Source organism: Lissotriton vulgaris, chromosome 2_1 (genome assembly GCF_964263255.1).
Source record: "Lissotriton vulgaris chromosome 2_1, aLisVul1.2, whole genome shotgun sequence".
Taxonomy (NCBI): Eukaryota; Metazoa; Chordata; class Amphibia; order Caudata; family Salamandridae; genus Lissotriton; species Lissotriton vulgaris.
Window position 1 is genome coordinate 137,134,498 of NC_141687.1, and position 72,089 is coordinate 137,206,586.

Below are 72,089 nucleotides of genomic sequence, written 5' to 3' on the forward strand. Positions count from 1 at the left end.
AGGGTCTCAAGGCGCTGGGCGGGCTGCTCCGGATCAGTGGAAGAGCCTGGTCCTGAGGTCCTTCCTGATCATGTGCAGGGTCAGGGAGCATCTGATGTTCACCTGGAGCTCATTCCAGGTCCTGAATGCAATGTAACCAGGACCTGGAACGAGCTCCCGGTAAACATCAGACGCTCCCAGTCCCTGCACACGTTCAGGAAGGACCTCATGACCTGGCTCTTTGACTGATCTGGAGCTGCCCCCCTCCTAGCACCTTGAGACCCTCATGGGTGAGTAGAGCACTTTACAAACCCCTGATTGATTGATTGATTGATTGATTGATTGAATCTTTTTATGCCATTGTGAAGTCGCTGGGGATAGGGCTATTTTGCGTGAAAAGGCTTCCGCATCATCACCTTCCACAGGGATTGGACTTGTAGCTGATGGTTCCCGGCACTCCTTACCACCATGACCACATTCAGCAGTCAGACAACACTCAGAAGACTAGATGGAGACACCACAGCATACAGTGACTGCCCCACCATGATGCACATTGAGTCTGCCACAACCATCTACTTCTCGAAAGATGCCTGTGTCAGTGGCCACAGAAAAGTCGAAAATCCAGCTAATATTCTGGGCATGTTTTGGCAGAAAGGGCCCTACGAGCAGAAGTACCCAACACCACGCTTAAACAATGGAAAGCTGGCAAATATGTTAGGGCTGGACCTCCTCCCTTTTTCTTTTGTGGAAGGAGTGGGATTCTTTGACTTTGTGGCAGCCATCTGCCCGTAGTGGAAGATACCAAGTTGGCCCCATTTTGCCAGAGTGGCTGTTCCATCGCTGCATCACGATGTGCTGTAGTTGGTTGGACAAGCTGTGCAGCAAAGTGTTGTTCACACCGTCCATCTGATGACAGACATGACGACCAGTTGTCAGGTGACATTACATGTGCATCAATGCACACTGGATCTCTTTTGTGGGGTAAATCAAAAGATATCTGCACGTCTTGGCCCTGAAGCAAGTTTTAAGAGCATTCTGCGGCATACACCAGTAGCCATGTTTGACATGGAGAAGTCACATATAGCTGCAATCATCTTGGAGGATCTTAATAGCAATTTGTATGAATAGCTGCCACCCATAGGTCTCAGAATTGGATTTGTTGTCACAGACACTGGCAGTAACATAGTCAAGGCCATATCGGACAGAGGCTATTTCCGATTCCTGTGTTTGGCCATTGCATCAACCTGGTGATGCAAAACCTCCTAATAAAGAAGACATAGTCAGCAACATACTGACCTCCTGCAGAAGTATCTGTACTCATTTCAGCCATTCTTTTAAAGCCTGGAAGCAGTTGTGGATTATTCAGTGTAATAATATAGCACCAGTTAAAGCTATGATACAGGAAGTGCCATGTTGCAATGTCTGTTTGACCAATTCAAACAGTTTAACAACTATGTCATTCAATGAGGAGGGGATGCGGTTGGGAAAGCTGTGACTATAGATGCAGACAAATGGGGCCTAGTCAAATACCTGACACAGATACCACTCCCTTTTGAGGTTATCACACTCAAAGTTAGCAAGGAGAACTGTACATAGGCCAAGTTTTCCCATTGTTGCATCTCCTACAAGAGCAGGTAAAGAAGGTATCCCCCACAGGTGTGAATGAAAACACAGAAGTGCATGCCTTGGTTGAGACCGTAATCCTTCGCTTGGCTTATAATATAAGGTAGCAACATGACATCATCGCTTCCAAAGACTACATTTGTGCTACACTACTTTATCCATGGTACTAAAAAATCCGCCCACTTTCATTCCATTTTCTGGAGAGGGTGTTTCAAAATCAAGAGGTGCATTGTAGAGCAAGCCAGAGAATTGGAATAAGAACGGTTAGAACTTTGAGTCCCACCCTGCAGTTCTGGGGTGCCGCCTTCAACTTCTGGAGAGGGCGGACTTGTCTCACAGCAGCCAACAACACCGTCAACCAGAACACCAGCAACAACAGCAACAGAAGGGCCAGGTCCAACCTCTGCATTGTATTGGTGTCAATCGGCAGGGCTCAAGTCTAGTGCAGAGGAGAGGAGATGGCAAAACAGGTTGAACAAGTGGCAGCACCAATGACCATCCACAGGATGTTCCAGGAGTATCTGGATGATCCAACAGAGGTCTATGTGAATCAAAATCCATTTATGTATTGGTATAAGAAGATGCGCCAATGGCTGGAGCTCAGCAGGTTTTTAATAAAGTATCTGGCTTCTTCTGTAGCTAGTGTGTCTGCTGAGCGTACGTTGAGTGCAGCTGGTGTGGTTGTTAAAGTGAGAAGGACCGGTCTCATGCCTTAAAAGGTGGAGGGATTGACTATGAGTAAAATTAACCAACATTTTGTACTATACCATTACACCGCTCCTGAAACAGCACAGGTGGAGGGTGATTGGCCTGAAATTGAATCAAATGTGTTAGCTAATCAACTTCTGGGTGAAGCACCTGAGTCTGAGGACAAACTCTTCTTCTCCAACTAAGTATACCAGTGCCTCTTTAGAACTTTTTAATTACTTCTCATTGAACTTCTTTCTTTGCAACAAAAAAATTTAGCTAGTGGGCCATTATTATTTTTGTGCCAGATGTATGCCATACTCATTCCTTTGTTTCCTTCCATAACAGATTAATGACAAATGATGTGCAGTTCATTGCCAGATGAATATTGTACTTGTTTAAAGTTTGTCTGCGTTAAACCCCTAACTTCTACCTCCGGTCTGTGTAATTAATTGAGCTGTTGCTTAATTTACAACATCAATGGATCAATTAAAAAAAGAACTATGTCAAGAAACAAAAAAAATATAATTATTTATTTAAGAAAAAAAGCAGAATGTTTTCAATTAAACTAAATGGTCAAAAATCTTCCTTTTTCGTGTTGTAATTCTTTTGTTGAAGAAACTGACAATAACAAGGTTGTACAGCATGGGAAACCATCATCCTTCAAACATGTATAATAATCAAATGTAGTGGGAGTGTGGATGAGGGGTTCATAATATAAATCCAATGGTTGGGGGGTGATGTGGAGGGGAAGTGAGGGTCCTCTGCCTGGATGGGGTGGCCATGCATGTCTGTGGCAGGTGGAAGAGCATTTCGGGTGGCGCAAAGTATGGTTGCAGAGTTGGATTTGGTAGTGAAGTAGTGTGGCTCACTGGTTAGAGGCGGCAGACCCGAGAGCAGAGGACAGCCCGGGACCAGGGTTCGATTCCCGGCGCGGCAGGTTTCTGGACCAGGGTCAGCGGACTCGATAATTCTCTCGCCTCGGTGCCCACTCTGATCAGCGATCACACTCGGCAACTCTGGGCATTAGCTTGCCTCATCTTCACTAACGGCCCCACCAGACCGCCGGGGGTGAGACCCTGGCGATACCCATTAAGGGACCATCTCTCAGGGAAGCCAGGAAGGGTTTCGCAGCGGTCGAAGCGCCTTGGGACCCTACGGGTAAGTAGTGCACTATATAAATGCCTATACATACATACATACATACAGTGGCTGGAAGTTGTGGCCGCCCCTTCCATTATCGTTTGTCACTTACATAGGTCTATACTGCTGTCAGGATGGGTGCTGGATACCAGGGGGTGTTAATGATAAGGATAGGGAGGAATGAGCAGTACTGTCCAGCAGTGCCGAGGGACTTCTCCACTTTCATCGGAACGGAGAAGATGGAGGGGACTTTACTGAGAGTCCATAGATCTGCATGACCAGGGAGGGGAGGAGGGAGGGCAGGGTGTGAAGGGAAGAGAGGGGTTAGGGAGAAGAGAAGGGTTGCGTGGGGGGGGGAGTAGAAAAAGGATGTAAAAGGAGGGAGAGAGGATGGACCATATTTAGGGTTATAAGGAGAAGATAAAGGGGGGGCGGGAGTCCTAGACGAAAAGTGTGTCTGAGACGGTGAGATACATTGCGAGAGGAGGAGTGGCAAGGAGGCAGAAAAGAGAGAATATGAGAGTGCAGGAGGGGGGCAGCAACTCGGGAGCCAAGCAGGTGTGCTCAGCGGCAATGCTTGCTTTGGTCCAGACATTTTAGACTTTTGCAATTGTAGTAAGCATATGAACGATTGGTGTAGGAGTTCCCCCTTCTTCCCGCAGGCACAAAAAGGGTGCTGAGGTCTGTAAGAATAGATCTGTCTGGTATTGTGAGTTGTAGATGACTCGTTCATGAGATGCAGTGTGTATCATGGTAACTTTCCAAGCCTCCTGAGATGGCGGTGCCGGTGACCTCCACTGTCGGAGGATGCAGATTTTGGCTGTAGCCATTGCTGTGTCAAAGAGGCAATGTTGCAGATTTGACAGCTCAAGTATATTCTGTAAATCATGTAAGAGAATAGCTGAGGGGGTAGGTGGCAATTGGAGGGGCATGGAAGTGCTCAGGACCTGACCTACACAAGACCAGAAGAGCTGGATCGATGGGCACTCACAGATGATGTGAGTTGTGTTGCAGGGGTATTCTCACATCTGCAGCCGAGTGTGTGTGGGAGTAAGCCTGCTTTGCTCAATTTCATTGGAGTCCAGTGGGAGTTGAGTAATGTATTGAAGAGGCAGTACTTCAGCCGCACCTCTCTGGTACCCCTGTCCAGGGTGTCAAGTATGTCCGCCCACTAATCCACTTCAAAGGAGACTGATAGCCTGACCTGCCATCTGGCATAAAGAGCTTGCGAGAATAGATGAGAATAGAGCATGGTGTACTGTCCTGAAGTCACCTCTTTGTGTTTCCCCCAGGTATGGAGAAATGATACCACCGGTGATGTAGTCAGGGACCACGGGCATGGGCCCAGGCATCCCCTCAGGCAGTGATGTAGTTGCATGTATCACCAAAATTGTTTGTCAGGGAGGCCAAACTCCTCTTCAAGTAATTCGAACGATTTGAAATCCTCATTTTGAAAGAGCTGGTCAAGGGTGTGTTTTCCAACTGCTTTTCATCGGGCCAGGACAGACTCTACCCATTGATGCGTATGCTAGTATTCCCCCATAGGGGGGCTTCCTCGTGGAGCAGTGGACTTGTGCCTAGCAAGCAGTGTGCGCGCTGCCAGACCTTGTGTATGGAATGCAGCACTGGATGGGTGGGGTCATGTTGGCATACTCTCTTTCCCATATATAGCAGAAAGGCCCTGATCTGCTGAAAGTAGCTTTCGTTCGATGTGCACCCACTGTGGTGGGTCTGAGGCCTCAGGTAGTGTATCGAGAATATGGGGTCAGCTGCAGACATTGGTAAAGTTAGGATAAGTGAAATATATGCTTAGACACCATTTTGCAGCTTTTGCACACAACACTGCAGGGCTCTGTTCTCATAAATACACAGCTTGCCTTCTTCACATGAGAACCGTCAGATTTTCACGATCTAGACGTATACTGTGCTCTCTGTCTGCACAGCGTATTCAAGGTTGAATACAATGTATGCTGTTGATTCATGTTGGTCAGTCCCACGCACATAGACATAACATAGGGCACAGATCTCCAACTGAAACGCGGGTGCTTTTTAATATGGCATTGCATGCATGAGAAAGCACTTGGAGAAAACCTTTCCAACTGAGATGACCTGTGGTTGTCCGGGGATGTGATCCATTGTATCTAATCTTGGAGGTATGGGATCTCCTGACAAAGCCAAGAGGTCTTCTATAATTATACATAAACTAGCTTCCAGCACGGGGAGTTGGTAAAGGCGTTATTATCCTTTTTCCACTGTCATTATAATATGATTTCTCATTTTGTGTTTTATGGAATTGCTGATTGTATTATTCATATGCACTTTGCAGCTAGTGTTGGCTAGAGTACTGCACGTTAGAGCACTTTAGTTAAAATAAACATTTTAAACTATACCGTGTCTCTGATTACTTTCGTGGACTAGTATGAGTGGTAGAGCGAAAGAGTGTTCTTAATTCCTGAGAGTTTACTAAGTCGCTTGTTCTGGGTTGTATAATCATTGGTAGCTTCGCTGTAGTACGGAGAATGAATGAGACACTATTGCTAGTCGGATTGGGTTTCTAGGCACTGAGGTGGCTTTTTGGTCTACCACATAACACTGTGGTCCTGGTTTCCTATGTATAGTTCTGTGCATGAGCAGAATGCATGTCAACCTGGAGAGCTGGAGGCAAGGGCATAGTGTTCAGCAGATGAGAGGCCCAGGCCTCGGCTGCTACGGCAGGCTTTCAATTTGGACACTGCTATGCAGGGTTTCGAGGAGACCCATACAAAGGAATATTTCCTGGAGTCTATGAGGCGAAGTGTGGTGAGAGGTACCCGGATGGGGAGCATTCGAAGGACGTAGATAAAACGTGGGAGGTTTATAGAGAATAGAAGGATGACAGTTCTAGGTGGTGTTGGCGCTTAACACTATATGGGCAAAACAATCCCAGATTCACTATTTTTTGGTTGTTTGGTGCCTAGGTATGGGTTGTCATCCTTACCCACCAGTAATCCATAGATCCAAATGTATATACAATCCTATCACACCAACTTTAGATATTTCAATAGAAACAATGTCACAATTCCAATTCACAAAATTAATACAGATTGAATTATATGTATGGTTCGTTTAATCTTTAAGGCTTTCTCCAAGTCCAGCCAACACGTGTTTCGTCGAATGGGCAGGAACCCACGACTTCATCAGGGCTTGGAAAGAAAATACAATACAAACAATATTGGAGTTTCGAGATACATTTTCTCGTGGTCACAATTTGTACATGTTAATTTTTGGGATATTTTAGTTTACATGTCATGCAAGTGAGAATGTTTATGTTTAGAGACATATAGCATGTCCCGTGTGTCAATAACAGATATATTGTATATCTCTTATCATTATGTGAGAAACTTGCTAGGAAAAAGAGGTGGGAGAGAAAGATGTCTTCCATAGAAAGGGTGAAGGTTGCCTCATTTATTGAGACATGAAGATGCCCCACAGTTCGTGAAGTCATTAATTTCATAGGTAGTGCCAGAATTCCAATCTCTTACCGGCGGTGTGCTTCACCACTTGTGTTTTACCGCCTTAGTGCCTTATTAAGTGATCTATATAGGTTCCCGTGCCGAGTCTAGTTTTTCGCAAATATCGATGTGTTATTCTCAAGTTGTGAGGTGCCTAAAATAGTTGTTGAGGCTGAGTATTGATACTCAGGCTTACCTGATATTCGATAATGGTATATTTTATGCCTGTAAATTATCAAATTTTACGTATAATGAATTTCATGTCAAGGATTATATTTACCATTTCAGTGCAGGAATAATAATTTAATTAAATAAACCAGCCCGGAGACGTACCTTCTGGCTGGTTATACTTCCGACCCAGCCTCACGTTGCATGGGTTAATAATTTCCTATGACCCCGATTTTTTATCCTTTATTTCAAGCTGTAGAAAAATATATCATGTATATATTGTATATCATCCAGGTGGAATACTAATGCGTCCAAAGAACAGCTTGTATATCCTTCAGTTAAGTTCATATGATTAATGGGGTAACGAGCTTACCTTCTAACTAGTGGTAAGTCTGTAATCTCAGACGTGATCAGGATATTTTGAAGTTCCGATCCAATTATTAGAGGGATCGATGTTTATATTCTTCACATTGGTTATATATTGAAAATTCATCCTCACCCCAGCTGTCGATCATGTAAAGAAGAGAAAAAAACCACATATACGGAAATTCGTTAATGTTCCGTAATTCCGTTGATCTCTAACTTAAAGATTGATTATCTATTTCATTCCGATATCTTACCTTCCTATTTTGAAGTCATGAGGCAATAATTTGGCTACGTGTCGAGCAGGTTCTTCCGTATTTTGGAACACCCGCGTCTATTACCCGGAAGTATATATCACTCGGGTTTGCCTTCCTGCGCATGGCGACTAAAAAGTCTATTTTAGAGCCGTCACGTCGTTTCGGTCCGCCATATTGAGAAGGTGCCTGTTATATAGACACACCGTGATATGGAAAGTTATGCAAAGCTGGGTGCCCGTGAGTTTGTAGATATAATCGAAAGTGGGGTGAAACGTCAGGTGCTACATACGAATTATGTTTTATCCCGTTGAGGTGTATCCATATAGATTTAACGAGTGCTCATTACCTGGTGATGCCAGATTTCCAAACCATGGGGCCAAGTACATGTAAATTAATAGAACAGACAGACATTTATAGTATGCCAAATTGACCGTTATGTCATATTAGTATATCATTAATCAATATACAATTATACAAAGTACTGTGAGGCAAGCATTGTACTGTATAATAATTAAATTACATTATTTTATCAGGGACTAAAAAACATTTCCTATCATGTTTGTTATCCTAATTACGCTTGAGGGCACATTTGCATATATTAAAGTTCTTGATTCGTTTCATTACAAGTTCATATTCAATACATGAAATCATATCTAGATGAGCAGTGTAATATAAGACTGTGTCTTAGTCACCTAGATAATAATGCAATTCCTGGTCTGAGTTCATCCCATACTCTACCGCTCGCATAATCAATATCCATGACGCTTCTCTGCGTCGCAAAACCAGTTCCCTGTTAGCCCCTCTGGGATCATTTTTTACCTGGTCAATTGCACAAAAACTAATTATTTTGTTCTTGCCTTGTTTGGGGCATTGATTTACATGTGTGGCAGTATTATATCTTACATCCTGATGTCTGATTCCTCTTACATATTCACAAATTCTATCTTTAAGAGCTCTTTTTGTGCTACCTATGTAGAAACTGCCACATTTGCATGTGATCATGTAAATTACAAAGCAACTGTTACAATTAAGTAGTTGTTTGTTCTTAAATTCTCTACCCATATAGTTGCAAAATGTCTTAGTCTTATTCATGGCCATGGGACATAGTTTACATGTCCCACATTTGTGGAAGCCAATACTCTTTTGGGTTAACCAATCCGGAACTGTTTTGGGTCTTGGTGGGTAGGTGGGGCTCACCCAGGATTTAATATTTCTCCCCTTTCTGTATGTGATAAGGGGATGTTTTGTGATGTGTTGGTTCAAGGATTTGTCATTATTTAATATCCACCAATGTTTCCTCATACTGTTTCTTAATATGACTGCTGCGTCGTCATAATTTGTGATTAGTCTAATTTTAGTGTTTTTGTTGTCCTCTTTATGTTTTTGTCGTAGAGTTACTTCTCTAGGTGTAATGTCAGTTCTATGTTCAGCCTTAGTAATGGTATCTGCATTGTACCTTCTGTCTCTGAATCTTGTTCTCATATTGATCTTACATTCTGAGAAGTCTTCATCTTTGCTACAGTTCCTTCTTGCTCGAGTTAATTCTCCAAAGGGAATGGATTGGATCTGATGTTTGGGATGTGAGCTACCAGCATGCAAAATAGCATTAAATGATGTTGGTTTTCTGTATAGTTTACTCTTTATGTTGTTGTCCTCAATAAATAGTGAAAGATCTAGGAATTCTATTTGGGTTTTGCTTATAGAGTATGTTAGGTGTATACCCATCAGGTTTGAGTTCAGGTATTCACAAAATTGTTTAAGATTGCTCATATCTCCAGCCCAAATTAAAAGACAGTCGTCAATGTAACAACCCCAGTATATGATGAATTCACTCCACCGTGTGCCACCAGGGCCCCAGATCCACTCCTCCTCGAACCTGCCCATGAACAGGTTCGCATAGGAAGGAGAAAACCTGGAGCCCATGGCTACACCTTGTTCTTGTCTGTACCAGGTAGTCTCAAATAGAAAAACATTATTCTGTAATATGAGATCCATCATGTCGATCAACATTTCAGTGTGAGCCCACTGAGATGCTAGTCTTTTGTTAAGAAATTTTCTAGCTGCCAAAAGACCCAGATCTGTCCTAATTTTTGTGTACAGGGAGGTGTCATCTAGACTGGCCATAATCATACCATCCTCCCATGGTACATCTGAGAGAATACTTAAGATATGCTTATTGTCCTTAATGTATGCTGGTAGGTTTCGTACTAGTGGTTGTAGATAATTGTCTACATATTGAGACAATCTCTCAGTAGGGCCCCCTATACTAGAGATAATAGGTCTTCCAGGCGGGAATTGGGCGTTTTTATGTATCTTGGGAAGAGTATAGATACAGGGGAACCTTGGTTTATCTACTTTTAAGTATGTGAATTCTTCCCTGCTGATAAGACCATCACGCCACCATTTTTCTAGGTGGGTGTTGATGTTAGCCTATAATGGTCCCATTGGATTCTCTGTGAGTTTCTCATAGCAAATCCTGTCTGTCAATTGTGTTTGTATTTCTGCATTTTAAGTTTCTGTGTTCATTACAACGATGTTACCACCCTTGTCCGCCTCCTTAATGGTAACACCGGGTAATTTACTCAAATCCAGTAGTGCTTGACGTTCATGTTTACTGAGGTTGTCTGAAATTGTCCTCCTGTGTTTTTTATTGTGTTTTAAGTGGTTGTGTAGATCTTCAGTGACTAATTTGTGAAACATATCAACACTGTTCCCACTTGGTAAAGTCGGGGTCCATCGTGATTTATTGTGTAGACCACTTGAGATGGTATTGTCTGGTTCTATATCATGGTCAAATAATAATTCATCTATAGACATATGGTCTCTGTCATCATCAACAATAGATAAGAGTATCTCACAATCTCTAATATCTTGTATTGTTGGTATTACACGAGTCACACTTTCAGTTTCTGTTTCTATGCTTTTATTTGTAGTTTGAATACAGTCAAAGTGTTTCTTCAATTTTAATTTTCTCGTGAATTTGAATAAATCAACCATATATTTGTGTATATCCCCTTGTTCTTTAGGGCAGAAACCCATACCCCGTTCCAGTACAGAAATCATATCTGGTGATAATGTTTTGTCACTGAGATTCACCACTTGCACACCCCTATATTCGTAGGTATGATCAGCTATTTCCTCCAAGATCTCAATCTCATTCCCTGTCTTCCTGCATTTGGTTCCTCCTCTTTTTCCCCTCCTTGTCCTTTTGTTATATTTGCCTTTTGTCTTGATTGGTCCCTGTTTCCCCGTTTCATTCTTTTTACCTCCCTTAAAAAAGCACTTCCTTGTGTGGTGTCATCAGATGAGATTTCCTCATTCTCACTGGGAAGGGTCTCGAGAGATGTAGAGACGGAACTGGCTGGGGTTGAATTCTGAGCCTGTTGTGTAGTTCCCTTTGTCCCTTTATCTACCAGATGGTCATATTTCCGTGTGTAAGTAAAGACCCTACCTGTTTGTAATCTATCTCGTCTCTCTTTATTTTACGAGCTTTGCGTTGTTTAATCTCAGTCTGATGTTTGTCTAGTATCCCTTTTAATATCTCATAGTTTTTTTCGGTGGCTTCTGTGAGGTTGAGTTCCTTAATTTCCAATTCCAATTGTGCAATTTCCTCCTGAAGTTTCTTAACTTTACGGGATGCATTTTCAATCAGAATGTTCATTAAGTTGTTGGAATTGGAAATTAATTCTTTTTCCCAGGCCAACAGGAGATCCTCATCAAGATCGTCGTAAGTTGGTAATATTTGTGAGCGAAGCCCCCTAAGTATCCTCTTTAGACGTACATACTGTTCTAGGGTAGCTCCGTCCCACCATTTAAAATTTTCAGCAATTTTCAATCTCTCCAATTTAATACATTTCTCCCTTAGTCCTTCATTCTTTTTATTCGTGTTCCCACTTGCTGAGGAGGACGTCACTGTCTCACCCCTTGCTAGACTATCAAAAAGCTCTGCCGCTTCTTTACCTCTATCCATTCTGTATTATACAATTTATGTTAATGCCTCTGTAGCTGCCCCACCAGTATGAAAGTTTATAGAGAATAGAAGGATGACAGTTCTAGGTGGTGTTGGCGCTTAACACTATATAGGCAAAACAATCCCAGATTCACTATTTTTTGGTTGTTGGGTGCCTAGGTATGGGTTGTCATCCTTACCCACCAGTAATCCGTAGATCCAAATGTATGTACAATCCTATCACACCAACTTTAGATATTTCACAAGAAACAATGTCACAATTCCAATTCACAAAATTAATTCAGATTGAATTATATGTATGGTTCGTTTAATCTTTAAGGCTTTCTCCATGCAAAAGTGGCAGTTTCTACATAGGTAGCACAAAAAGAGCTCTTAAAGATAGAATTTGTGAATATGTAAGAGGAATCAGACATCAGGATATAAGATATAATACTGCCACACATGTAAATCAATGCCCCAAACAAGGCAAGAACAAAATAATTAGTTTTTGTGCAATTGACCAGGTAAAAAATTATCCCAGAGGGGGTAACAGGGAACTGGTTTTGCGACGCAGAGAAGCGTCATGGATATTGATTATACGAGCGGTAGAATATGGGATGAACTCAGACCAGGAATTGCATTATTATCTAGGTGACTAAGACACAGTCTTATATTACACTGCTCATCTAGATATGATTTCATGTATTGAATATGAACTTGTAATGAAACGAATCAAGAACTTTAATATATGCAAATGTGCCCTCAAGCGTATTTAGGATAACAAACATGATAGGAAATGTTTTTTAGTCCCTGATAAAATTTAATTTAATTATTATACAGTACAATGCTTGCCTCACTGTACTTTGTATAATTGTATATTGATTAATGATATACTAATATGACATAACGGTCAATTTGGCATACTATAAATGTCTGTCTATTCTATTAATTTACATGTACTTGGCCCCATGGTTTGGAAATCTGGCATCACCAGGTGACGAGCGCTCGTTAAATCTATATGGATACACCTCAACAGGATAAAACGTAATTCGTATGTAGCACCTGACGTTTCACCCCGCTTTCGATTATATCTACAAACTCACGGGCACCCAGCTTTGCATAACTTTCAATATCACGGTGTGTCTATATAACAGACACCTTCTCAATATGGCGGACCGAAACGACACGACGGCTCTAACGTAGACTTTTTAGTCGCCATGCGCAGGAAGGCGAACCCGAGTGATATATGCTTCCCGATAATAGACACGGGTGTTCCAAAATACGGAAGAACCTGCTCGACACGGAGCCAAATTATTGCCTCATGACTTCAAAATAGGAAGGTAAGATATCGGAACGAAATAGATAATCAGTCTTTAAGTTAGAGATCAACAGAATTACGGAACATTAACGAATTTCCGTATATGTGTTTTTTTCTCTTTTTTACATGATCGACAGCTGGGGTGAGGATGAATTTTCAATAAATAACCAATGTGAAGAATATAAACATCGATCCCTCTAATAATTGGATCGGAACTTCAAAATATCCTGATCACGTCTGAGATTACAGATTTACCACTAGTTAGAAGGTAAGCTCGTTACCCCATTAATCATATGAACTTAACTGAAGGATATACAAGCTGTTCTTTGGACGCATTAGTATTCCACCTGAATAATATACAATATATACATTATATATTTTTCTACAGCTTGAAATAAAGGATAAAAAATCGGGGTCATAAGAAATTATTAACCCATGCCACGTGAGGCTGGGTTGGAAGTATAACCAGCCAGAAGGTACCTCTCCGGGCTGGTTTATTTAATTAAATTATTATTCCTGCACTGAAATGGTAAATATAATCCTTGACATGAAATTCATTATACGTAAAATTTGATAATTTACAGGCATAAAATATACCATTATCGAATATCAGGTAAGCCTGAGTATCAATACTCAGCCTCAACAACTATTTTAGGCACCTCACAACTTGAGAATAACACACCGATATTTGCGAAAAACTAGACTCGGCACGGGCACCTATATAGATAACTTAATAAGGCACTAAGGCGTTAATATACAAGTAGTGAAGCACACCGCCGGTAAGAGATTGGAATTCTGGCACTAACTATGAAATGAATGACTTCACGAACTGTGGGGCATCTTCATTAAGCATGGGCGAATTTTGCGAATCTCGCGTTCGCGAATTTTGCAGATACGCGAACTCGCAATCCGCAAAATCCGCGAATTCTCGCGAATTTGCGGATTTTTTTTTTGTGTGTTCGCGCGGGTTTCTGCCAGTTCGCAAGGGTTTTTGTACAATTTCGCAAACGCAAACTTACCTGTCAGGTCGCAAGTTTTGCGAACTTGTTGTTTCTACGTGTCCAGCCTGTTTGGGACACTCTTCTTCATCACTGCCACCCTCTGTCACCACTGCCACTCTCTGGTTCACCCATGCCACCCTCTGGCTCACCCATGCCACCCTCTGTTTCATCACAGCACCCTCTGGTTGTCCAGTGTACATTATTGTGGCAAAGCAAAGCACACCTTCCCTGCCTCAAGTGACCTGAATTAATTTGGGGCTGATTAATGTGTCACAGAATATTTTTTTAGCTGGCACCTGCTTCCTTAGTGCTTCCTGATTAGTGATCTTTTGCACTTGCTAAGTGCTTTCATTGTTGCAAAATCAGTTACAACACCTGCCCTGCCCCAACTGACAATAATGAATTAGGGGCTGATTAATGTGTCACTGGATTTGAACTTCCAGCCTGGCTCCTGCTTGTCTACCTTAGCTGTAATTCAGGACCTTTGTGGCATATGTGTAACTATTCTGAGGGTCAGAGCAGGGTCACATAATAGTTGCAAGTAGGCAACTGAACTCTGGAGGGGCCCCTCAGGAAGCACTACAGGAAATGGCTACTAATGATGAGCTTGAACTTTTGAACCTGGTAAGTAGTTTCAGTTTTGCTAAGATCGTATTTCTGCAATTTAGCGCTTATTCGCGGGGCGCGAAGTTGAACTGGGAAGCCGCGAACTCACGCGAACAGTGCGAGCAAGCCATAAAATCCGCTGCTCGCGGATTTGCGGATTTTGCGGGAAATTCGCGAATTTTGCGGATTGCGAATTTACCGAAAATCCGCAAAATCCGCGAGCGGAACGGATTTTCCGCCAATACTTAATCTTCATGTCTCAATAAATGAGGCAACCTTCACCCTTTCTATGGGAGACATCTTTTTCTCCCACCTCTTTTTCCTAGCAAGTTTCTCACATAATGATAAGAGATATACAATATATCTGTTTTTTGACACACAGGAAATGCTATATGTCTCTAAACATAAACATTCTCACTTGCATGACATGTAAACTAAAATATCCAAAAAATTAACAACATGTACAAATTGTGACCACGAGACAATGTATCTCAAAACTCCAATATTGTTTGTATTGTATTTTCTTTCCCAGCCCTGATGAAGTCGTGGGTTCCTGCCCATTCGACGAAACACGTGTTGGCTGGTCTTGGAGAAAGCCTTAAAGATTATTCTACCATACATATAATTCAATCTGTATTAATTTTGTGAATTGGAATTGTGACATTGTTTCTTGTGAAATATCTAAAGTTGGTGTGATAGGATTGTATAAAAACGTGGGAGGATCACCATTTGTACAGCTTGTCCCTGCCCCACATAGAGAATCCCAATGTGACCCATTTCACACAGTCACTTCGCATCTGAGCAATCATTGGGTACAGGTTGTCCTGTACCATTCCCACCATTCCTCTGTTCACCAGGATACCCAGATATTTAAGGTGAGAGGGTTGCCAGCAGAAGGGGTGTCTGTGTATGACCGCCTTAGTAGTGCCAGCCAAGATGGGGAGAGCTTCGCTCTTGTCCCATTTGATTTTGTATCCGGAGATTGATGAGAGGTCGTCTATAATGCCTAGTAGAGAAGGTACGTGATTGTTATCAGGATGCTGAACGCATTGAGGTATATTTTAAAGGTGCCGGTATGGAGGGGTATTCCCGTGATATTGGCCATATTGTGTATAATAGAGGTAAGAGGTTCCATGGCTAGGGAACAGGAAAAGAGGACATACCTGGTGAGCCCCAGAAACACCTGCAGTGCGGAGCAGGAGGCGGGCCTCAGATTGCAAGGTGCTGCATCCGGAATGAGGGGCGGACTGGCCCTCTACCCCAGGACCAAGGCTCCTGCCGGGGTGTCAGGCCCAGTGGCCGTGCCTGGTTTCAGGGGATTACACCCCACCTATGCAGACCACTGCCTGCAGATTTCAGCGTGTTGCCGCAGTCCTGAGGGCTGAGGAGAGGGGAGAAAGCCCATTGCGTGCTCCCAGCAGCATATGGAAGGCCACTGCCTCTGTCTGGCTCAGGCGGCCATCTACTCTTGTGGTCACACCAAGCCCCTCGTCATATATCTTTCTATAGGATCATACACTAAACTAACTCAAATCCAGATAGGAACGTTTGCCCCATCTTAGAGAAAAATTAGAACTTGTTTAATTGTCACCTAAATTAAGCACTTGATTGATGTAAGTAAGCTTGTACACCAAAGACAAATAAACTATTTCTGTGAATGAATGAATGAATGAAAGAATGAATCAATGAATGAATATTTATTGTTGGTTACTAAAAACCATGACATAAAACCAGCAATACAAAAGTCACAACTATTTCTGTGCGCAATTGCAAGTGCATGAATATCAGCTGGATGAGAAAACACCCAGGAATGTGAAAAACATGTGAGAGAATTAGTGGTAGATGTATAAACCTATCTGAACCTATATACAACACATGCCGGGAATTCTGAATGAGAATATTGGCCCGCATGAACCTATATTGACCACGGAGGTAAATTGGTGAAGGGAACACTGGCATATATAATAGGCTCACTGGAAAATAGATGATGAAATAAATAACGTAAATAATCCTTAAAAGAAATGAAGATGGACAAACAATAAAGTTATGTTGTTACTATTTAGACACTGTCCTACTTGAAGTATGTTCGCCAATCTTGACTGAATGAATTGTGGCCCTGTAGAAGGTGCATTACATCTCAGTTTCTACTAAAGGTATTGCTATTTGGAAACACTAATGGCAAAAAGCTTCCTTTGAACATTGTCTTTCTGAAGGAGGAGTATGTCTATACAGTTAGTCTTTGATGAATCTAGAAATTAATGGCTTTTTTGGATTATTGTTTATTTATGTATGCCGATTTGTGGCAATATGTATGGTTTGTCTGTATGCATGTTTAAATGTTTGATAAATAACCAATGTTACAATCTATGTTTAAACAATTGATGTCTTTTGTGCTATAAAAATTTTTTTTTTATGTAAAGTAGATTTGAAAATAAAAGCAATGCAGTAATTTATATGTAATTGATTGAATCATTCGGCCAAGTGGTAATTTCCTCTGTAGATAATTGCACTTAGTGATGCTGACATTGGTATTATGTTAATCTGAATCAAACCAATGTCAGAACAGTACTGATATGCAGCCATCAAACATACCACAGCTTTCTAGCATCACAATGACATAAATTGATACTTGTATAGCGCACTACTCACCCACAAGGGTCTCAAGGCGCTTGTACGAATACCGCTGTGGAACCATCCTGGCTTTCCCTGTGAGGCGTCCACTTCCTGGGCACCCCCAAGGTGGAGGCCAGGCATCCTTAGCGTTGTGGGGGCCATTGTGGAGATTAAGCAAGCTATTGCCCAGAGTTGCAGAGTGGGACTCCATGATTGGAATAGGCACCAAGACGAGAATTATCAGGTCAGTGGAATTTTTGAGCCCAAGACCCACCGAGGCGGGGAATTGAACCCTGGTCCTGGGCTAGACCTCTGCATCAGGGTCTGCCACTCTAACCATTGAGCCACACTTCTCCAATGACATGCTTATTTCAATAACCCCGCCCCTTTCTGCTTGCCTTTCTTACTGCTGAGCCATGTGAATATAAAAAACAAGTATTGACAATGCCAATAGGTCTGGATGTAAAGGAATGATGTATGGTAATGTGACGCATTACAGATAAATAACATGGGACTACATCTTCAATTGTGTAGATGCAAAAAACTGTAGAATAATATTGGTGCTGGTCAGGTTATAGTTGCATCGGCCAGATCTACGTATAAATGCATATTAATGACTTCCTCCTATTTATGTGCTCCTGAAGAAGAAAACCCCTAATAAAATATGTATTTTTCTAAGACACTCTAATCATTCCAGTGTCATTTGTGTTCCTTAAAGTTCCTTCTTAGGCAGCTGGATAAATAAACAACATGATCATAGCTGCTTGGAGGGCAAGCACTTTGTTGTGGAAGCACACAAATTCTGCCCAATCAAAATATATACTCCAAACATGTAGGCAGAGCCAAAGCCTCTCTCTCTAGTGTTGCTCAGATGACTGTCTTGCGCCACCTACGTTGACAAGTCAGACAATAAAAACAACGTGCTGAGGCAACCTTCTTTAATGTTGCTTTCTTTAACCGGAATCAATCCTTTCTACAAGAGGTGGGTACGTTGCCTGTGGGTGGGGGGGGGGGGGGGGGGGGGGGAGGGGGGGTTCTTACAAAGCAATTGCTGGCTGGAGCCTTTTGTTTAGAGGTATTTTATCTATTTTAGTGTTTTGTAAAGGTCTGCTCGACGCCAATTGCTGCTTCAGAGATGCACTGGTGCGTGAAAACGCACGCTTCTCTTCCGTTCGTGGGAAGTGACAACTCGTCGGTGATTTTCGCAGTTAAAGATATTCAAAGCATAACTGAGGCTATGTTTACCTTTGTCTCAAACCAGTTGTTATCAACAATGGGTATTAGCCACACCTGTAATGTACACAGTGCTTAAGAACGACAGTACAGTATGACGCGCTTTATATAACGCTCTTCCCTAACTTCTTAACTGTCTTCCTAACTTCTTACCGTGGGATAAGCAATCAACATGTTGACGTCATATGGAGCATTATGTCACTTCCGCTACACCCTGACACTTTGGTCACGCGAGATTTATCTTGCAAGGGTAACAGAAATTGCTACCTACCTTGCACATTTTACATTGATCTTCTTCAATGTCGATGCTTTGAAATAAAAGCATTTTTGCAAATGGACTTGCGAAATATGAGGAATAAACAACATAATGCACACTGAGCCATTCCTGTCTGTTTTCCATGTTGTTGCCAGCCGCAACTAAATCGCTTGTTTTACACCACTGGTCGGTCCTCATGGGGATATGGACACGTTCTTATCATTAGGCAGATGCTCGTGTGTGCACAGAGATTGCGTAAATTGTCCCTTTCTCTCCCTTCTGTTGTGTGACATGCAATTGGTTTCAGATTCGTTGATGTGGAACACTCCCATTAACAAAAGACCTTTCACTCTCCTGGACGTGGTGTTGCTTTGTGTGTGAATTACTGCTACTCATGTGTGACTTATACTGCAATTGCCTGATAGTGACATATTTATCCACGCTGCCGAGATACCAGTCTTGCTCGAGGAGGCGGGAAAGGCTGATAGATTTATTTCTTTGATATTTTATTCTCGTAGGTGCACTGTCATTGGTTGCCGTGTGTGCCTTGCTATTTTTTTCTTATTTTGATGTAATCTTTTTTGTGAAATTCCAATAAACGTCTTAAATAGTAGGACCATTTCTGAGAAAACCAGAAATTTAAGACACATTTCCCAAACAATATTTTAACTTTATACCACCTTCTATCGAGGGATTTCGCCAACAGAATCAAGGTACAGACAGTATATTAATTGAAAACAATGTCATAAGTTAAAGGTCACTGCATGCTTGAGCTTGGAAAATAATATGAGCTGCAATTACATTTGTAACTCACCATATAAGTAAGTAAGTAAGTAAGTAAGTAAGTAAAGCATTTATAGAGCGCTACTAATGCTAAGGAGTCTTGGTGCTGAGCTGTGATGAGTCATGGTAACTCTTGTTGAGTAAACATGATTACATTTGCTTGGATGGAAACAACCAGGTTTTAAGCATCCACCTGATCAGGAGTCTGTTAGGTTGTAGGCTAATTGCGACCGGCAACGAGTACCTGAGTTTAGCTTCCCCATAAGCGAGGGTTCTTGCCCCCATCTAGCTCTTCAGATTTTTGGGACCTGGACTAGTCCTTTATTGGCTGATGTGAGGTCTAGAAAAAGTTGCTGTAGGTTCAATGAACCCCCTCCATGCAGTGCCTGTGCACCAGACACAGAGCTTTAAATTCGATGCATATCTGGACTGCAAGCCAAAGAAGCTCCCTAATACTGTTGAAAATGGGATGGTATTTCGGAATGTTGAGTAAGCTGCGGCATTCTGCAGAGATTGGAGTTTTAGTGTTGGCGTTTGTCAATACCGAGAAAAAGCACATTGCAGTAATTGACTCTCGAAAGAATCAGTGATACTGCTTTGCAAAGGTCTTGGGGAATGAACAGAATAATTTTACGCAAGAGGTCAAGATATTGCACTGGCCTGCAAAGTTCAACTGATCATCAAGCAAAATTCCTAGGTTCCTAGTCTTCCCAGTAGCTTCAGGACACTACCATGCTCCGCTGGCCACCACGAATGATTCCAGATTGATGGGCCCTTTCTGAACTCCACAACCTCTGTTTTATCAGTGTTTAGTATGAGAAAATTCAAATGCATCCACCCAATAATGTGTTTCAGACAGTTGTGAAACCTCGCTGCCACAGTTTCTACACTCGAAGATATAGATATTACTATCCGAGTGTCGTTGGCATACAAGATCTATGAGAAACCGTGTAATTTGATCAGTCTAGCCAGCTGAATGATGTAAATGTTAAACAGGGTTGGAGAATAAAGCTGTTCCTTGCGGGACTCCATAGGTTAGGGAGAACGCCTCAGATATCAAGTTACCCCAGCACAACCTCTGTTCACTAGAAGTCAGAAACGAGGTGAGTAAGGTTAGAGCCATCCCTTTTCTTCCATTTTCCTTGAGTCTCTGTATTAATACTTGGTGGTTCACAGTATCAAATGCTGCTGACAGGTCCAATAGGATGAGGATGGCTCTCCCCACACTCTCCAACTGTTTACGAATCTCCTCGGTGGCCATGACTGAAGCTGACTCCATTGAGTGACTAGGTCTGATACTACGTTGTGTGGAATCTAGGAGGTCGTTGGATTCTAGGTAAACAGTTAACTCCTTATTGATGGATTTTTCTAGAATTTTAGCCACCAGCGGTAGACAGGATATAGGTCGGTAGTTTTTTTACTTCAGTGGGGTCTAATGAGGGTTTCTTCAAAATGGGTTTGATACAGGCTTTCTTCCACAAGGAGGGGAATGAGCCTGACATACAAACGGTGTTTAGAAGAGGGGACAAGTAGGTGCTCAAGTAGGTGCATTGCATATGCCCAGAAACTGGGCTATTCATTTGGGTGGTGGGAACCCCTACCATGTGAATAAACATAATCTTGTCAGATCACAATGCAGTTGAAGGTGATTCTCTGCTTAACCCATGGGAGATGTGGTGCTAGCAGCATGTTATTACCCAGAGAGGTGTGAGCAACGTCCAAGCAATACCAAGAAAGAAAAGTTAAGAACAACACACATTAAAGTTCCCGAAACAATTTAGAAAAATCAAGAAAAATGTAACCTGAACAAAGACTTAGAAAAGGAAACTAGGGAAATGTTTTTAATAAGTTTTAATCTCCATGAACATACAGAATGCTATTCGGTTTTCAGTGTTTCCACATCAGGACCTAGGAGCAATTTAAGGTCAACCGCGATGGAGCAGGAGCAGGGTAACCTTTGGTTAATCCCACCAGTCAAAGATTTTACTTTGGAATTTTGGTACATTTCTGGTTCTCACAATATTTCAACAGGATAACACTGGATGCATAAGCCAGCGAGGTTCCCTCAAGGGTAAATACTTCAATGGGGAGCTTTCACAGAAGCCTTCTGTTCTGGTACCAAAAGCCTACAGCTGGACAAATTCAGATTTTCCACCTTGCAATGTCACTAAGCCTTACAATTTTCACTTTTTTTGCACTGGTTGTCTTTTAGCAATGAAATACCAAAGTCTGCAGCTCACAAACTAGTCCAGTGGTTCAGTTAATTAGCGCTGGAATGCCTAAGGGTAGCTACACTCTCTATAAATATTTTTCCAGTTTTCCATTACAGTTACTCCTCTTTGGCAGTACAATATAGTCTTAAATAACGGGTACAAAATCTATTAGTGGGACGTAAATGCAATCTGTAACTGGCTACTTCACACCTACTTAAGAGAGGCTTGTCCCAGTCCTCTGGAGGTAGAAAGTCCCAAATGTTTTTTGATGATAGAAAAGTCACTACTCGACTCTCCTACAGTCCCATGGTGATCAGGACAGGCTTCCAGGCATTAGATGTCAGTCTATCCAGGGCTTTCTTTAGGTCCTTTGAGGTCCATCCACAATATGACTGATGGATATTGTTTAGTGTAGGGAACCTTTGGCCTTTTGTGTTCCTGTGAAGTAGTCATCCAGGTAATGTGTTGTAGTTGTCTAACTGTGTACACTTAGTTAAATCTTAATATATTTTTATCCTCTTTCCCCATTACAGCATTGGTCCTTTCTCAGTATTTCCCCCCTCACTTATCTGTATTGTTTTCTCTCCTGACTATTTTAAATGTTGGGATGCAATGATTGTAGGGTGACAAAAGAAAAAGGAAAAAATGATAGACTGAATTCTGACCAATGCAAACATTCACTTCCAGTCATATGGTTCTCGGTTTAATCCATTGTTCTTTTGCTCACCATGCCACCCCAGTTTGGACCCAGCCATATGCAAATCAGTCTTGACTCATGGAAACAGTCCGGGCCGAACTGCCAAGCAGGTCCTCCCTGAACCGGACACAAGCATTCTGGGACCCGTTTCGGGTCATCCAGTGGTGCAGTGAGCACGCGACCAACGTCTGGGCATACCCTTCCCAATTAGACAAATCAAAAGGAACAAATGATGGACAGCATGCTGAACAATGCAAATGTTCACCCTAGGAACAGGGTCAAGAATAACATATGGCTGGGTTTAAACTGGAATGGCATGGGGAGCAAAAGCACGATGGCGTTAGGCCCAGATGTCTGTACTGGAGTGAATATTTGACATTCCCCTAGTGGAATTGGTATGCCCAGATATGGGTCCCATGCTCTCCATGCCACTGAAGTCAAGCTAGCCTGACTCATGAGGAGTGAAACCTCGAAACCGGTCCTAGGAGGCTTGTTTCCGGTCCAGGGAGAACCTTGTCTGGCAGTTCGGGCTGGACTGTTCCCATGGGGAACAGGGTCAACAATGATTTGCATATGGCTTAGTTTAAATTGAAATGGCATGAGGAGCAAAAAAACAATGGATTTAGACCCAGATCTCTATACTGAGCTGAATGTTTGACATTGATCAGCATTCTCTCCATCAATTGTTGTTTATGATTATAGGGTCTCAGTTAGTGTTGGCCTGAGGGATTCAGAGCTCAATGAAGAATCTGTGGCTCTTGATGTCCTGCAATAAATTGGTTTAACTATAATCTGTTACAAAACATTATTTACAACACTGACAATGAGTCGTTACAGTGCAGAAGGCAGCATGACAGTATCACCCTGAGCCGTTACTTACTGCGGTTAACATGTGGCAATACTATATTTTATTTTGAGGCAGATGCTGCGGGCTGCAGCTCGGCCTCAGCTTGTATATTGGATCCTGTGATCACCCTATAAGGTAATGTTCAAGAGGTTTAAATCCATGGCAGTGTTTCAAGTGAGATGAATGTATGTTGCAGTAAGTTCTAAGAGTAGTTCTGTTATTGGTTTCTATGATAGATTTAAACTAGGTATACCGGGTACCCTCCCTTTTCATGGATGTGGATTTGGAGGATGCCTGGGGCTTTAACAGGTAAGCTCGTTCGCTTTGTAGTTAGGATATCAATCCTCTCCTGATAATTGTGGAACACTGACTGATATTGCTTTTTACTTTCTCATGGGCATGAATGGGTGCTTTTGAAAGACGGTTCTTACTATTCGACTTTGAGGTTTGTTACTGCACAGAAGGGCCTAATATTAGTTCTGTAAAAAATATACTAAGTGAGTGGTATATGTGCTTTTAGTTGTGTATTAACTTTGTTTTTTTTGGTTGTTTTATATTGGGAAAGAAACAATTGATCGACGGAATGCTGGACAATGCAAACATTCACAAGATGTGGGTCCAGTGCTCTCCATGGCACTGGAGTCAAGCTATCCTGGCTGATGAGGGGTGAAACCCCAAAACCGGTCTTAGGATGCTTGGTTCCAGTCCAGGGAGGACCTGGACTGGCAGTTCGGGCTGGACTGTTCCCATTGCGCTCACTTTGCCACCCAAGTTCAGACCCAGCCATATGCAAATCAGTCTTGACCCTGTGCCTCATGGGAACAGTCCAGACGGAACTGCCAAGCCAGGATCATTCCTGCACAGGAAACAAGTATCCTGGGACCGGTTTCGGAGTAACACTCCTCATCAGTGACTGGGGGTGAGTGTCTGAAAAGTTTTAGCGCCTTGTCCATCATCTCCTTGTGTTTGCTTTGTTGAGGCTGGGGCTTGGGGCTATTTCACTGAATGTATTGCAAGGTTTTAGTTTTTTAAGGTGGTTATTTCAGGAAAATTTGTGATGTGCACCTGTTTCAATAAAGCAGCCCTTTTCACACACAAAAAGGGGTCGGTTTTCTGTACTGCCCCCCTCCCTCCCAAATGTCCTCGTTGGAAAATGTTAGTGTGGAGAGCTACCTCTTTGGATTTGGAAAACTGGTGCTCAGGGAATGCACTCCAATACCTTCCTTTCCAGTTCATGCTACAACTGAAAAAAATAAAGGGGTGTAAAGTTTGGTAGCAATTAAAAAACAAGAAACATAAAAGTGGGCTGAAACTTCAAGCACAGCGCCCGTATACATAGGATAGGATAGAATAGGATATATGTTTGTATAGCGCTCGAATGACACAGCGTCTTGGCGCTGGTGTGTATGGATGTGGTACAGCCTATGTTGCTAGGTAGCTAGATTGAAGTAAACAGCCATGTTTTCAAATTCTTCCTGAAGGATTATCGATTTGACTGGAATCTCATGGCTGTTGGCATTTTGTTCCATAACTGTGCTGCACAGTTTGAATAAGTTCTTCCACCCCATCTTACTCGCCTAATCCTATCAGTCTGAAAGAGGGCCAAGTTACTGGACCTAAGCTGGGGTATAGAGCTAGAACATTTTTTGGATGTCCCAGGCCCCTCCCCCATACAATGCTTTATGAACCAATCACAAAGCCTTGAATTCCACGCTCTGCTGTACAGGGAGCCAATGCAATGCTCTGATTCCCACCGAGGTTTGTTGACCTCTCAGTATATTTAAAAGCAGCCTGCAGCTTACTCATCTGGGTTTTATAAATCCCCACCAGCAGAGCATTGGAGTAGTCGAGTATGGATAACAAGAGAGCCACTACCACTGTCTTTTGTAGTTCCTGAGCAATGAAAGGAGATATCATTCTCAAAGTTTTTATCAGAAAGAAGCTGGAAGAGGTAAGGCTATTTACCTGTGCGTAGAAGTTTAACTGGTTATCAAAAATGGCTCTGAGGTTTCTAACCTTAGTCACGGGGCAAGGGCATTCCCCCACTCCCATTGGCCACCAGGAGTCATTCCACAGGGATTAGCCCTGACCAAATTCAATAACCTCCGTCTTATCTGTGTTAATTTTCAGGAAGCTATGGTTCATCCAGGTCATAATCTCGGTAAGGCATGCATGAAACCAGGGCGAATCCATGCTTCCTGATGAGTCTGGCCAGGGGAATGACATAGATATTAAAAATCGTCGGTGATAAGGCCGATCCCTGTGGAACCCCACAGGGAAGATGGAAACTGTCTGACTGCAAACCCTCCCAATACAAGCTCTGCTCCCTCCCCTCTTAAAACGATAAGAGAAGGGTCAGTGCCGTATCCTCGATCCCCACTTTCTTCATCTGCTGCACTAACACCATGTGGTTCATGGTGTCAAAAGCTGCTGACAAATCTAAGAGTACAAGGACTGCTTAACCTCCTCTGTCAACTATTCTGCGGACCTCCTCCGTTGCTACAATCAAGGCGGATTCAGTAGAATGGTATGACCGAAAAACCATGCTGAGTGGAGTCCAGCAGGTTATTAGTATCTAGACAATCAGTCATCCCCTTGTTCACCGACTTCCCCAAGATTTTAGCTGCTATTGGTAAACCAGCAATCGGGCGATAGTTCTTAGGTTCCGAGGGGTCTAGGGTGAATATTTTCAAAATCGGCCTAATCATTGCTTTTTACCAACATACCAGGTAACTACCTGATTCCAGAACTTGATTGATTAGAGGGGTCAATTCGTCACCAATTCTCCTAGTGGACAGATGCATAAACATGGGAGGACATGGGTCTTTGGGTGAACCAGATTTTATGGAAACGAGAAGTTTATGTACCTCATCGTTTGTAATTGTTGGAAAGCATGCTAATCTAGCGTGTATTAATTCAGTCTCATCCGATTATTGATATACCTTATCTGGGTCCATTTGAGTATTCAAAAGGTCATCATAGATCTCTTGGACCTTGTTCTGGAAATATAGGGCCAGTTTATTGCACATAGCTTGGTCTGGTTGGAAAACATTGGCCTGCTGCGATTTAGACACTAGTGTGACCGTTTTAAAAAGTTCCTTAGTAGAATTACCGGCTTCCTCAATCTTGGTTGTGTAAAATAATCTTTTTGTGGCAATGATTGCATCCTTGTTCTGTTGGAGGGCAAGATTATAAGTTATTTTCTTGTCTTTACTGTGGTCTTGTCTCCAAAGACGTTCCGCTCTCCTGCAGTTTACCTTTAAACCTTTCAGTTCAGTCCTGTACCATGGTGACAAAGACTTTAGTCGTCTAACCGTCACCAATTTTTCAGGTGCCACACAGCCAGCCACTGTCAAGAGCCATTCATTGAACAGAGATACAGAGATACTGCCTTAATATGTCCTTAGACAGCGAAAGATGGAGTTGGCCGAGGGCCGACTCTAGAACGTTGGCTTGGACTTTGTTCCAGCGTCTACTTTTTACCTTGACTGCTTTAGTTTGAATGTCATGATTCGGCTGTATGACCCTGATGTTAAAATAGACAGCTTTATGACCTGTCAATGGGAGGTCTGTTACTCTGATCGGATTGATATCTGCATTATTAGAAAAAATACCATCTAGGGTATGGCCGGCCTGATTGGTGGATTCGTTGACTAGCTGGTTTAAGCCGAATGCTGCTAGGTTATCTACTAATCTGACAGTGTCTGAGTTGTTTGTAAATTCCAGGTGCTAGTTTTTTAATTTTTTAATTTATTTTATTGACATTTCCGAACTATGAACCATCACAATCATTGGCATGAGACATCAATAGTATCCTTACAGACTGTGTTCACAGAAAAAGAAAAAAAGAACAGTGCCAGAGTCACTTCGGGGAACATCATCACTTACACATATTAAAAAAGTCAGGACCACAATTTCATACATCAGGGTGTACATACATTATAACTTGGTAGATGACCTCCCAAGCGCTCAGGGGACCCCTCTGGCTATCCCGCCAATGCCCAGTCCATCTCCCCGGACATATGGCCTCATGAGAAGTCTGACCTTGGGTTGGTGTCTATGTCCCCAGACGGAGCGTCACTTGCCATCGGGCTGTTGACACCGTCATCATCCGCCATGTCTAGTGAACGTCGTCTATCTAGGAATAGGGACCAAAAGTATTTGGGTCTATTACGAGGGGGTAATAAGTCATTATAGAGCTCCGTCTGCGTACTAAAATATAACATGTCTCTAGTCCATTGAGCAAGCGTAGGGGCTGGGCCCCGCATCCACTGGAGGGCAACACATCATTTCGCTAAGAGGGATGCCATATCGACAAGTCGTCTTTGTGTCGGGCGCAAGGGCTTAGAGTATCCCAGTATAGCTAATAACGGTCTGGGGTCAGCGCCAGCTGCGTAATGTCATTCACTTCATCATACACAGAGAGCCAAAAAGCCATTATGGTTGGACAAGCCCAAGCAACGTGTAAAAAATCCGCAAGTGGGTCCCCGCACCTCTCGCAAGCAGAGTTGTCTCTCAAGCCATATCTATGCAATCTTTCTGGGGTGTAGTAAGTCCTATTCAGGTATTTAAAATGTATCAATCTATGGCGGCCATTCAAAGAAACTCTTCTCGTGCTCGTGCAGCAATACTGCCACGTCTCCTCTCCCAAATCTACTCGCAAGTCTGTTTGCCATGCCAGCCTTGGCTTGGTATATTCTGCCGACCCCTCCGAAAGCGCGATGCGATACAAGTTGGTTATCAATTTAGCCGGAGACTTGGCATTGACGACATAGTCATATGCAGTGACTATTGTGGGTTCCTCCAAGTCGTCCCCCAACTGGTCCCCAAGTGCATGTCGCACTCTGAAAAACTGGAAGCGCGATAACAAGGAACAGGAATTGTCTCCGGTTTCCACTTCAGTCCAGCTGCGGGTTCTACCCCCCACAAACAGGTCGCCCATGGTCCGAATTTGCAATGCCTTTAGAGCCTCTATGACCCCTTTATCCAGGCATGGCGGAAGCCAGGCACACCAATACAAGGGCGCCCTAGGGGAATAGAGTAAACTGCAAGCTTGAATATCCATCATGTGGTGCCACGCATGAGCAACCGAGTTCAAGGAATCCAGAAGTCCCATTCTATGGTCTCGGGTCTAGCCAACAATGCGGGAAGAGGCGTCTGATCCGCAACAATTGATTCAATGCGTATATGCGGGATCTTCCCCGGGCCATGAATCCAGTGATATGCGTGCGCACATATCGATTGCATTGGAATGTATCGTCACTGTACATATCTTTTCACCACATGATCACTATTCACCATTGTCACACTTTTGCACTTTAAATTTATCTTGACAGTCATTGTATTTAATGTATGAAAAATCAATTTGAATGAATCTAATTCAGATAAATACAAAGTACAACGAATCACGCACAAGTCTTCTTTTCATTCAGTGTAAGGGCCTGGTCTTGTGTTTTCCAGAGGGGTTCTGCTCTTTTCTTTGATTGCATTAAATAGCAGTTGTAAATTATTTGTGTTTCTATCCGACAGAACCATTTTGAAATTTGATAGGGACATTAACGCCTTGGCAAACAGTAGACGTCTAGTTTTAACTGCTTCAGACCAGAATCCTGTTCACTTGGTCAGGCAAAATTAGAGGACACAAAATCTATGATCAAAACAATACAGGAAATCTTATGCACGTACTTGTCACCATTCAAATTGCTTGTGGGGGACTTCAATTTGCACCACCTGGGTACGAAGCTGAGCAAGAAGATGCACCTAACTAGCGCTGAAAGAACTTTCAATAACTTCTTACAAAATTATGATCTCAAGTCAATTGAGAATTTACTAAAGAATTCAGACCCAAATGGCCCGGGAACAACCAGATTTAAGAATTGTTCGACAATCGATTACATCTTTTTGTGCAACCAACTCGTATGCAAAATTATTCACTTTGAAATCAACGTAGATGATAATAGCGATCATACAATACTCCAGGCTGAACTGGACATTACTATCAATCAATGGGAACGAACCTTCACAGTAGCTAAATCAATAGGCATTGAGGAATTTGCCCAAGTCAGAAGAATAAAATGGACTAATCACCAGGCTACCGCATTTAAGGCATTGAAAGACGAACAAGAAGGCTCAGTCAACCACCCTGGTATCGAGCCCAGCATGGAAAACTGGTTGGAGTGGACTTCTGCCCTGAAAACAGCTCTGAACAACAGCAAGAAAGATGACTTCAAATTAAAGGAGAACCCCATTACACAAATGTCCTATAACAATGTAAAACTTAGTGACATAACACGTAAACTAAATAAGGCAAAAAGAGTTCACAAGATTGTGGGCACGCAAAGAACACTGGATGAGTGCAATAAACTGCATAAGGAGCAGAAGCACAGGACACTCAAGCAAAACAAGCTATAGGAAGAATGGATCAAGATTCATGAGCTAACAACGCCTCATAAACACTGACAACTTTGGCAATATATAGCTTGGTTGGAAAATGACAAAGTGGACCGAGGTAACTCTGTCCACGCCGACGCATGGCTGAGACATGTTTCCACAATTTATGTGGAAAAGGAAGCATTTGTTAAGCGCACAGCTACCCCAATGAGGTATCCCGGTGCTATCACAGACAGGTTGGAGGGCAACTGACCAAGCTAAACTAGTCCTGATGACTAAATAACCAAGTTTTAAGGTCTTTACAAAACAAAAGTTCCGACTGAATGAGGCGCAGGTGCATGGGAAGTTTGTTCCAACATTGAGTGGCACCCACCTCAAATGATTTACCACCAGATCTGGCTTTTTTGAATCTGGGTGTAGTCAGCCGGCATTGGATGTTGGACCGTAGAGTTCTGGTCTGAGCATAAGGGCGAAGTCTCCTTCTGAGATAGACCGGTCCTAGCCCTTTACCCGCCCGAAATGCCAGTGTCAGGGCCTTCAATTCGATTTGCTTAGCGATGGGAAGCCAATAGAATTGATGCAGAAAGGGGGAGATATGTTGTCTGAGAGGAGCGCCACAGACTAGGTGGGCAGTAGCGTTTTGTACTGTCTACAGTCTGCGGATCAATGCCAGGGAAACGCCCAGGTATAGTCCATTTGCGTAGTCCAAATGAGAGGTTATTAGTGCATGGACTACCTTTTTGCGTGTAGAGTTAAGCAGGTAATTAATAAATTTTCTGATGGTTTTGATTTTTCCAAAACAGGCAGCTGCGACTGTTTGCATCTGCACTCCAAGGGATAGCTGTTTGTCCCATCTGACACCCAGATTCCTGACCGATTCTTTGGGAAGTGGGGCCGTGCCCAGTTCCTCAGGCCACCATAGATTGGGGGAGAGAGGGGAGGGTTGATTAAAAAATAAGATCTCGGTCTTATCAGCGTTAAGTTTCAAGAAATTGCGGTCCATCCAGGCCGTAATGTTCTTAAGACACGTCTTTAGGGGATCAAAAGTGGTGACAGATACCGCCTTAAAAGTGAATAGCAGCTGGGTATCGTCAGCATAAGAGATCATTTTTATCCCAGTTTTAGAGGTCATCCCCGCAAGCGGGGTTAAGTAGACAATAAAAAAAGAGGGCTCAGGGCAGAGCCCTGTGGCATGCCCCATTTAGGAGGTGTAGCCGGGGACGCAAAAGGGTGAGCCCAGACCTGTTGTTTGCGGTCTGAGAGAAAGGACGTTATCCAGGTCAGTACCATGCTCTGAATTCCTATGGCCTTAAGTCGATTCAGGAGGATAGAGTGTGAGACGGTGTCAAATGCGGCAGACAAGTCTAACAGTACTAACACTGCCTTTGAACCTCCATCTACCGCCCAGCGTATCGAATCAGCCATTTCAATTAAGGCTGATTCTGTGCTATAGCCGGCCCGAAAGCCGGATTGAGACTCATGAAGTAGTTCATTAGACTCAGTGAAGCCGGCCAGTAGTTGATAAGCTAGCTTCTCCGGGACCTTTGCGGAGGCGGGCAGTAGAGTGATGGGTCTGTAGTTACCAGGAACTTCAGGATCCGCAATAACTTTTTTTAAGATTGGCTGGAGAAAGGCATGTTTCCATGTCACTGGATAGGTTCCCAATCTGCGTGATGAATTTCAGATGGGATTCAAGTGCGGGTTGAGGAACCTCGCCAGGGCTTTATATTGTTTAGCTGGCCAGGGGTCACTCAGGGAGCCAGATTTGCATTTTTTCAGTTCCAGGAGAGAGGCATCCTATGATACTTCTGCTAACTCAGAGAGGACTGAGCTGGGGGCCTTCCCTGGACCAGGATCAATAGAGATCTGGGATTCTTCCCCTGGTTCGGGAAATGATGCGTATATGACGGTGATTTTTTCCTAAAAAAAAAACTCAGAGAGTTTGTTGCATAGACTCTGTGAGGGGGGGGTGAGTGTGGGTAAGGGCTAAAGGATCGTTAACGGACTTAACAATTTAAAAAATCTCTGTGGAAGCGCTTTTAGCATTATCAATTCTCTCCGCTAAAAAATCTCTTCTGTTTTTTATAAGCATTCTGCGGTATTCTTTAAGAGCTGCCCGACAGCCTGTCTTACTCTCTGCAGAATACGTCAGCCTCCAACTACGTTCTAGTATTTTGCATTTCGCTTTTTTTGTCTAAGCTCCTCCTAAAACCATGGTGCGGAGGGAGAGCACCTAGGTGATTTTACTACTTTCAACGGCGCAAGGGCCTCAAGTGCCCCACCAACCCACTTATTCAAGTGCGAAATGCTGACCTCAAGATCATTGGAGGGGACAAGTTTAGAGTCCTTAGTAAATTGCGTTATTGAATCCAAGGTGATATTATTCCAATTCCTTCTAAATTCTTTAGAAATAGAGGTAGCTTTCTTTGGGCTGGGCAACCTAAATTGAAAAGGGATCAGGAAATGATCCAACCATATCACAGGTATAGGTGCATGTGCTGTGATGTCAGGCAAATTAGAACAGATCAGGTCCAAGATACGTCCTGCTTTATGAGTTGGAGCGGAGACGTGTTGAGTCATGTTGTGTCCAGTTAAAGTGGCAATAAAGTTAGAGCTGTGTGTTGCATGAGATATCATCCTCATGTAGATTCAGGTCCCCTATGATAGTAAAGTTAGCGTAGCGTATACTAGCTTGCGCAATGTAGTCAGGGAACCTCGCAATTTCATTAACGCTAGAGCTCGGCGGTCAATAGAGCAGAAGCCCAGAGCATGAGGTAGTTGCAGAGAGGCTGATACAAAAAGATAGCCCCTCCATAGAGTCCACTAGCTCAAAGGGAGCTGCTGTGATCTCCCATTTAGTTTTATAAGTAATGGCCACTCCACCCCCCCCTCAATTTTCCATTCTGCCTGTTAGCACAAACAGTGCCATAGTCATCAGGGATGGCTAGAGACAGAGCGGAATTGGTGTCCTCCCTAAGCCATGTCTCTGTCAGAAATAACAGATCCCAGTTATTATCAGTGATAGATTGACAAATATCCAATGCATGTTTGACCAAAGACTGCAGTTGATCAGCCCGGCATTAAGTGTCACCTTCAGAGGGGCTGGGGGGGTTGTAAAGACCGGGGTACATTGCATCTAGAGGATTAGCCCCATTTATGGAGAACCCACAGTGCAGACATGTGTAATCTGCCCTAGTGTCTCCGAGATTCAAGATGGGCAAGCATGGGCATGGGGGGACCTCAGAGAGATCAGCTTTGAGTGGTTGTAAGTGTACCTAGTAGCAGTGCTGGAACAGGCAGCGTCTCTAGCCCTGGCTGCCTTCCGGCCACGGACGGGCGCAGACGGGCATGCCTTTGGCGTGCCTTCAGCACGCCAGCGGCACACCCGCTGTGCGTGTCCGCGGCGCGTCGGCGCCATGCTGTCAAGAAATAGTCTGGGGCTCCACAACCACTAGATCGTCACCCTGCCACAATGGCCGCGCTAGTGTGCCCCATCAGGAAGTGTGTTAGAAATGGGGATCTCTGGTTGGCTAAGGCTTGCGCCTAAGCCAGGCAGAGACCACCACTCTAGTCAGGGAAAGGGAGTTACACGCCAAAGATAACCCATGCTCACCCCCTAGGTAGCTTGGCACGAGCAGCTAGGCTTATCTCTGTGGCGATGTGTAAAGCATTTGCACAACACACACAGTAACAACACACTAGGCACACCACAAAAGGAACTCCACACAAGGCTATATAAAAATAGCCTTTGTGTTATAATAAAAACACATCAGATAGTAATCACACAATATACACTGTGCCAACTGGCACAGGCAATATTTACAAGGGATTATTTACACATGACAGGGCCACGTGGGCCACTGGCAGAATTAGCACTTGGTAAAGAAATAGTAAGAAGTAAGATTGTATATGAACTTAGAACACAGCCAGTAATCCCTGGCAGACACTATACTCAGCGTCAACCTGTAATATAAATCAAATAAGGTACAGTGGCTCACCGGTTAGAGGCGGCGGACCCAGAAGCAGAGGTCGGCCCGGGACCAGGGTTCGATTCCCGACGCGGCAGGGTGCAGAACGAATGTCAGGGGCTCGATAAATCTCGCCTCGGTGCCTCTCTAAACCATGGGTCCCAAGCTGCCACTCTGGGCAATAGCTTGCTTAATCTCCACAACGGCCCCCTCCCTGCCGGGGATGCCTAGCTTCACCTTGGGGATGCCCAATAGGGACCATCTCACAGGGAAAGCCAGGACGGGTTCCCCAGTGGTACACAGCGCCAAGAAACCCTGGGGTGAACGTGCACTCTACAAATTCATACTAACATAACATAACATAACATAACATGACATACAGTATCACATAAAGCGAGAACTCTATTCTGCTCCAACCTCATAAGCAAAAATAGGATAAACCATAATCTCCTAAACATCAGGAAATACACTTAATCACATAACCTGCAGTAGAGAATAAATCAAACCTAGACCACAGTAGAGAAATAAAACAGTAGGTAAAACCTAAGAATCATAAAAGCACATCTAAAGCATAAATCAAGGTGCATAAATCATACAAAAAACATTTTATTTCCTAGTACATATAAAAATGACATTAGAGCCTTGCGCCCTACAAAACCTAATAGTCCCCAGGGCCAACTGGCCATCTATAAGGGGCTCAAATGCCCTCTCTCCACAAAGTCAGGGCGCGCTGCCAAGGCAGCGACAGTCACTGGGGCGCACTTGGCTCAAACCGAAATGTGGCAGCTGTCCACTACTTGCTGGGCAGCTGGAAGACTGAATGAAGGCCTAAGCGTTGCAGCTGGCACTTAGTGCTGCACAGGCCAAGGTAGGGATGAAGGAGTGCGTCTCACTCCTAGATGCAAAGTACATGTCTCCCGAAAAGAAAGGTCCTAAACGGTGCAGCTGCCCACTACTTGCTGGGCAGCTGTGACGTCAAATCTGTGGCATGGGCTGTCAGTAGCCCTATAAATAACTTGCGCCACACGATGGAGCCACACGGGGCTCAGTAAATAACTAATTTACTCAAGGGAGCCACAGAGGCTCTGGGGGCAATGGTCCAAAAATGCGGGCACAGGGCCTGGGCCCCACGGGACCCGGTAACCGATGCTGTGCCCCCTCTTAACTACTATGGCCCTTAAATTACATATGCCCCAATATTGGAGCTGACTCCTGCAAAAGTGGGGCCGCTAGCGAATAATGCCTTCATAGGCGGCACGGGCCCTACGGGGCCTTGGGACCTCCACGGTGCCCTCTAAGCACCTTTGGATACGGTGGAGTGGCCCGCTGCTAGATGGGCCGCTCTGAGTCTGCCTCTCCCCACCCGACTCCTTTCACAACTCACCGGCGGGGGCGAAGGTGGGACGCTGTCTCCGGGGCTCCCCCTTCACTTGCGGTGGGGGCAGCTATGCAGCGGCACTCGCAGAGCTCTCTCCTCACGAGAGCCCCACCATTACAAGGCGCCTGGCTTCACCCAGTTCTCCATCTTGGGACCAGGACTTAGAAAATGAAGCCCTTGAGGCTCTCCGCTGCTTCCCCCTGGCCGGGGAGATGCGGAAGTGGAGCCCACGAGGTTCCGGCTTGCGTTGCCGGCCCGCCCACTATGAGGCTGTGGGCCGGACTTCGGCTTCCGGTGTTGCCACGGGCCGCGGCGGTGAATTCCTCTTTGGGCACAAAATGAGGGGTAGGCCCCCTAATGAGTAAAAATAAATATAGCAAGCTGGGTGGCACCCGTAATTATGTATGAAACAGCGGGGTGGCAACTGGATTATAAATCACAAGGTAAGTGGGGTGGGCACCCACACTAGATGCTAACAAGTGGGGTAGGCTCCCATATTAAAGGAATATGAAAACGCAGGGTGGGCACCTGGGCAATGGTTATTTTAAAAATTAACAGGCATAATGCAGGGTGGGCACCTGCAAGTAAACACCAAAATAAGCTGTCATTCCAAAGGCAGCCATGAGGGGTAGGCTCCCTCAAGATAAGGAGTAATTTAAGATAAAGCGCTCCCAGGTGCTAAGGGTAAAGACACTCAGTTCCAAAGAGCAGCGTGAGCAAAAATAGTCCTAGGGCAAGGAATAGTCCTCCAGTCATCCCAGACCAGGCAGAGGGGTCCCCCAGGAGTCCTGAAGGCATCCAGGGGCTTGGCAGAGCCCAGGGATGCGAGCCATCCCCTGACCTCCAGCAGCAGCACGCCCCTGGCAGATTCCAGTCCAAGAACAAGAACATTTACTTGGGGTCACAGCCCCTCTTTTCTCACACAAATCCTTTGTTGTAGCAGTGTGGGCAAGGGGAGAACCAGATGCAACTGGTTCTTGAGCACTTTGTTTTGCTCAGCCCCTCTCCCTATCCATAAGACAGGCCAGGGACATCAGACGCACCACAGGGGGTGGAGCCAGCATTGTGGAGGGAAGGCCCAGCCCTATTCAGGTCCCAGGTGCACTCCTCCCTCCCATCAACATGCAGATCTCTCCCTTCACCACCGTGGCGGACCCATCCTGACTCCTGGAGCCAGGCACACCAGCCAGCTCCAGCCAATCACAAGCCAGGCAGTCAATTCACATTTACTGCACAGACATGCCAACTTCTAGAAGTGCCACTTCTCTAATAGACACAATAAATCTACGCACACCGCCGCACAGCATTTATTATCACGAGTTCGCACATACCAAACTCAACCCTTCACTCCCCACATATCAGGAATTACCACAGGCACACATATCCCCCATGCATTCCTTTGGGATGGCAGGCCATCTCAGCACACACACTCAGAGTGCGCACGCACTTTACACTGGACCACAGTGCTAAAGTGCGCAGAGGACTAAAATCACTACTACCGTGCCAGAGGCGAAAGGCAAAGAGTTTAGGGGTGAACCTGCCAAAAAGGCCCAAGTCCAACAAAGTGGATAGGAATCCCGCTGCTGGTTTGAACAATGATGCTCCCCACACACAAACAGCACAAACAGTGAAGTAGTGTGGCTCACCGGTTAGAGGCGGCAGACCCGAGAGCAGAGGTCGGCCCGGGACCAGGGTTCGATTCCCGGCGCGGCAGGTTTCTGGACCAGGGTCAGCGGACACGATAATTCTCTCGCCTCGGTGCCCACTCTGATCAGCGATCACACTCGGCAACTCTGGGCATTAGCTTGCCTCATCTTCACTAACGGCCCCACCAGACCGCCGGGGATGCCTGGTCTCACCCTGGAGATACCCATTAAGGGACCATCTCTCAGGGAAGCCAAGAAGGGTTACGCAGCGGTCGAAGCGCCTTGGGACCCTCCGGGTAAGTAGTGCGCTATATAAATGCCTTTACATACATACATACACGAACGAGCTGTGGTGGACCGGGGAGGCAGTCAGAGCAATGAGCGTAAGGTGAGCACAGCGGCGAACAAAATTATAGTGAGACGATTTAAGAAAAAGTATGTTTTTAAAAAGTGTGCAGCGGGGCGCTAGTCCAGCCTGTCAGCCTTTTTACTCCTGAGGCTGTCTATATGCTGTGCGTTGGCGCCATGCTGACAAGAAATAGTCTGGGGCCCCACAACCACTAGAGCATCAGGCTGCCTCAATGGACACTCTAGTGTGCATTTTCAGGAAGTGGATAGGAATCCCCCTGCTGGTTTGAACAATGACACTCCCTCCACACAAACAGCACGAACGATCTGCAGAGGACCGGGGAGGCAGTCAGAGCAATGAGCGTTAGGTGAGCACACCGCGCAAACAAAATTACAGTGAGACAATTTAAGAACAAGTATGTTTTAAAAAAGTGAGCAGTGAGGCGCTAGTGCAGCCTCTCAGCCTTTTTACTCCTCAGGCAGTCTTTCCAGCATATTGGGGTAGTAGCCGTCTCCCCAACTGCGCCCAAGCCGCTCCTGGACACACCCACGGCCCTTCACATGCAACTCCTGCAAGTATGACAGCACCAAGACCAACTCCTCATCCACTAACACCAAACAGAGATCTGACACCAACCACCTAAAATGCATCCTGCTCAACACCCGCTCGGTCCACAGACACGCCATCGACCTTTGGAATCTACTAGACACCATCTCTCCGGACGTCGCCTTCCTAACAGAAACATGGATGAATGCCTCATCAGCCCCAGACATCGCCATAGCCATCCCGGACGGCTACAAGATCATCCGTAAGGACCGCACCAAACAAACAGGAGGAGGCATCGCCATCGTCCATAAGAACACCATCCGCATATCAACCAGCTCAGAGGACAACCTCGCTACCGCCGAACACCTTCACTTCCAGATCCATATCGACCCCAAGACCATACTCAGAGGCACCCTCCTCTACAGACCACCAGGACCCAGTGCACAATTCAGTGAAGACATCACTGACTTTATCACCCCACACGCCCTCCCCTCCAAGGACTACATTCTATTGGGAGACCTCAATTTTCACCTGGAAAAGAGCAACGCCAGCAACGCCACCACCCTTCTGGACAATCTCGCCAACCTCGGACTCAAACAACTGGTTAATACCCCCACTCACTACGCAGGTCACACACTCGACCCTATCTTCACCTCCAGCAAACACATCTCCTTCAGCCACACCACAGCTCTCCACTGGACAGACCACAGCTGCGTTCACTTTATCTACAAAAAGACCACAACCCACAACCATCCTCAACCTACTCTATGAAGAAACTGGAACAAAATCAGCATCGACCAAATCTCCTCATCACTTCTTCAAAACCCCCCTGCCTACTCTTCAAACCCCAACCAAGCAGCCATTAACCTCACTCAATGACTAACCAACAGCACCGACAACCTAGCACCTTTGAAAAAATGCCAAATCAAACTAGGCAGCAAAAACGCCCCCTGGTTCAACGAGGATCTTAAGAAATCCAAGAAACTATGTCGCTCCCTTGAGAAGACCTGGAAAAAAGACCCAAACACCAGCACCAGGGACGCCTTCAAAAACGCCAGCCGCATACACCACCAACTGATCCGGACGGCCAAGAAAGCCGCATTCAAAGACCGACTAGACAACAACGCCCACAACAGCAAGGAACTTTTCAACATCGTCAAAGAGTTCACCAACCCCACTGCCAACTCCAACGACATCACTCCCTCTCAAACCCTTTGCGACTCCCTAGCATTGTTCTTCCACGACAAAATCGCAGACATCCACAACAGCTTCGACAACAAACCCGGATACCAACCCACCCAACCTTCTGCCGTACCTTCACCCCCCTTCAACATCCTTAATGACTGGAACCCAATCTCCACTGAGGACACCATCCGCCTGATGAACTCCATCCACTCAGGATCCCCCACAGACCCATGCCCCCACCACATCTTCTACAAAGCTGATTCCATCATAGCACCACACCTTCGAGACGTCATCAACTGCTCCCTCAACTCCGCCACCTTCCCGGAAAGTTGGAAACACGCCAAACTCAGCGCCCTTCTGAAAAAACCCACAGCTGACCCCCACCGCCCCATCTCGCTCCTTCCATTCCCGGCCAAAGTCATCGAGAAAGCTGTCAACAACCAGCTCGCCGCCTTCCTCGAAACCAACAAATCACTCGACCCCTCACAGTCCGGCTTCCGAGCCAAACACAACACTGAGACCGCACTCATCGCAGCAACAGACGACATCCGTACCCTACTGGATAACGGAGACACAGTCGCCCTCATCCTCCTCGACCTCTCCGCAGCCTTCGACACAGTCTGTCATAGCACCTTATTACAACGCCTCAGAAACATCGGAATCCAAGGAAAAGCACTGGAATGGATCACCTCGTTCCTTGCCGGAAGAACTCAGAGAGTCCGCCTCCCACCATTCAAGTCAGATGCCACTGAAGTCATTTGCGACGTGCCACAAGGATCCTCACTCAGCCCCACCCTCTTCAACGTATACATGAGCCCCCTCGCGGCCATCGTACGCCAACACAACCTCAACATCATCTCCTACGCTGATGACACTCAACTGATCCTCTCACTCACCAAAGACCCTAACACCGCCAAAACCAACCTACATGAAGGAATGAAAGAAGTAGCCGAGTGGATGAAACACAGCCGTCTGAAGCTGAACTCAGACAAAACAGAAGTCCTTATCTTAGGTTCCTCCCCCTCCGCCTGGGACGATTCCTGGTGGCCAGGGGCCCTTGGAAAAGCTCCCATCCAGACAGACCACGCACGGAACCTGGGCGTCATCCTAGACTCCTCACTCTCAATGACCAGACAAGTCAACGCCGTATCATCATCTTGCATCAACATCATCCGCATGCTCAAAAAAACATTTCGCTGGATCCCCACCGAAACTAGAAAAACGGTCACCCACGTACTGGTTACAAGCCGCCTGGACTACGGAAACACTCTATACGCCGGTACCACCACAAAACTTCAGAAAAAACTCCAACGCATCCAGAACGCATCAGCCAGACTCATACTAGACATCCCACGTAAAGACCACATTTCTGGTCACCTGAAAAACCTCCACTGGCTCCCCGTCAATAAGAGGATAACATTCCGCCTCCTAACCCACGCACACAAAGCACTTTACGATCTTGGACCTGAATGCCTCAACACACGACTCTCCTTCCCTCCCGCCAGCTGCGCTCTTCCAATCAAGCCCTTGCGGCTGTACCTCGCATCAACAAAACCACCATGGGAGGAAGATCCTTCTCCTACCTAGCGGCTAAAACCTGGAACTCACTTCCCACTCACCTTTGCCTCACTCAGAACCACCTAGCATTCAGAAAGCATCTTAAAACATGGATATTCGACAAGTAATCCCCCACCCTTCCTCAAGCGCCTTGAGACCCTCTGGGTATGTAGTGCGCTATATAAATTAATTGAATTGAATTGAATTGAATTGAAGTACTAAAATATCGAGTTAAAAATATCGTTTACTAAAATATAGTTTTAAAAAATATCGACTTTACTAAAAACAATGTTAAATTCAATTAATATTAAAAATTAATTACTAAAATATACTTAAAAATGCTTAAATTAACGTATAATAATTAAATAATTAATGAAAGTTATAAAAAATGTTTTTAATTCATATGTGATAAAACATATATATATAGTAACAAAATATAATTAAAATAATAGCCAATATTATTAAAGAACAATAACAAAAGTGCAAAAATTACTATTCCCACTCCAAAGAGTGCAATCGTAGGGAAAGCATTGGATAGCGTAGGGGTTAAATATACTATTCCCACTCCAGTGGGTGCAACAGTATGGAAAGCGTTGGATAGCGTAAGGGTTAAAATTACTATTCCCACTACAAAGAGTGCAACAGTAGGGAAAGCGTTGGATAGCGTAAGGGTAAAAATTACTATTCCCACTCCAAAGAGTGCAACAGTAGGGAAAGGGTTGAATAGCGTAGGGGTTAAAATTACTATTCCCACTCCAGTGGGTGCAACAGTAGGGAAAGTGTTGGATAGCGTAAGGGTTAAAATTACTATTCCCACTCCAGTGGGTGCAACAGTAGGGAAAGCGTTGGATAGCGTAGGGGTAAAAATTACTATTCCCACTCCAAAGAGTGCAACAGTAGGGAAAGCGTGGGATAGTGTAGGGGTTAAAATTACTATTCCACTCCAGTGGGTGCAACAGTTGGGAAAGTGTTGGATAGCGTAAGGTTTAAATTTACTATTCCCACTCCAGTGGGTGCAACAGTAGGGAAAAGGTTGGATAGCGTAGGGGTCAACATTACTATTCCCACTCCAAAGAGTGCAACAGCAGGGAAAGCGTTGGATAGCGTAGGGGTTAAAATTACTATTCCCACTCCAGAGAATACAACATTAGGGAAAGTAAATATTTCATATATTATTTAAAAAATTACAAAATAATATCTATAAAAACTTATTTATAAATGATTAACAATTTAATATAATATAATAATTAATATATTAAAATTACTAATTAACAATAATTATTTCAATTAGTTACCTATTAATACAAATTAATAACAAATTAACAATTAATTATTTAATAATTAAAAATTAATTAACAAATATTTCGAATTAAATACAATTAAATACATTTTATTATTTCATTAATTATTAATAAATTACTTCCCACCCTATTCCCCTATAAACCCACAACCCGCTACAGAAAATAAATTAGTAAAATTTACATAATTACCAATTAATCAATTAATTAAAATTAATTACCAATTAAAATGTAATTAATTAACAAATATAAATTAATTAACAATTAATTAAATATTACTACCAATAAATAAATTTACACATTTAATTCATTATAATTAAATTACTTCCCACCCTATTCCCCTATAAACCCACAACCCGCTACAGAATTAAATTACGCAATAATTATAAAAACAAAATTCATTAATTAAAATTAATTATAACATAAAAAGACACTTTTCACACATATTATAAAATAAAAAAAATCTAAAAAAAAAACGATATTTTTTACTATTTATATTATATACTTCGGTATTTTAACTTTCTATATTTTTAACAGTCGATATTACATCGCTTACCTTAAAAACGATATTTTGGATATCTATATTCTGTCCTGTCGATATTTTGTCCAATCGATATTTACAACTCGATATTATGTCCAATCGATATTTTGGACTCGGTATTATGTCTGTGCACCATCCGTAATAGCTGGATTCGACTGCAGTGCAACAGAATAAAGAATGCTTTAGTGTGCAATCAAAATACTATTACTAAATAATTTATGCTCCGGATGGAAGCCTGAAAAGCATGCTAAAATCCATTTACGGAGGGCCAACCAACCCATGCAGGAAGCAGTAGACATTTTAGACTTGGCAACACAGAATTGGGGTCAAGAGGACAAAAACTACTCTGCTGTCACTAATGCAATAAATAAACAATGTTATCAATTGTCTCGAAAAATTGAGGTCAATGTGGGCTAATTGCAACATGAATAGACCACAAAACCCAGCCTTACCTTCACCAAGCTTTTGGGAGGAAGGCCCTAAAAACATTCAATGGGCCATACTAGTGTCCCTCCCAATTAACGAACTGAATCCTGTGTGGAAATCCCTTGATAACAAATCAGCTGCAGAATCTGCAATTTTAAAACAGACTCATTAGCGCACCTGATGTGCTGCTTCCGTGGCTTGCTACAGCCTCGTCAGAAGCTTTTAAAGCCAATATGGCTACGCAAAGGAGCTCGGACTGTGATATAAGCGGTCACAGTTATATTAGCTTGCATTCTACCGAACAACTTGACTAGAATCGGGAGATACATGGAGGAGGTGCATTCCAGACTTGTTCAAGATTAAGATCTTGACAAACTGTGAGAAAATAGACTTGCCGTGGACCGATCAAGGCATACTTTATAAATGTCATAATAACTTTCGTCATAATACCTCATATACAACTATTCGCTTTTTAACCTTGTATTTTTTATAATTTTTTCTCTGAAATTAAATTGGTTAAAATTGGAAATGAATTCATTTTAAAGTTCTGATTTTAACTGTGCAATACATTATTCATTCATTCATTCATTCATTCACTGAGATATGTTGTACTCTTCCAACTTTGTGCACTGATTAAAAAATGTCATTCTGTGAGGAAACATTATTTACAACACAATGCTTGAAGAGCATCTGCAGGCCCTTGCTACCAGTAGATTGCAGAAGTTCTATTTTCCCCAGAGGTCAGGCAGAATCTTCTTATTTTTCCTTGTACAGAAATGTTCTGCAGAGGTTTGGTTAGATGTTGTTCATAAGCTGTGCTCTACACAGTACTCGTAGAAGACTCTTATCAGACCTGACATCCTTGGTGTGGTATTCCCCCAAACCTTTTGCCTTCTCTCCACCAGTTTCGCTCAATTCGTTTATGTTGGCCTTAAGGACTCTGTGCACTTTAGCACTCCTAACCAGTGGTAAAGAGTTTGTGCTCTCTCCTTCGAAAATGGTAAGTTTGGCTTACAACTGATTGGCACATTTAATCTACTTGAAATTCCATAGTAAATGGTACTCACTGTACCCAGGGCCTGTTAATACTAGTATCCGAAAATACAGCAGCACTCATTGTACCAACCAATTAATGTAGACTTTTAAAACATGTCTCAGGCCTGACACTGAAGCCTGTAGTGTATTTTAAAATTTCCATTTTGACCTGTCCTTCTAGGCCTAAACCTTCCTTTTTAATACTAATAAGGCACCCCTATTGTAGGACCTAATGACTCAATGGGTAGGCTGAATTGTATTTAAAAAGTATGACTTATGTACTTAAGTTTTAAATGTCCTGGCAGTGCAAAACTCCTAAAGTACCTTTTCACTGTTGAAAGGCCTATCCCTCCCAATGACTTACATTGTATTAGCCTATTACATTTAATACGTGATAACTTTGGATTAGGAGCCGATAGAAATATACTGTTTACATTCAAATTAATTGCAATTTAAAATCTTCTTTTATGGTGAAGTTAGATTTTAACCCCTTCGCTGCTCATGACGAGCTAAGCTCGTCATGCAGTACACTGGTCGTGTGCTCATGACGAGCTTAGCTCGTCATGATCCATGGGATATAGGAACTTCCAGCACAGGAGGGGAATTGTCTTAGCAGTCATGTGGTTAAGTTATAATTCTGAAAATGGCACTTTTATTAAGTTGATATTTTCTTATCCTAACCATTTGTGCATTCTGCCAGTCTAGGGTCACATGTCTGTGAATAGCTCCGCTGTTGACATTTGTGTATTCCTTCCAGACAGGGACACAAACGCACCTTATTTGAGGTCAGGATGGGTCATTCTGGCAGGATGGCTGGGAGAAGCTTCACCCAGCCCCACTTGTACTTCAGAGAGCTTTCCCGCACCCAAAGAGAATCTCACTCCAAACCTGTCCAGTCTTTTGTCACCCCAGACTTCTAGGATTTTTGACAGGAGAAGGGAAGAACTTGCAAGAATTAGATGTGGGGGAAGAACAGGGTGTACCCCCACACACAAAGGCTTGTACCGGGTTAAACTATTGGACCCACAGACCTACTCATTAGAAAACTCCTAAACGAGTGAACACTTACAGAAGAAAGACTGCCGGACTGTTTCAGCACTGCCTTGCAGTCGGCGAAGGAAGACTAGGCCGGTTTGTCGTAATTTGACAATGACTGGGTTAGCGTTAAGCTTTGCTACACATTATTCCCTTATCTTGACCATAGTTGTTAAACGCCATTTTGTATGTTACGGCGGCCATTTTAGAGAATGCGTCGCCTCGTGGTCAGCATGGCCATTAGTCCTTTCTCCGTACCAGTGACCACTTGAGTTTGCCCAGCAACAGGCTATTTTTAGTAATGGTCAATCCTGCACATGCGCAGTCCTGACTGATCAGTCACCACTTAGGAATGTTCCGCCAAACTGACCATCGCCATTGTAGCTCTTCCCATGAGTTGGCTGTGTTCCAAAAATGACCATATATGTACCTAAAACTCTGTAACTGTGTACCGCCTATCTTTTTATTACTGCAAAGTTGTATAAAAGAAGGATTTGCACCGATGTTCGGTGTGATACTTCTTGCATTACCGAAGGGTGCTGTAGGAATGTACCACCACCCCATGGGGTCTTAATAAACTTTTACATTTTCTAGTTTCCGTGCCAACAGTTCTTATTGTGTAAAGGGTATTCGACGGAGTATGTAGGTCTGGAGAACCCAATACCACAGGTTTACCTTCATAGCTTCATCCTGAGTAACCCCAAGGGTCAGTTGGTCGACCTCCTGATTGAGTCAAAGGGACAAAACAAGCTCCAGAGTATTCCCTGCAACTGCGCAGCTGATCTGCCGCAACTGGACCTGTTCGAACCATGCTGGCCTCTGCTAGAGTGAGTTCCTGATTCCCGAAAGGTTCCCCCAGGTCCTGGATCCTTGGTTGGCATCTGTCTGATCTCCTCCCAAGAAGAAATGGTGTGATCTTAAAGCTTAGGCTCTTCATCACGTTGGGCTGAGACTGTCGCTGTGACGACACCTAACGCTAGGCTCTGGGGAAGGCCTGAATTTCAAGTTACAGGGACCACCAGCGACGAACGGCAACTCGAGATCTGCACTTTGAGCTACAGCAACGAAAGCCACAATGACTGCCAATGTGAAACTCTAGCAATAATCCTTTACGACTTTGCTCTACAGCAATGACCGCTCAGCCTGCTCTTCGAGCTACAGCGGCAACCATCCATGGTCCTCTCTGCTCCTCACTGATCTCTCCACCCCAACAGAACTCTTTGAGGAGAACTTTGAGAAAATAACTCTTTCAGCAGGAGTAACCTACTCCTTGAATCAAACTGACATTCCATCACGTCAGCCTAAACTTGTGACATTTCCCCAGTCTCAGATTTATTTTCAAATTATTAAAATGTACTCTATTTTTCTAAATAGGTTTGGGATTTTTCTTGTGATGTGTTTTCAAGTTATTACTATTTGTGTGCTGCATAAATACTTTGGGGCTTATTTACAAGCCCATTGCGCCGCTGATACGTCACATTTCCCCATATTAAAAGTGACGCACCAGCGGCACAAGGGCTTGTAAATAAGCCTTTTATACTTTGCCTCTAAGTTAAGCCTGGTTGCTTTGTGTCAAGCTACCACAGAGTTAAGCACGTGTTAATTTAGTGACATTTAGCAGTACATCCTGACAAGGATTGTCGTGGTTGAGTTGGAGTTCCACCCCCTCAACCAATAACCCAATTTCTTACATCTCTTTATCCAGGGCCACTGAAATTATGTGTCAGCGCATGAACAATATCATCTATGAAGGTGAACTAAATAATGTGGAAAGAAAAGGAAAATTAAAGGTTATAATATTGAATTGCAAAGACATAATTTGCCATAAAGTGTATAAAATTCAGAATAATACAGAAATAAAGGCAAAATCAGAAAATAGTTTAAGGGCTTGATTATAACTAGGGCTCCTAGTTTTCCGTTTTTACTGATTTGTACAGATAAATAGAGACAGAAAAACATTTATTTTCCTGTCTGTATTTATTTTGAAATACAGGCAAATACAGAAAATAGGCCTTCTTTGATAATTTTTACTACTGCCAATCCTAAGTGCCAGTTCAGTAGGTGTAAAGATTTAGAGGTAGGGGGGATGAAAAAAGACAGTTGATTTCCTAATTAAGCTTAATTATGTGCAGATCTACAGTTATTTATGCTATTCCACAAAGCAAAAGTTCTCGGATACGGCTACTGCACTGCATAGTGCTGAAACCTTCTGGACATTCAAAAGCGAGTATACATTTATCAGTTAAATTAATGTGTAAAAATACCCATTGCAGCTTCATTTATACAAAGAACACAACATAAAAATGGATAAATACAGAAAAAATCTGCACAAAATAAATATGGATAAATACAGACGGAAATGTCGAAAAAATAAATACCATAAAACTGGGAGCCTTAATTATAACCCTAGTGGACACGCTGCCAGCCCAACGTGATGGCGGTTGGGAAAACATCACCAAGCAGGTGCATTGCGACACCAACGCGGACTGGCACTGTGTCGGCCGTGCAGTCATAGAAGTGGCATGTGGCCAATGCCAGCCAATGCCAGCCATGCTGCAATGCTTTTGGGTAGTCAGGTGCACTGATTCCCCACAGCATGGTAGGCATGATAAACAGCGTGCGCAACCATGCCAGTTGCATGGGGGCACACTCAGTTGCCACTAGTGAACATGTCTCCAGGGCACTCCACAAACTTCCTTTCCACCAAACTCTTCATAGCGGTGTACCCACCAGTAAAATGTAGGCGAAAGGGCAGGTCATGATGCTGACAGGAGTGTCACTACCGGCACTCCACCATTGACCACCGCTATCCTCACTGCCACCAATGCTGGAGCTCAGCTGTAGTAGGAGGTGGTGTTCTATAGGTGGCCTGATGGTAGTCTCAACACCCGCTTTGTGATTTGGCGGTAGGACTGCAAGGTATGCGGTGGTCGGACAGCCAAAGAGCGATGTTGGTCCCTGTACTGGCCAAGTAGAAATCAGGCCCTAAATCTCAAATGTGAAGCACATCAATAGAAATCGGGCAACATCCCTATAAGCTTAGGGAGGGTCTCAAAACATTAATATGACTCATCCCCAAATTCAAGGGTCTATATATAGTTTTCTTACATAGAAAATTGTAGGAACGGCAAAGTCACCAATGTATGATCATTGCTCTAACAAATCATATTTTCTAATTTTAAAATATCACCAAATCCTATCACACTAGCACTGACCTGCTAAATGAATACTGATTAGAACCTTCTTTCAATGTCATCCGAAGATGTTAGAACAAACTGTTTTAACAAATGACAGAGAACCATTATGAATGAATGTAATAAAGTGTATTAGCGTGAAGAACTTTTCTACAAAAAACCTCCTCTGGTGAATTCTTCAAGAGCAGCAAGTCATACAAAAATAAACAATTCTAGTCTTGCTGCATTTTGTGTCAACTGAAAAATCTAAACAAAGAACGAGCATCATGACTAAGCATCCATTTTTAAATAAGATAGCTGTGGAGCCTAATTAAATCTAAGCCAGAAAAACACAATTTAACACATCATAATGATTTTGTTTCAACTGCAATAACCCCATTTTACGATGCATGTGTGGATTCAAGTGTAGAGCAACAAATAATAATGTATTTTTCAGTACAATTGTAGAAAAATTCTACAAAGTAATCAAAAAGTGAAAGTGGCTATTTGACCTTTGCTATTGGCCTGGCACTGTATAGCAACAGATGTGGCAGTAAATTTGATAACTTTTAGATTTTTGAACTGTAAAAACTTTTTTTGTTAAAATCTGCAAATTAATACTCAGATGATGGATATGTGAAAAGTGTGGTAAATCCAAAGTTATTCAGAAAACGCCATGGCTTTTGAATTGCATTCTTCCAGTCGCATTGCCAATATTTGATTCTGACAACTGTACGATGAAAGAAAAATAACCTATTTTTAAAGCACTTCCTCTTTCACCTTACTCTAAACCTCCCCAGAGCCCATTATTCAAGATTTTCCTAGCTTTTTCCCCCTTGCAGGAATCTTGTATACCCTTGGTTTTAGTTAAGAATTTCATGGGCAAAATATCGAAATGCATAAATATCGTAGCCAAAATATTGCCTACAATAATATTATAAAGAAGAGAGTAAGCAGGTAAGTATAGATTTGCTGACTGTAACTCTTAACTGTACATGTCTTGAAGATATATACATCATCATAGTATATATATATATATATATGTGGATTTGATGCAGTCTAAGTTATAGTTTTAATTCCAGTTTGTCCCAAAACAGAACTAAACATATGTTTAAAAGGTTGCATTTCTGTTACACATATCATAAATCTATTTTTACTATTTTATTAGATTTTACTATAAGTGAAAAAGAACCCTGAATCAAGTTTAAACTATTTTTCCAAGTAAAGGTATAAAACAAATGTATTTATTATTAGGACTGCTGCAGTCCAACCAAGCATCCTACAAGTTTTCTGTCCTTCAGAGGTGTCATGGAGATTCCTCCTCAATGAACAAGGTGGCAGAGAGGAAACAGGTCCCCCTGTGCCTCCTCTGCATGTGGATGCACACAGGGGAGCATAGCATGTGCCCCCTTGTGTGCATGCACACCAGTTAGTGCACAGCAGGAAACTTGTTGTGCTGTGCCATTGCGGTGCCTTTGGGACCACCACACTACCTGCCTGTCAGACCACTTTAAAGTTGTAATCTGGAAGGCGGGTGACAAGTCTCAGCAGTGCGTGGGCACAGCAGTGGCGTACTGCCCGCTCTAGCTCCGTGAAGACCCGTAATCGGTCCATGAAATACTACATGTAAGAAATTGGGTTGCTTATATGACAACGTTTTTTTTACTTGCAATGTGTCACTGCAGTGTTGTAAACTGCAGCCTAGTTAAGACACAGGAGAATTCTGTAGTTCAATATGTGGGTAGTGTAAATATGCATTGCAGTCCTCATATGACATTTAACATCCACATCATTGGTGCATTTCTGATTCGTGAGTAACTGGATGTAGTTTTTCAGCTCATTGCACAATGGCCTCGGATGATCATGTTTACATTTGCTAAAATACCTGTGGTGTGGTCCTGTACTGCTTCAGGTCTATTCTGGATGTTTTAGATATGGTGAAATAACTATATTAAATTGTAAAATAGGAACATAGAATGAAGTATGGTCTGCACAAACAATATCATATAATCTTGTTCCAACAGCAGACATCAACTGGAGATTGAGCATAGACAGACCTTGGATTCTATGTTGACATGAGGTTGAAAACAGTGTTAATGATCATAATTGGATACCTTACTTAATGGTGGGTCAGGGCTAGAGGTAAGGTGTAGTGGCCACTAGGCAGATAGGTTAGTAAACAAGACACCTCTGCTGATCAAACTTCTTTTTTATCACCATTGAGCCAAAATTAGTTGCCATGCCTCCACTACTAACCAACTTTAACATAACCAACATCATGACAACATCTATAGGTGCCTTGTGGAAACATAGAAGATCAGGACATTGACATTGAATTGATATTGAAAACTAAATCTGGTTTTGGAGGACAGCACATACAGCTTAGACCGGTCAAGCAGTTTAAAAGTTACCTTTTGCCACATCTCATGCAAAGAAATACGATAATGGAAAGATGGTCAACTGAAAATGATATTGAGCTTCAATTAAGTGGACCTTGAAAATATCTAAACTTGAATGAAACTCAATGTTTTTTTGGTTAGGAACAATCCCTTTAGCAAGTGTATTGCTATATGGTATTCTAGTAAAGCATCCTGTGGTATCCTTCTCTATGGTTGCATCTGTGTCTTACTCATTGTAGAATGTTATTCATAGAATCTCATGATGTAGTTATGTAATGATTCTAATTGTGGTCAGGACTGTGTCAGTTGCTGCCTGCCTGTGTCTCCTGTGGATGAGATCCTTTCTTCCTCTTATAAGAATAAAGAAACCTTTCATTCAACCTACAATTGAGATGTACTTCTTCACATTGGCGACAAGGGTGGGATGAAGGCTCCCTACTACTTTCAACATTCACTTTGAAGAAGAACAAAGAAAATTTTCTTTTGATAGAATACTCTCAAAAGGATCTCAACACCAAGCCTCAACTCAAGGTACTTTATACTACATGTATAGACTTTAAAACTCAGCAAAATAACAAGATTCGACTTTATTCTACATTATTTGACTTTATTTATTATATTTTCCTTGAGGCTTGATAGTGTCTGTCTGCTCTTGACTAAATTTAAAAGCGGCAGACTTCTTTGTCTTATGAGACAAGTCATGGAGGAGTTTTGTTTGGTATTTGCATAGCTGTCTACTATTTGCCGACTGAAGGACTTAGCTGCCTGCCGAGTGGAGCGCTAACCTACTGAGTGAAACGCTAAACCCATGCTCTAGCCTGCCGTGTGTAGCGTTAAACAGCTGGGATCTTTATTTAAATAACTTGGTTTCTGTTGCCTGCCGAGCTAAGCTCTAAACTATCTGCCGTGTGAAGATCTGAGCAGCTGGGGTCTTCGGTTAGACATCTTCAATATTTATTTATTGTGACTGCATATTTACACTTCGTGTGTTTTAAAAGTAAATAATCACCGGCATCTGCACGCTCGTCTCAGTCATGCTCCAAGCTCCTCGCTTCAGCCACGCTCTTGTCTCTGTGACGCTCTAGGCTACGCTACTGGATCTTTACTTCAGTGACGCTCCAGGCTACGCTGCGTTTCGGAGTTTCTACGTTGCGTTTCATTGACATCACAGTGAGCCTCCTCCTTCCTTGACAACGCTTACTGTCCTTAGTAACGCATCACTGGAGTATCTGTTTTCAGTGGCGCTTCGTTTTCACGAATCCCTTTAAATTCATCACACTTCTTCGTGGGATCCAAAGACTTTTACTGGACGGTTTTACTGAATTTAAGTCCTTGGAAATCTTACCTGCGCTGACACACTCAGCTCCTTTGATGTGTGTAATTGAACTTTACTTTTAAATACATTTCCTTCGTGGGATTTAAAGGCTCGTGCTACTCTCACACACTCATTTTTTTAGTGTGTGTTCATAAACTTTTCCTTGAACCTTTTTAACCATTATTTATTTACAGTCTGTGCTAATAACTTGTTTCTTTGATATTTAATTTGTCATTTATTCACAGGTTATGCTAATACTTGCTGTGACATTTAATTCATTAATATTTTGATACTTGACGTCATTTCATTTGCAGGTTGTGCTAGTTACTTGTTTCTTTTATAGCTAATTCATTTTATTTTAATATTTGACGTCATTTTATTCCTACTATCTCTTTTGGTATTTCCTGGTGAGTTATGCAGAACGTTACAGCTGCGCCTTTTTTCCTTTCGAAACCAGGGGACCCACCCATTCGCTGGTCTAAATGGAAAAAACTATGCAAGGGTGTGTGGTACTTCTCTTTCTGCAGAAAGGAAGTCTGCACTTTTAATGCACTGCTTAGGCTCTGAGGGGCAAGAAGTATTCGAACATTTGCCTGTATTGACTACTGAAGAAGCGAATAATTTAAATGAATTGGAGGTCAACATTAAAAAACTGGATAAACACTATTTGCCAAAAGTGAGTACCATCTTAGAAAGGTACCACTTTGGCAGGCGCATGCAGAAAGATGAGGAGTCTATAGAGACTTATGTCACGGCTTTACGTAAATTGGCTGCCACTTGTAAATTTGAAGGTACTTTAGAAAAAAGATTACGTGATCAATTCATGTTAGGATGTTGTCTAGAAAGAATTATGGATGAATTGTGGCAAAAAGATGATCCTAATTTAGATGAAGTCATTGCCATAGCCAAAAGACTAGAACATTCTGATGCATGCGTAAAGGTTTTTAAGAAAGAAAAGGAGACCTCTGAAGAAAAAGTCTTGGTTGCTAATAAGAATAAGTCCCTTGAGAAACCAGACCTGAGATCAACAACTAGAACCTCTAAGAAAGTGTCCAGTTCTACTCCTCCTTCTTCTTATAATTTTTCCAGAACCTCCACTAGTTCAAAACTAAAATGTTTTCGTTGTAATGCCTTTGATCATTTAGCCAATGATAGGCCATGCCCTGCTTTGTCTTCTAAGTGTAATAACTGCGGTAAGGTAGGGCATTACTCGAAGGCTTGCATGTCTCAAATGATCAAAAAGAAAAAACAAGTGAAAGAAGTGTTGATTGATGATGACTCTGACTCTAATTCAGATGACTTGCATTGTGGTGAGATTTCTGTATTTGATGAGGACTTTGATCCTGATTCGGATGAGTTACATTGTGGTGAAATTTCCTTATCCGATGGGAAAACGTGTAAAGGTGCTGTTGATGTGGTACGCATTGATAATTGTGAAGTCAAGATGCAAAAATCACTTTCATACCCGAAGTTTTCTTTGATGAGAAACTTTTTGGAAAAGTAAAAGTTTTTAACCCTGACATAAGACCACTGGCCTATGGGAGAAAACCTATTACACTTGTGGGATATTTCAATGGTCAAATTGACTACAAGGGACGACTTACTGCAGGTAAAATTTACATCTCATGCAGGGGGGACAGCATTCTAAGTTGGTTTCATCAGGCAGACTTACATCTCGCTTTACTTCCTGGTGAGAATCCTTGCATCGTTCTAAGAGATATAGAATCTCACTCTGGTGAAAATTATCCCATTTTAAATGATGTGTCTCCATGTACATCTGGCTATAATGTGGTAACTGTTCAAAAAACCTCTAATTTGAATAAATGTGAGGAGTCTTATCCTGATTGGCGAAGACTATTCGAAAGTGTCTTTAGTGACAAGCTTGGTTGTCTTTCCGGTTATGTTCATAATATTGTTTTGAAGACAAATGCAGTCCCTGTGACATGTAAAGTGCGTAACGTTCCTTTAGCTATGCAGGAACCTATGCGGTTGGAGTTAGAGAAACTTTTGAGTGATGGAATCATTGTGAAATCTGAAGCAAGCAAATAGGTTTCGCCTGTCGTTTTAGCTCGTAAACCCTCAGGCGAGATTCGTTTTTGTGTTGACCTTAGGGGTCTTAATAGAGAGGTCGTGGCAGATAAATATCCTCTTCCTAATAGCAACACCATGTTAACTCAGCTGGGAGATGCCTGCATGTTCTCCACTCTTGACCTGAGGGCAGCATACCATTAGGTGAGGATTGATGAGGCGTCCATGGGTTTCACAACCTTCATCACACCCTTCATCACACCCTCGCCTACCTTTTGGCTTAATCTCTGCAGCCTCTGTTTTTCAGCGAGTGATGGAGAATGTATTGAGGGGTATTACTGGAGTTAAAATTTATCAGGATGACGTACTTGTGTTCGGGTCATCACAAAGTGAACATGATAGGTCTGTTTTGGAACGTTTTGAAGACAGAGGATTGACTTTAAGGGAAAACAAGTGTAGATTTAATTTGACTGAGATTGACTATTTAGGTCACTGTTTGACTCCTGATGGGGTAAAACCAAAAGATAAGTTGGTGAAGACTATACATAGCTTGCCTACGCCAAAGTCTAGAGAAGAGTTGGTTACCGTTTTAGGTATGGCAGAGTATTATAATAAATTTGTGCCGCACTTTGCTAATAAAACTTCTAACATGAGAGCTTTGTTGAAAAAGGGGATGAAGTTTTCTTGGTCTCAGGTATGCCAAAAGGAGTATGAACTTGTTAAACAAGATTTAAGTCTAGCTCCTTCTTTACAAAGTGTTGACATTAATAATGATTCAATTTTGGTCACAGATGCGAGTTCTCGTGGTTTAGGAGCTGTGCTCAAGCAAATGAGGGATGGGAAAAAGATTACCATCTTGTTCCTGTCTAGGTCCTTAGTTGGTCCAGAATTGTCATATTCTGTGATTGAAAAGGAGGCTCTTTGCATTTATTGGGCCATCAGGAAACTGAAGAAGTTTTTGTGGGGTAATTCATTCGTGGTTCACAATGATTATAAAACGTTGAAGGAGGTCTTTTATAAAAAAGGATTGGATGCCATTTCTTCACGTATTTGTAAATGGGTTATCGCCCTCCAAGAATTTGAATTTGATGTGAGGTACTTACCGGGTGTGAATAATAAGGTTGCAGATTGTCTCTCTAGATTGGTTGTGGAGCAGAATGACCAGAACTCTTTATCGTCTGAGGATTAGTGGGAGATAGATGAGTTCAAGGTGTGTGAGATAGTTGAAGGAAATATCCAAGAGAGTGATTGGAGAGATGCCATGGGTAAAGACTCTGAGTTACAGGAAGTTTGTAATTTGTTAAGTAAGGGGTGGCCATGTCTTAAGAATCTGAGCGATAGTGCCAAGAAGTACTGGAATGTCAAGGATGAGTTGTCCTTAAATGATGGTTTGTTGTGGAGAGGCACTGTATTGCTCATTTTGTGATGAAATCTTGCTGACTAAATCACACTTTTTATCACCTGGCTTCACACAGCTTTGTCTGTTGCAAGCAATAATGAAATCAATACTGGACCACATCATTTTGCAGGTGGTTACACTGTGCTATTGACTTTATGTTGTGGCTTTGGGCTTGTGGCAAAGTAGTTCCTTAGTACACACACATTCACCACAGACCTGTCAGCTTCTCCAGTCCTGGCAAAGACTCAATGCCGGAGGCTATCTGGCCCACCTCTTCATTTAGTTACCCCTCTCCTGCTGTAGGGTTTCTCTGTATTAGGTTTTTTACTGCAAGCAAGACATATTGGTTCGTTGTTTTTATATGTTCTCTTTTCAGGGTCTTGAGGTTGTCTTGATAACTACAAATGTTGTTGAAGAGGGGGATTAGGACTGTGTCCACAGCACTATTAACGTGTAAACAATTTACAGAATCTTCTTTAATAGTTTGAAGTAACTAGATACTAATATACATTGAAGCGGTGCATGAAGCACATCAATCTTGTCTCCTGATTGGTTATGCTGGAAGAGTATGACAGCATGTTATCATCCATATACTGAGTTTTTTGTTTGTTTCATGAGCTGTTACTGGGATGCCCTCTGTCGATCTATGAATCCCTCTGTGGATCTATGACCAGTAATGTTTTTATTGTGCATGACTATTAAATATGATTATTGATCCATTATCACTTTATGTACTGTAGAAAGCATTTCGTGCAATTTTATAGATTTGTTTGATTATAATGTGTTGTTTTCATGTAAAAGGCTACTGATTGGCTGTAAACCACAAGCCACTATTACTTGGAACACATAGGAATGAATATATATTGGAGGACGAGAACCCCAGTTTCAGGGGCATCCCTGCATGAACAAGATGCCCAGATTTAAGGAAAGAATTCATCCACGCCTGCCCAGATCCCCATAGAATGGGTCAGGCAATAACATTAAATACTGTAACACCCTTTTAGACACTGCTGTTTTAGAATGATGCTGCTCCCTCAGCATTTAGTCACCATTGTCTGGATCTTAGCACTGTATAACAATTATGGTAGATTGATTTCCAGCAGCTGCAGACAAACCAAATCGAATAAAAGCATCAGGTTCCCCATTGTCCCTATAGTTCAGGCAGCTTCCCTCTCATAACTTTTGCCATTACTCCATTTTGCTACAGTGTTGGGCCCAGACTGAAAATGAGAGAATAGTTGTTCTGTTTTAAATATTCCTGTTTCCAGGCAGCAGACCCACCACTATTTTCAATGCATGACGCACAGTTCATTTTGATCTATAGCAGTTGTTCTTAAACTTTTGACTTGTGTGGACCACTAATGAATCCATTACTAAAACTCTGGGGAGCCCCATTTTTTCATTATTGTGCTATGATTTAAACCTCAAAACAAAACACAAAAACAATTGTACACCAAGTATGCTTAAATTATTGAATAATTATGTTTAATTCACAATCAAACATAGAAAAGGATTTCACATTTTCAATTTTGCATCTATATTTGCAAACACTTTAATGTATTCATTATAATAATATTTAATTTTTTTAACAGTCATGCACCCCCTGAATAGGTCTCGAGAAAACACCCAAATGTCCTCAGACCACAGGTTAAGAACCTCTGATCTATAGCATAAAGGATTTGTAGGGTTCAAATTCCCTTTTTTCCACAAAGTGAGTGCAAGGCAGTACTTGGCTATTTGAACACAACATTTCTTCACAGAGGCATTTATGAAGACAACAAAGTATTCAACAAAACTTTCATAAGGTCTACATAAGTCATAATTTGGAATCGTAATACAGTAGAAGATTTGCATTTGAGCAAAACAGGAGGGTAAATCCATATACCCTATATTCTATTTAAAAATTATGGAATGAAGCTTAAAACATTTTTTTATTTTGTTCCAGAGACAAAATATTAGACAAAACCACAATCAGACTTTTTGCTGTGATGCATTAGTCTCTGATGTGGAAGAAGGGACTACTTGTAAGTTAAAATCAGTTTCCTATTTCTTATGGTAACATTCCAATTTGCAATTTTCTCGCTTAAAAATAGCTGCTCACGAGCCAGGAGTTCGTTGCTCAAAAGACTGTGAAAAAACTATAGGACAAAGGGGCATATTCACAAGGAGCTATCGCGGAATAAACTGCACTTTATTGCAGTCAAAGTCGTGATAAATTTACCCCACCATTCACAAGCAGGTGCTAACAGCCCACAGCACCACTTTTCCCGCGATAGCAGCCGCAAAAAACATCGCCACACAGGACCCCCGCTACTATCGCTAATGAGATGCACAATAGGCGTTCCTGTGACAAAATCCGCGACAACACCACACCTCAACATTCGCAATGACCAGACAGATCGGCGATAAGAACACAAATCACGCGCCAAGGTGCGTTAGCAGCAGGATTTTTACACCAGCTCTGACCTGGTGTAAAGTCGGACCACATTATGTGAATAAATCATTTAGGAAATGAATTACCGAGTGGACACAAATAGACATACAGAAAGACCAAATGTAAGGAAGAAATATATATTTTTTATAATTTTATATTATTGAAGATTTAATTATTTAAACATAGAAAAGAGAAAAAATATACAATTTAAAATCAAGATATGGCAACATCTATTTGTTTATAGATTGCCTACACATCATAAAGCTAATGGTAATGCAAATTATTTAGAAGGCTAATAATACACACATGTCCATTCACACATGGTATAGATTATTTTAATAAATCAAAACATGATGTTTTTTGTTATAAGACTTGGATATGTGTGCCAACAATAGATGACCTATGACGATGAAATTAAACATAAGGAAATGACACAGACATAATCATGGCTATAATAATTTATGTCTACGCGCGTTTTGGATTAACGCCTTCATCAGGTAGCCATGATGATCAAAGAGCAAAATCTTAATCAGCATTTGAATCAAATCACTGAAATCTGATAAGTGGAGACTTGCTGGAACAGTCCAAGAATCGATATCCTGGGACAGATAAGTTATTGTTGTCAGCCCAAGCTGGACTGGGAAGATGCCAAAACGTGGTTTTAAGAAGTTTCCGGGTGTCACAATCTATTTCGGAGGGAGACTTCCCGTGGCCCTCTTAGATAAAGACAATGATGAGTTACCGCTTTCCCCGGCTAGCTCCCGTTGTGTGCCTGAGGTCAAATGCCAAGGTCACGTGACAATATACTTCCGTCTTGCCGGTTTAGAAAAGAAGGACTGGATATGTCCATAGAGTAGAGAATGCTCTCCTCAGAGTCCCCCCCGAATGAACGCTATGGTCGTCTCTCACCAGTAAACGCCGTGTACTGATGAAACACAGGGACATGATGGGACAGTACACACAATTGCACATGACAACGACGCCCGCCCGACCATGCACACACAGCCAGAGGCATCCCAGGCCGTCCCGCCGTCCATCGGAGCATGCCCGCCCATGCACACCTGGGCGACACTGCTCACCTTCCCCCACAGGCGTGTAAACTGCAGGTCTCACCACGTGCCACTGCAAGCCACAGGCCCGATACCCACAGACATGGCACCCTTCGCGCCATGCATCCACGCTGCACTGGCCACCAGGTAATACGTCTAGTGCTGGGACAATATTACACCATGGCATGGTATGAACCAGGGCACTCAGCAACATTGCAGCCTGCACAGCGGCTCAGCCCAATGGGTGCCACTAATTCTATGACCCCGGAAGTGGGGCCACATTGTGTCAGACCTGCACAGGATGCTGGCATGGCCTACACTGTGGGCCAGCATGGCACACAAATCCTGGGCAGTCCGGACCGCCAGGACGGGCTATCATCACAGGCTGCACACCCGCTCAGAAGCTCAAGGTGTCAATGACTCAGTGCATCCTAAGTCACTGTCCTGAGGCGGGTGCCTGTGCCGGCCGCAATGCAGCTTCTGCCACAAACCCTGTCCAACCCCAGTCAGCCTCCTGTGATGGGGTGTCTGTGCGGGCCGCAATGCAGTATCTGCCACAAACCCTGTCTAACCCCAGTCAGCATCCCGTGGCAGGGTGCCTGTGCCGGCTGCAATGCAGCATCTGCCACAAACCCTGTCTAACCCCAGTCAGCGTCCCGTGGTGGGTGCCTGTGCCGGCCTCAATGCAGCATCTGCCACAAACCCTGTCCAACCCCAGTCAGCCTCCTGTGATGGGGTGTCTGTGCGGGCCGCAATGCAGTATCTGCCACAAACCCTGTCTAACCCGAGTCAGCGTCCCGTGGCAGGGTGCCTGTGCCGGCAGCAATGCAGCATCTGCCACAAACCCTGTCCTACCTCAGTCAGTGCCACATGGCGGTAGGCCCATGCCTGCCTCAAGGGCTTGGGTCCCTCATCCAGTCCCAAGCGGCAGAGGGGTATGTGATGTCGTCTGCCACTTATATTTGCAGGGTCACATGGCCTGTGACGCCTGTGCAGGGTGGGTGTAGTGTGCCTGCAAACCTGCCCTCAGGGAGTGGCTGTGACATGCTGACAACTAGGCCAGTGACCTGCACACCACCAGCGAGTACGCTGGCGACGTGTAGCAATGGGGCCAACCCAGGATCGTGAGTGGAGTGGTCTGGCCTGCCGTACGCCGGAACAGAGCAGGGCTTGCAAAAATGACTCACGGGCACTGGGCGTGGTTCAGTCCATGTCCGGACAAGAAAGTGACTGGTGCCTGTGTCCCTGTTGTGGTGTCCACAGGGCCCGTGACCCAATTTGACATGTAGCACCCTCTGACTATCATCCCTCATGATGAGCATCATTGACGCAAGGGAAATCACTGTTCCGACATTCATCCACACATACATACATGAATGATGAAAGGCATGACACAGCAGTGCGTTACTGGATGTTTATTGCACATCCAGTGCTGTTCCTCAGCTGGAGCGGTATAGGGCACTGCTGAATACACCACACTATATGAGCCCATGGAGGTCCAGCCAGAGTCCATACGTAGAAGTCAAGTACTGTGCAGGAGGAGGGGTGCAGTCCGCAGTCTGATAGCCGGTTCATTGGTCATCAAACAGGATGTGGCTGTCCATGTTGCTGTAAAAGGTGAGTGCATCTGAGTGAATCGGGGGGTCAGTGGAAGGTCATGAGGCCATGTGCGGGACCAGGCAGAAACAGGCCAGGTGGCAGGAATAAATGCTACTGAGCCCTTCTGATCACAGGCCCTTCCACGTCCTCATCCCCGGGTATGTGCCCTGCCCCACATGTGGGTGTTGCTGTACCGGCGGCGGCACTATGTGGCACTGTCACCTCAGGTGCTGAAGGTGGTCTATCTGCCACAATGTGTGGCACTGTCATCTCAGGTGCCGGAGGTGGTCTTTCCGCCACACTGTGTGGCACTGTCACCTCAGGTGCAGTTGTGGTTAGACTTGTCGCACAAGGCGGCATTGCCACACCAGGGGACGGAGTTGTGGATGGTGTGGGAGCAGCAACATTCAACATCTCCTCGCCTTGTGGCAGCAATGCCATGATGAGGATCTGCAGGGCATGGTAGATCCCTGCTACATTCCGCTGATGTTCAGCGGTGGCTGCCATCCTTTCCAAATCCATTTGCACCCTGTTCTCCATGAGCCTCCGCAAGCGGGCCAGCTCACGGCTGGTAACGCTGGGGCCACTCTGAGTGGACAGGTGTTCTTCTCTCTGCGTCATGACTCCAGTGATGTTCGTCAGGGCTCGTTAGAGACCATGGAGAGGGGCTACACACTAAAGGATGTCGTCAAGTTTGGTAGCCATGAGGTCGAACCCCAGCCACACCTGCTCAGCACACAGAGTTGGAAGGTCATGTGTTGTTCCTGGGGGCTTTGGGGGGGTTCTGGGGCTGTGGGTGCCTCCTGCTGATTGCTTTGGGTAGTGGGTGGGGTCTCCTCGATGCGGCTGGCCTTCCCTGATCCTGGTGGTGTGTTCTGCATGAGGTCAATGATGTCTTGGTTGGCTTGGGTGTCGATGGTGGTGTTGTGCTCCTCATCAGTGAGGAGTGTCAGGGACTGCTCTGTAGGAGGTGTTGACGGTGCCCCTGCGATGTGAAGGGGAGATGGAGTATTGCAATATGTCCACATGTATGTAGCTGCATGGTACATGTTGACATTCAGACAGCATGGCATTGTACATTGTGGCAGTCTGTAGATCTGGGCGAGGACCCAGAGTCATTGTGTGTGTGCACTGTGCTGTGCTTGGTTGTGCATGTGTGCCATTGAACCCATCTCCACCTATGCCCCCAGTATCTGGTGGTCACTCACCCTGTTGCGGTTGTGTTATGTCCTATTGAGCAGTGTCCGATCCCCGGACTCCGACCACTGTCTCCACACTGATGACTGTAGACACCAGCTCCTCCATGTCATCCAGCTCGAGCTGTGGCGCGGGCCCCCACCTCCAGTCTGCGTTGCTGCCTTCCAGTTGGCGGAGAATTTCTCCTTGGTCCGCCACTTTATTTCATTCCATCGCCTCTTAACCTCATCCGTTGTCCTCTTGTGCTCACCGACGGCATTCACCTTGTCCATGATGTTCCGCCATCTCCCATTTTTAGTGCCCAATGACACGTTGGAGGTGACGAACAGTCGTTGATGGTGTTCCATCACCTCCGTGACTATCATACTGTTCGCCTGCGGACTGAATTTGGTCTTCCTCTTCTTCTTGTCATTGCCCTTCCCTGTCACTGAGGTCCCGGGCTGGTCATCCGGGGTGCATGTGGGGTTGAACTCATCCTCTGCGCCTACTCCGGCAGCCTCCACGGTGCTAGGACGTTGGTCAGTTTTTTTTCTACTTTTGTGTTGATTTTTCCCACCTGCCATGTGTGTGTTGCAGGCATGGTGCTGCTTATCGCTGGTTTCCTCATCGCTCTTTGGCCCATCGCAGGTTTTTTGAGTTTGTGGTTGTATCGCGGACGTTGTCCGTGGTTTCGGTAGTCTATTGCATGTTAACGTTGACACAGGGTTATTTTCCTGCAATAGGCTGCGATGATGAAAGTTGCATTAGGCTACTATTGCGGTAGTTATCACAACTTCTTGTGAATATACCCCAAAGTGTGTTGTATGTACTAATTGTCCTTATGTGAGGTGGACACGCACACTTGGTGGTAACAGTCAACTCAATATGTTAGTGAATACAGTTAAAGTACGACAAAACCAGAAATTGTAGTGCATTACAAGTATTGAGAAATGAATGTGATATTATTAAAACAAATGCATTGAAAGTCCCAATTGGGAAGAAATGCTTCCACTGGCAATGGAAAATACAGAGTACATTTTGATTGTTAATGAAATATTGGAATACTAAGAAGATTAAAAGACACATGAAAACTGAAAAGATGTTTTGACTTAAAGAGTATCTTTGAATAAGTACGATGTTGTGTAAGAATGAATTTGAGAGACAACAATACTTTGATTACTGGGTGAAGGCTAGTATTGAATTGATTTTAAAATGTGTTGTATATTTAGGAATGGTTCCATCATCCATTTCCTTTATGTTTGCGGTGACGTAAATATCTTCCTGTAGTATGGAACAGAAGAAAATATATTTTCGCGATTACAGATCACTACTAAATAACCCAAAATCGATTTTCTCTTTTTTGCAACAGTGAAAAGTGTCTGTAATGTAGCCAGAAGGATGAAGTATGAAAACTTAATATGTATTTCGATTTTGGAAACTGCACATTTTGCCCATCGCGCTGGAGGCTAGCCTCAGACACCTTTGTGTGTTCTCCGAAGCTGGTGTGAAAAAAATCACTATTGCAACAGTTTAAAGAAAAAAAAAACATTATCAACAATCATTAGAAGTTAGAATATTAAACCTGTTGTCATCTTTTGCATTTAGGTATGCAAGAAGTGCATATTATTTGAATGTGGAATTGAACATTTACTAAGATAACTTCAGGTGTAGAAGTTCAGTGACACTGTGTCCACTAGACAACCTGATCCTCATTTTATCATTCTATCAAACCGTGCATGTTTTCTGCGAGTCTATTGATAAATAATCTATGTCATAATAGTGCCTATTTTACCTTGTGTGTGCTAGTTTGGATTTGGTGGGTTCACACAAAGTGGCACTTTTTTTTACCGTGGTTGACTAGTTTGACCCTGAGCAAGCCATGACACTACTAGAGGCAGCTGACATGCCTACAGCACTAGGGTGCAGGCCTTTGTTTTCACCTGGGCCCCAGTAGGGACACAGTCTTTGCCTGGTAAATCCTTGAGGCAGGTCCGGATTACCAAATTGGGAAAGTAGGCCGCAGCCTATGGGCCCCACTCTTTTTAGGAGCCCACGACAAGGGATCAAAATACAACTTAACGTACACAAACCAGAGACATCAGATTCACATAACAGTTTGACCCTTAAAAGGTCATCTTCTGGCAGCTCTCAGGGGCATATTACCAACAACTAGCAATAATTATCGCTATGTTGGCTTAGCAGCAATATTATTATCGCCGAGCTCTGCCGATTTTTATCGCAGATAAACCTTGCTATTATCAAGGTTTATCTCAAAAGCGATAAAATCGGCCGAAATGCATAAATATCGCTGAAAAGTCAGCGATATTCATGCATTACCGAGCTAATGCTCTTAGCCATGTTATCCACCTACCATTGGATGACATGGCTAAGAACTGCTCTGGGCAGGCGTTAGCTTTTGGAGATATTCTCGCTTAGCGCGAATATTTCCAAAAGTAGGTAATGGGAGATAGCGTTGTTTCCAGTCGCTAACATCTTGGCACACCCACTTTGCATGTCATTAGCGATAAATATCGCTGACATGCAAAGTGGGCCCAAGATGATCGCTATCTCCTACTAGCTGTCGCTAACTGGTGTTAGCGACAGCTAGGTAATAGGGCGATAAAATTATCGCCGATTTAGCGGGAAAAATTCCTGATAAAGCGGCTATAAGGCCCTTGGTAATATGCCCATCAGTTTGTAAAAAAAATCTGGCGCATTGGGTATTAGGAGATAATTTGCGAGGGATGCCCAGAAATTTCAACTGCGTCAAACCCTACTTAAATGTATAACATGTACTACACGGGGGTTAATCCCGCACTCCCTTGAGGGATTTAAAGAGCGGGCCCTCATACTCCTGCAGGTTGCTATATGAAAACGCCTGGGTGACTTTAAGAGGGCTCTTGTTCTCCAGGCAGACTTTTAACACTAGAAATAAGGATGTGTTTATTAACACAGTATTGCTGATCTATGACATACCATATTTTTTATAATAAGCACACATCTACTTTAGGCTCTGCAAGGGCTATTGAAATAAATACACGTGTGATGAGATGGAAATGGACACTAGAAACTCTGCAGGGAAGGTTGTTGCAAAAACTCCATTAAATTGCAGTGTGGAGGCGTTTGACCATATCAGAAGGCAGCAGTAAGGCTGAAAATTAGATGCTGTCAGAGACACTTAAAAATACATTGTTTAGAAATAGTGATAACAAGGAAAAATCAGCAGTCTAGACAAAAGCCATAAGTGCAAAGGTTCTTTACGGACGCATAGCAAAAAATTCACGAACGCAAACGTTTTGCAACTTCAGAGATATGCGAATACTTTTTTTTAAGTTAGGAAAGTCTTTCGGACTTGATAAAGGGCTAATGTAACCCCTTCCAAATTGAAAATAGAGGGGCACAGGGAGTCACTGAGATACATTTCAATTGTTTTTTACTGATTACTAAGTTGGGATTGGTAATCAAGTAAAAAAAGAGAAGGCTGTCTCTAAGGCACAGATTTCTATTTATAAATAGTGTTGGTGGATCAGAGGGTTGGCTTTCTAAACGGCTACCTTTTTTTTTTTTTTTTAAAGCGACACCTATCCATCCTAATGGATTTTAATGCTTTACAAAAGACCATTCCCATTTCCAATGCAAATACAACAATGCTTTTCTGCTGACCTTTTGCAGGATCAGACTTAGACAGAGAATAGGCCCAGGTACCAAAATAAAAGTGGCCCTCATTAGCTAATCAAATAGATGAAAAAGAAGCCCCCTTTTACCAACAGGGGCAGTTTTAAAACTTCTAATGACGTACTGTTGAACTAATTTGCAAGGTATGAGAGACTGGGTGCATCTCTGCTTGCTGCAAGCAATGTCTGTAGTAATAGCATGCAAATAAACAGAAAAATTGACTGGCCCACAATAACATAAAACATGGACCACAAACAGCCCGGATACCGCCCATCACACTGAGTTGTCAGACCAGCCCCTTGGACACTGCTAGATTATCCTATTAGACAGTTTGGACCTGTTTTCAAGACACCATCCTTGCGTTTGCAGCCAACTATTGAGGGTCTCAAATTATGAATTGGCAAAGTAAGATTTATAAGGCAAGCCTTTTCGTGATTCTCTGCAAATGGGCAATTTGTGATGCAACCTATTTGTACATAAATCGTATCGCAAATGCATGCCTATTCACAAACCTGTGTGTAAATGGCATAATGTTGTTTGTGAATAATAATAATAATAATAGTGATATTTGTAAAGTGCAAACAGCTACCTCAAACGGAGGTGTCCCCGCGCTATGCGGAACTCAGGTATGGAAACTGGAACCTAAAAGCTATGAGTTAGCTATAACACAGAAGAATCTAAATCACACAAGTTAAAAATATAAGCAAAATTAGGAGTACATAACAGTTTATTGAAGCATTAAAATAGCATACAGTACACTTCTAAATGGTGTTAAAAAATGATTAAAAGCAAATTTATAATTTTGTGACCTGCACAAAAATATAAGACAGACAAAACTAAATTGTAAAACATGGGACTTGAAAATTACAAAGCGTACATTCACAGTAAAAGTTTCAAACAACCCTGGTGTTATAACCTCACAGTCTTATATACATCGGGGAGGAAAAGCATGAATTGTACATGAACTTGCGTCGACGCGTTTCGGTGGTTGTACGTGTAATTGGGTGCCACCTTTGTCAAGACTGATAATTTCGTTGTCTGTCAAACAGTTGGATCCTCATTGATCTCCTACGATAAATATACATGGAATTAGTAATCTAATCTCCAATACAGGGAAACTTTGTCTATTCGAATATTTACACTCTGTCTATCGTCTAAACAAGCAATGTTATCTAGAGAAAGAATTTATACATATCTTATATATCTTATAGTTTCGAGATTAAGTCTACATCAAGGTTCTCAACAGCCTAATTTTGCTTGATTGTAGAAGCTTGGATTAAAACAAGTTTCCTAGTTAGGGTTGTTGTTTTAGCGGCTATATTATTGGGCCGGGACTAATGTTTAGTTGGATTGAGGCCCTACTTGGTGTGGGTAGATGGACCGACAAAATAATAGTTATCTACCCCTCTCAGTCTCTAGAAGAGATATTACTTTAGTGGGGATAGAGCTAGGAGGAGAGGGATGATATAACTGGTTCCACAGTGTAAGCAGTGTCAGTTAAGTGTCGGTCATTTAATTATGACCTGTGGAAGCGGATCCGTTCTGGTTTTATAAAGGTGATGACTGTGTATTTTATCTAGATAGGGTCGATGTTCTGGTGTGGAATACGCTGTTAAGACTGAAAAGGCTATCTAAACGCTGTTTTGGAATCAATGTTAGAATGCGTTATATCTATATGTCGTATCTTTAAACCTATTCACTTGACATACCTGTAGGTTTCCTGTACGTGAAACTTCCTTTTAATAGTAGTGGCTGTGGTTGTTTGGTTGTCAAATTATTACCATCTATATGGGGAAGCATATATATCCACTTAGTTAGGTCTGGATTGACGTATATACTAATTCTTTTAATACTCTATTAATCTTGCAATAAACGTACCTGCAGATTACTATTGTAATTCCTATCCCATAGAAGATTAAGGAACTGGTCCAAGTCCGACCTTCAGGGGACACTTTTGTGCGACTGGACGACCGCTGTAAATAACATGCGTTGTGCTATACTTCTGAACTAGTTTATAGCATTGGCCTGAATAAATCGCTCTTTGAGGGAAAAAAAAAGAATGGAGGAAAAATATCTTAGACTAAGAATATATTTGGATAATTTAGATGCTATTCTAAAAACGCCTCGGCGTTTAGTTAGTCACTAGTGAGATCTTACCGATATGGGGGATAACTCAATATCAAGATAATTTGAGGAGGCGCGGTGTGCTGCCTTGTCTTGGTTACGTGTTGGGGTATTTCAGATCATTTAGATTGTAGTATCCCCTGAGAAAACAAAAATTAGCCCAAATTAGATTGAAGTTGCGTCCTAACCCTATGAATGCTCTCCACTGGGTTGAATCTTACCTGTTCAGGCAGTAGCGTGGCTTCACTGCGGGAGTCTGTTTTCAAGTGAGAGGTGACGAGTGCTAGCCCGCCTAATCTCAAATACTTCCTGCTTAGTTATGATTGGGCGAAGTTCAACTGTTATGTAAGCCAATGGGAACTGGCTACTCTCGAGAAAGTCTATTTGCATAGAGGGCTAACACGACTCCACAAGCTGTTGGAGGAAAAAGTCTACTGTGGGCGTATCTAGCCGAGATTTTTATGCAGTTCCCACTTAGGTCCCCGTACGGCTCGGTGTTTATCACGTGCATCTGGCTGAACCGCTATAGGGTGAAAAATAGGAACCGGAAGTACCCGCTGTAACGTCCGGTGCTGTCGGCCGTGTTAATACCCTGAAAGGCTTTATTAGCGCACTGACGGGGGCAGTGTATACTGTTGCTCGTTTTATTGCAATCTACTTCTGATTGTCGTACAGTCCTAGAATTGTGGGGAAAACCGCAAGAATGCAGTTACCTACCTCAATTCGGATTCGATTTTTATGCAGTTCCCACTTAGGTCCCCGTACGGCTAGGTGTTTATCACGTGCATCTGGCTGAAACGCTATAGGGTGAAAAATAGGGACCGGAAGTACCCGCTGTTACGTCCGGTGCTATCGGCCGTGTTTATACCCTGAAAAGCTTTATTAGCGCACTGACGGGGGCAGTGTATACTGTTGCTCGTTTAATTGAAGTCTACTTATGATTGACGTACTATCCTAGAGTTGTGAGGAAAACCGCAAGTATGCAGTTACCTCCCTCATCTCAATTTTTCTGAAGTGGGACTGGTTATATGTTAAAGACTATAGTCCAGATACAGGGTATTATAGCGGGGCATATTGAATTGTTTGCATTACAAACATTTGGCCCAGTCTTCTCTGGTGTTAAGACCCTTATCAATTGTTTCTAGGTAACAAAAGTACCATTGTTCTCTTCTTTTTCTAAGTCTATCTATATCACCGCCTCTTCTGTTTTGTCTTACCTTTTCTAATATAAACCATCTGATGTCATCACAAGAGTGCTGCTTCTCTTTATAATGTTCAGTCAGTGGCGCATTTATTTTAAAAGTGCGTATCGCTGACTTATGCTCCAAAACTCTGGTACGCAGCTCTCTGCTGGTTTCACCCACGTACCCGAGATTACATGGGCACAACAGTAGGTACACAATATTTTGGCTACGGCAGTTGTTGAAAGTCCTGGGTTTTAGATCCTTATCGTTATATTTAAGATTGCTACCTACAATACACTGTGGGCAAATGGAACAAGTTCCGCATTTATAGTTCCCTTGGGCAAGATTACCTGACAGTGTGAGTTGTTGTTCTTTTACAGTAGGGTAGGTATGCACTAGACTATTTTTGATGGTCTTATTACGTCTAAATGAGAAGAGGGGTTTACTTAATTGGTTTTCTCTATTTTGATTCAGAATTTTCCAGTTCCTGTTGACTATGTTTTTAATCTGATTGCTCAGATGTGAAAATTGAGTCACAAAAACTATTCTATTCAATGTGGAATTATTTTTAGACTTTCTTTCTGGGTCTAAGAGACTGTCTCGGTCATAGAATCGTGCACGTTTAAGTGCATTTTTTATCAGTTTCTTAGGGTAGCCTCTATTTGCCAATTTTAGTTTTGTATTCTCCGCGTGTTTATAAAAGTCTTCCAGAATGGTACAGTTTCTGCGGAGACGCAGGAATTCCCCGAATGGTACATTGTCCTTTTGGGACTTGGGGTGGTTGCTTGAATATAGTAAAAGGGTATTTTTGTCGGCAGGTTTCGTAAATAGTTCAACCTTAAGAATCCCTTCCTCTTCCTTAATAATCACATCTAAAAAGGTAACTTGCTGGTTACTATGTTGGCCTGTAAATCTAAGGTTGGGATCCCCTAAGTTAAGCCACTCCAAGAAGTTACAGAGAGTCTCACTGGCACCGCTCCAGATGAATATAATGTCATCTATATAGCGGTGCCAGCAAGAGATGTTCTCAAAAAATGGAGCCATCTCATTAAATATGTGCTTGTCCTCAAAGTTACTTACGTACAGGCAGGCCAGGCTGGGGGCACATGTGGCCCCCATACTGGTCCCCTTCACCTGTAGATAAAGGTCCTCCTTGAAGAGAAAAAAATTTCTCTTAAGGATCAAGTATATGCATGACATTATAAATTGATCATTTCCTCCTTTGAGATCCTCTTGTTCTAATATCGAGGCTATTACTTGTATTGTGTCATTTTGCGGGATGTTTGTGTAGAGGGCTTCTATATCCAAGGCGACTAAAAACTGGGTCGCCTTGTTGAACCCTCTACCTTCGAACGTTGTGATCGCATGGGTGGTATCCTTAAGGTAGGATCTTTGTTTTTTAACGATCGGCTGAAGAAAGAAATCTACATACCGGCTTAAGGGTTCTAGAATGGAACCTATGCCGCTGATGATAGGTCTCATTGGTGGATTGTCCAGCTGTTTGTGTATTTTTGGGAGGCCATATATTGCAGGAATTGTTGGATGATTATTACAGAGAAATTTATATTCATTGTCAGTTATATGTCCATCTTCCCTCCCTTTTTGTAACAGTTGTGAGACTTCTAATTTCAATGAATTTAAATCAGTCAATCTGGCTTTTTTGTAATGTTCCTCTACATTGAGTAGATTTCTAATATTTTGTTCGTAGTGCTTCGTGTTAAAAACAACTACCCCTCCCCCTTTATCTGCCGGTTTGATGGTAATTTCCTCACTATTCTGAAGATCTATGATGGCTGATTTTTGTTCTTTTGTTAGATTATGATTGATTTTATTATTAGCTGTTCTGTCATAAAGGGATTTGATCTCCATTTCCACTATATGTTCGAACACCTCGACTTTTTTCTCTAATTGGTTAAGGTTTGGAAAAAATGTTGACTTCGGTTTCAGACCTTTTACACTCTCAGGGGGGTTGTAGTGACGATTTTCAAAGAAATGGTTGAGTCTAACCTTTCTAAAGAAATTCTTTAAATCACTTTCCAGATTAAATAAGGGGTAGAAGGCAGTAGGAGCAAAACTAAACCCCTTCTGAAGCACTTCTTCCTCTATTTCTGATAGAACCCTGCTCGAAAGATTAATGATAGGGAAATCTTTTATCGCCAGTATTGTTTGTTCCTGGTCGTGATGTATTCTTTTGTGGTGCTCTGAGGTGGATGGTTGGGGGGAGCATCCTGGCGGTTGTAACCTCTGAAATTCCTGTTGCCCCGATAAGGGCGTTTCCCTAAAAAAGGTTCCCTTTCAAAGTTACGGCCGGATCTGCTATCTTGTACTCTCTCGGGTTCATCCTCACTACCCGATCCTGAGGTTTCTGAGAATGTAATTCTCCTGTTATCACCCCCTCTAGAATATATTGGTCTTTGTTGGTAAGGTCTATCACTACGGGGTTCATTTTTGTTTGAGAAGTAATCTTTATTGGTGTAGGGGTAGACTGCTTCTAGCGAGTATTTCTCTACGTCTTTTTTGAATTTTCTAAGTTTTTTGTTTGTTAGGTACTCTCTATAGCCTTCTACATCATGTTTAATCTCTTCTAATTTCTTTTTAGCGTCATCAAGAGCTGGTGATTGAAGTATTTGTGCTTCCATTTTTTCTATCTCCTTACTCTCTATCTCTATTATCTCTTGTGCCGTTTCTATGATTAATATAAGCCAATCTCTACTACAACGATTAGCTATCATTGTCCAAGTTTCAATAAATTTGGGGTGTTCTACGAATAGACCTGGCTCATTTCTAACTTGCAGTCCAATTGGGATAACTCCTTCCTTGAGGTAATCGATCAGAAACTCTGCGTGAAGTTCCGTTCTGATTAGTTTCTTTTTTGTATTCAGAATCTTCACTAATTGCTCATGACTACTGTTGTTAAGGCTTTTGTTACTGCCACCTTTAGGGTTTAGACTCATTAATCTGTTGTATTGATCTTCGGAGAACCCGAAGGTTTTAAGCTTGTCCATACTGGTTAACAGTTATGGATTAGCAACTTGTTAGGACCCTATGTTCTGGGTGAGGTGAGACAAACGCCTCTCCAACCAACTGGTTGTGCAAATTTAATGTAAATAGAGAGAGGAACCCCTTGAAGAGACCAAGGGAATTGGGGTATTAAACCTAAGTCAAAGCAAATGAACTCCCTTGAGTTGTGTACAGGAAAAGCTGGGAATTAGCTATAACACAGAAGAATCTAAATCACACAAGTTAAAAATATAAGCAAAATTAGGAGTACATAACAGTTTATTGAAGCATTAAAATAGCATACAGTACACTTCTAAATGGTGTTAAAAAATTATTAAAAGCAAATTTATAATTTTGTGACCTGCACAAAAATATAAGACAGACAAAACTAAATTGTAAAACATGGGACTTGAAAATTACAAAGCGTACATTCACAGTAAAAGTTTCAAACAACCCTGGTGTTATAACCTCACAGTCTTATATACATCGGGGAGGAAAAGCATGAATTGTACATGAACTTGCGTCGACGCGTTTCGGTGGTTGTACGTGTAATTGGGTGCCACCTTTGTCAAGACTGATAATTTCGTTGTCTGTCAAACAGTTGGATCCTCATTGATCCAACTGTTTGACAGACAACGAAATTATCAGTCTTGACAAAGGTGGCACCCAATTACACGTACAACCACCGAAACGCGTCGACGCAAGTTCATGTACAATTCATGCTTTTCCTCCCCGATGTATATAAGACTGTGAGGTTATAACACCAGGGTTGTTTGAAACTTTTACTGTGAATGTACGCTTTGTAATTTTCAAGTCCCATGTTTTACAATTTAGTTTTGTCTGTCTTATATTTTTGTGCAGGTCACAAAATTATAAATTTGCTTAAAATCATTTTTTAACACCATTTAGAAGTGTACTGTATGCTATTTTAATGCTTCAATAAACTGTTATGT